Here is a 72089-nt window from a genome sequence, read left to right on the forward strand (position 1 = left end):
CTTTTGCTGTATGGGGTCAAAATCTATATGCCAATATGGGCTTTAGTGTTATTTATGATAAAGTACCACTTATTTCAAAAGTTTAAGCTAGACATAGGATTTCAGTTCAGAATCAGTTACTCTAATATAAACTAGCATTAGATCCAAAAATTTAAGTTGATAGAAATGGTAAATTTAATCAAGTAACTGTTATTCCAATAATTTCCAAAAGCTTACATTGCGGTGGCATTTTAAGAAGGTATTTCAAGTAGAGCCATTGCTGGCATGTCTATAGCAGCAGTTGCTGGAGCATCTATTTTGGCATTTTGTCTGTATGTGGGGGTATATGGAAGGAAGAAGAAGGAGGAGGTTGTGGAGACATCTACTCTCCCTGTAGTATCCCAACACCAGCATGTTCAACATAGACATGGTAATATTTATGCTTTGGTGAACCATCTTATCAATTTTAATTATTTTAAGAGAGACATTTAAATTTGAAATGATCATTTAGTAAGTGTCACTCATTTCTTTATGAATAATGATAAGAGTTTCTTGTCATGAGTTGCAAAACTTATTTTTGGAACATGCCTTTTCTCTGCATATTTTTCCATGCTTTGATTTTCATTATTGCATGTAAATATTAGCATTGATACACCATGTTGAATATGCTATTATAGATGCGGAAGCGAAAGCATAAAGTATAGAACACAATAACATAAGAGGATTATGTGGTTCAGCCTAACGGCCTACATCTACGGAGGAAACACTAAAGGGCTACATCAATAATATATTAGAGTGTAGAACAAATTATGTGTTACAATGAACCATAACATGTGTATATATAGTAGACTAAACCCTAAACTAATAGACTTCTAGTACAAGTAGGAAACTTGGCTTGCACACAAAGTAGAATTAGGCTTGGGCTTATGTTAATGGGCTAATATATCTCTAACACCTCCTCTCAAACTCAAGATGGAAACTTGTTGAAATCTTGAGATTTGATTAGGTTGAAAAAATCCCTTGAATGAAGTTTGGCTCTGTGACGGTGGCTTGAGAAAGGCAATGGTCTTGCAGTGTTGATGCGACTTCTAACGGTGACATGACTATACCGGAGAATTTTGACGGCAGCAGTGGAAAACCAAAGAAGATAAACGCAGCGAAGAAACACCGAGGAAGACAAAGATTGCTCTTAATACCATAAGGACAGAAAACCATGGCTATAGGAAGGCAGCTCTAATACCATGTAAATATTAGCATTGATACACCATGTTGAATATGCTATTATGGAGAAGTAAAATTAGGCTTGGGCTTATGCTAATGGGCTAATATATCTCTAACATTGCATATATTTTATATCTCAAATTATGAGAATTATGAATTTGGATGAATAGATACTTCTTGAGCAGCCTCATAAGACCCATAAAGAAATTTTCAATGAAGAGAGTTTACAACTTCATTTTATAGCACATTGGATGTGTTGAAGCATAGTCTTGGGTATTGCCTCCATGCATGAAACAAACACCCCATTTACCATATGCATCCAACCCACAATTGTGTTTCTAATAAAGCCCGATAATAAGGCATGCCTCAAGATGCTAACCTTAAATGCCTTCAAAAACAGAGCCAAACAACAAAGATAGGTGACTCTTTCTCGGTGCGTATTGCTTTATTGCTTTCTTGGCTACCAACTCTTGCCTAGGACTTATTGTCGGCAATATGGGTTAGACATGGTGAAGCTACTCTTTGTGGCTACGATTAGAGCTAGTTTAGTAACATCGTTTGACAGCCTTGCTAACTCATCTGTTATTGAATCAAACTATTTGTAAGGTTCCAATAGGAAAACGCTTAAAAATTGCAAAAGGGTGTACCATATGCATTATTCGCAACCTCATGTTTCTCTCACATTTTTCCAAAATTTATAATCACATATAATGAGTTATTTCTTGCAATGACATAGCTTTTGTACACATTTCCAAAAGAAAGCTTCAGAATTGGTTTCTTTTACTGGTGCTCCTTCGTCAGGGCTCACAGGTATTACTATGGACAAATCTGTCGAGTTCTCATATGAAGAGCTTGCAAAAGCTACTGATGACTTCAGCCTGGATAATAAGATTGGGCAAGGTGGCTTTGGATCTGTTTACTATGCAGAACTAAGAGGAGAGGTTTGTTGAATCTTACATTGTTGTCTGGCTGTCATACTTTAGAATCTGAGTCCTATATACATTCAAGCCATGATGTAACACGAGCCTTATTGGCTTGAAAGCACCATAGTAAGAGACGTCTACCCCATCTCTGAAGTCACATAAAATTACATGGCATTTAGACATCCATACTGTCAGAACTTTAGAATCTAATCATAAAAATTCAAACCATTGTATGTCATAGCAGTCCTCTTTGAGAATTCAAAAACCATGTAATTTTTTCACATTTACTCCAACACCATGATAAACTACAAATTATTGTTAGGAAATGATAAATTTAAGCATTTAAAATTTATTCTAATAGACTCTTTCGTCCTACTATCATGCAGAAAGCTGCAATTAAGAAGATGGATATGCAAGCATCTAAAGAATTTCTTTCTGAACTGAAGGTTTTAACTAATGTTCATCACTTGAACCTGGTAATATGCTTTCCCCGTAATTTTATTCTCTACTTCAATTTATTTTGGTAGATTTCAAATTCAAAATAAATCCTACTGATGGCTCAGGCATTGTGCCAACATGGTTAGAGACTGGGAGCAGATTGTACATTAGAAAACTCAGTCAGAATCCTCTAGCTGATGGATTCTGCACCTTGTCCAATCATGTTGTAACTAGTTACTGATGATTAATATTCTAAGTAAATGTATGACAAGGATAAGTACTTGGCTTACTTTATTATTCGTATTTCATTGGTTGTTAGAGGCGTATACACTTTTCTAAGCTCTTTGCCATAATGCTCTTTGATATGACACTTTGCTCAGGAGAAAAGCTGGCTCCAGATTTTGGTATATACATAACTATTAGGAACTTTTTGTCAAACCAGTATTTGCTTTCTGTGAGTGCTTAGCTAGTAGCCTAGTATCAAGTTGCCGATTTTGCCCAACTAACAGTTGCATAGTTCAATTATCTAAAGGTGACTCTTTGGTTCTATGTTAAACTTCATGCAGGTTCGCTTAATAGGATATTGCGTTGAGGGCTCCTTTTTCCTAGTTTATGAGTATATCGAGAATGGCAACTTAAGTCACCATCTGCACAGCTCAGGTGAAAATGAAAATGCATCTGCTTACTCAGCATCTCATTTCTATCAATGTATGTTCATGACTGCATATTGTATGTTTGGTTTTCAGTAAGGGATCCATTGCCATGGTCTACTAGAGTGAAAATTGCATTGGATTCTGCAAGAGGACTTGAATACATACATGAGCATACCGTTCCAGTCTACATCCACCGTGATATTAAATCAGCAAATATACTGATAGACAAGAACTTCCGGGGAAAAGTATGCTTGGTTTGACGTAGTAGGCCTGACATTACCGTCATTATTCTAAATTTTTTTGGTACAGGTTGCAGATTTTGGGCTAACAAAATTGACTGAATATGGAAGTGCTTCGCTGTACACACGTCTTGTGGGTACATTTGGATACATGGCTCCAGAGTAAGAATTTCCTAATCTTTTTTTTTTTCAATGTTTCATTTCATTTATTTGTTTACTCTTTTGAAACAGAAAATTTTCATTTGCACATTATAAAGTAGCGAAATTTGTATTACATATCCATGTTTGAGTTATTTTTCTAATTTTATTTACTTACGTTCTTGAACCTTTCTTGCTAAATGCTAATTTTCAAGACATGGTAGGTAGCTTTTTCTCATCTGTGTTTAGTTGCAAGGATTACTTTGTCCATCATTCTATGGACCATACAAAGAATAAGGAGCAGTATCTATACACACAATTCTTTAGATTTTTTTTTTTTTTTGGGGGGGGGGGGTGTTCAATTAGTTTTATCCTCCATGCGTGAGCCTAAATTGTGAATTTGGTGCATACCAGGATACCACTGACAGGAAAACTAATTGTGAACTCAAGGATCTTTCCAAGTTTTATAATACCAAAAAAAAAAAAAAAAAAAAAAAAAAAAAGGAAGAAGAAGAAGAAGTTAAACTGAATGCAAAATTTTGTCTGCAGATATGCTCAATATGGTAAGATTTCCCCAAAGATAGATGTATATGCTTTTGGAGTTGTCCTCTGTGAACTAATATCAGGCAAGGAAGCTATTGTCAAGACAGATGAATATGTTCCTGAATCAATGGGACTTGTTGCTTTGGTTGTTTTCTCTGCCCTTCCTCTGCTTACTATTTATGAATGTAGTTCAAGAATTGCTTATTTGAGAATTTACCCAAATTTTATCTATTGATATGATGCAGTTTGAAGATGTGCTTAGCCTGCCTGACCCAGAAGAAGATCTTCATAAACTTGTGGACCCTAGACTTGGTGATGATTACCCATTTGACTCTGTCCAGAAGGTGATTTCTCATTCACAATAAGCATGCAAATTATGGACTATTAGTCTTATTTCTACTAAGAGTCTTATAGCTTAGTGGCATAGCCTTCTCTCTTTTATTAGGAATACCAAGATTTGAATCCACCTCCCTATTGTTGTAAGTTTTAACTATCAAGTTATCAACAAAAAAAAAAAAAAAAAAAATCTTATTTCTAAAAAACTTTTATGGCTGATTTTCCAGCTTGCCAAAGCTTGTACACAAGAAAATCCTCAACTAACGCCAAGCAGGGGGGGAGGGGGGGCAGGTGCCCCCTGAACTTTCAAATTTTTTTACATATAATTATAATATAGTACATTGTTCTGGAATATGGAGTGGATGAAGTGTAGTCTGGTAGAGGAGAAAAGTCAAAAGAAAAGTCAAAAGTGAAGATAGAGATCAGAGAGAAGGGAAATAATGTGTGGAGGAGAAAAAAAGAGGAAAAAATAATAAAGAAATGTGTGGATGAAGAAAAAAGAGATAAGAGAAAAATAAAATAAAGAATAAGAAATTAAAATTAAGAAATGCTACCACAATATTTTCACAATATTTTTACAATAAATCTTAAGTGTAGGGTAGTTACTAGCTAATACTAGTGAAAAAAATAATTTAAGTGGTGTATTCAAATTAAAATCAATAACAACTTACCACGCATGATTTGTTGTGAAAGTATTGTACAAATGTTGGGAACGTGACATTTCATATTAACATTAGATGATTTTATAAGTCATTATATTATTGCCACAAGTGCTCCACTAGATTTGTTAAAAAAATATCATTGAAAAATTAAAACTATTACTGTTAGGTTTTGTTATTTTTATTCCTAAATTTAATACACGAAAACTAAAATCACATTATTTTTTAAAATTATATATATATATATATATATGTGTGTGTGTGTGTGTGTTTAATTTGAACATTCTTAGTTAAAAAAACTTATAATATTTTTTTTAATTTTTATTATTTAAAAAATTAATTATATTATTTATGATGTCATCGGTTTGACTACCGGTCCGACCAAAAAACCAGTAACCAGTCTCTTTTTTGGTTCTTTTACCGTATTGGTTTTTAAAACCATGATTTTATGTTAGATTCTATATGGTAATTACATTAGCATATAGTTGTTTATTTATTTTGTTATTAATATTGATAAATTTTTTTAGATTCATTTTTTTACTTTTAATCTTGTCTTCTAATCGTCCCTCCTCTAACCTAAATCCTAGCTCCGCCACTGAGGCCAAGCATGAGGTCTATAGGGGTTGCACTAATGTCGCTTTCATCTTCAACTGAGGATTGGGATTATGGTTCTTCCTATGAAAATCCTGCTGTAGTCCATCTAATGTCTGGAAGAGGTAGCTCATGAAGCCTCGTTCTAAATTGGTGATGCATGCCTTGAAAAGTGACCTCATGAAGAAAAAGTGGCAACAATTCTTTTGGATATGTTCATCATCTGTAAATTCTGTTGCAAAGTACCCTAGGAGATTTGAAAAGTGCAAGAAATGTAGATATTGGGTGGTAGTTTACGTCAATTTGTTTTCTGTCTCTTAAAATTTGCTGTGCGACCATTCATTGCGAGTGTTTTACCTGGTGTTTGTATGTCTTTGCTTGGCATGTTAATCCATGTTGAGGCATAGAAATGTTTCAGCTTCTACCTGAATTGTTCCATTCTTTCGAATATCTGAATCTATGCATCTGGGCCATTGGTTGCATTGAGAATTAAGCATTAGTTTGGAGGAAACCAACAGGCAGACACATATGAAGGAAATGTTCGATCAGCCACAATAAAATTTAGAGGTATCATATGTAATACAACATAGGACTTCCATGTATTTGTGTCAGCTTCTATGGATAAATGTACCATGCAATGACAAAGGATTTGTGTCAGAAATCTTACGTACAAGAAGATCAAAGAGAAACTTTTAAAGACTTTGATATTGTTGCTGCAGCTGATACATATTGTCCGTTTCATTTCTTGTATCCAAACTCCAGAGGGTTATTATCTATGTACTATTGTAAGTAACACATTGGTGTTTATGTTGTATTTCATTTTCTTTCTGGCTTTCACGCATAGACGTAGCTATAGCCTTCAAACAATTAAATTAAAATACTTCTTGCTGAGGGATTTTAGAACAACCAAATGGCAGTCCTCAGTCAAAATATACAAATTTATCACATTTCACAAGTAAATATGGCATATTGTTTGGTTATGACAATATGCCATCTTCACCAAAATATTGTACTTTTAGACAAGATACTATATTTTGTAGTCTTTTTGCAATAAAACTGCGTTCATTATGTTAATATTGGAAGAAATTTGGAGGGTGACTGTGTAACGTTTCCTAATAAATTTGCAGACTTAGGCTCTTTCTTTCAATAAAAAAAGTTTGTCAAACTTAAAAGTCACCTAACTATTGCTCAGTGTCACAATAGGTGTGTTAAATGTGTAATTAACAAGATTGTTGCTACTAATTTCAAAGTTTTGTACTTCAGCATAGCTTATTTTTTATGGTTTATTTGGCTTCAACATTAACTGGATAACAGTATAGTTGTAACTTGTAAGTTCAAAAAAGTTGAACATAAATAAACAAGTTATATAAACCAAGTTTTTAAAAAGAAAATCAAACCAAACAAGCACTCAAAATCCTTGGTGTACCTTGTTATTGGTTGTTTTGTTTCCAACATGGGATCGAGAATGAGCAAATCCTCCTCATTAAGTGATAAAATTATTATTCAGAACATTTCTTTTTTGTAAATATATATTCCTCCTATCATTAAAAAAAGTCTGCATTAATAAACTATACATATTTGAAAGTGGTAGTATTCAAGTAATATTTGTCGTCGCTCATATGATCAATACTTTCCAAACAATGAAAATTGTAAAGATTCATTCTTATGAGTTCTGAATTCTGATTGCTTTGTCAGAAAGGGATGTAATGTGAAACGAGTGATTTTGCTAGAGTATTTTGATTTAGCCCAACTTTCCTTCTCCTACCCCTACAGACTCAACTTTTGATTTAATGAAAGTTTCTGATTTTGATTTCAAAAGAGAAAAAGATAAGTAAGAATCAAAATTTAAACTATAAATTATTAAATTTGGAATGCAAAAACAAATAAGTGTAGACAATCAATCAATATATACATACATACATATATATATATATATATAAAAGCAAAGACCTCATGTGGGAGTGCATGAGGTTCTTCCCAAGTGATATATTCTATGCAAAGAGAATTGAAATATTCTCAAGTGCCACGTCAGAAATAAGAACAAATTAAATATTGATTTTTTGTTTCATTTAGTTCAATATTTCAAGACTTTTCATCACTCACACATACATACAAAACTCTTTACATTTTCATTCACCATTTTCACTTCTTGCACTTCTACCCCTTACACACACACACACACACACACACACACACACACACATAGCTCTTCATGTCATCCCATGTCAAATACACATAGACCAAAAACATTGTTGTTTCTTCTAATCCTAACTAGTATGAGTTGGCTACAGTCAAGGAAGGGGAGCTTGAATTTTATATTGAGTGATAACGGCAATTACAATTTTAATGTTAAGGTCAAACGTTGTGGATTTGTGGATTTTGTAAATGACGTGATTAAATGTGGGTGTTAGGCATATATATCTTGTTTTAGAATTAAGGAGAAAAAGAAAAACACATTCTATATATATCAACTTTTATTCTATAATATTTCTCCAAATGTGTAATTTTTTTTCTCATTCTTTCAATTGAATAATTATAATGAATATGTGTGTGCAATTTATAATTGTTACTTTTTATGATAAGTATTATTAATAAAATTCTATAAAAATTATGCTATAATACATATATAACATATTTCAAAACCATCTTACATAAGATATTAAAACATTATCTGTGCATCGCATGAGAAACTTACTAGTTATTTAGAATAGGGTAAACATGAATATTTTTTTTTTTAATAATCTATACTACTAATAACAAGATTCCCCTGTTTGGGTTTTACCATTTTGAATACCAAAATATCATCACACAAATTCTAAAACTCTCTTAAATACCCTTATGTGGCGTTTGGTATGGGGTAATGTTTTAGAATTCTTAGGAATGTTTAAAGATTCTCATATTTGGTTGTAAATCACATCAGAGAATTAGATGCCAGAAGAATCTAGATTTCCCCTTTAAACCCCTTTTACAGGGAATGTGGATTCCCTTTAAAACAAGTGGGTATCCAAATTTCCAAGCTTAAAGGAAATTTTATCTTTTTATAAATTGACAATTTTAACTATTTTTTCCTTATCATTTAAGCAATTAAGATAAAATATAAAACAAATCATCAATATCTTTTCCATTGTCTTTATCTTTTCCCTCTAAAATAACATAAATAAAATAGACAACTCTGTTGATATATTCTTTAACAAAATTCTATTTAGGTTTCACATGTGGAAAAAAAAAGTTTGAATGGGACCCTCCATTATTGCCTGCAGGTATTCACTTTTGTTGTTGTGTGTGTGTTGCTCAACAAATTATTAATAGTTTATATTTTGTTTTTCATTATTTATTTAGATGGAGAGTTTTTTAAAAAGACTTGGTAGTTCACATGCAAATTTAAGGATAAAATAGGAAAAATAAATAATTTATTTAAGATTCCTAGGAATAAACCAAACATTATCATTTCACATTCCTAAGAATCTTAAGAGATTCCTAATGAAACCAAATATAGAAAAAACTGCATTCCTAGGCATCCAGATTGTAAGGAATCACATTCCTAGAAATCTGGATGCCAGGAGTAATGTGGATCCCCCTATACCAAACGTCATATTATCTTTTAGTTTAATAATTTTAAATGAAAAAAAAAAGTAGCTAAAGGAGTAATTTACTTTTTTTTTTTTTTTTAAGTTCCTAAATTTTAGACTTTTTCCTTTTCTTCTCTATAGAAAAAGATCCTAAAAATTAGGGCACTATCTCTATTTCACTTTTAAAAATTATTCCACATTTCTAATCTTTTATCTTAAAAAAAAAAAAAAAAATTCAACACTCACACGGTTACCTTAAAATTATACACGGTTACTTCTTCTATTTGAATTTCAATGCCTCTACGCGAGTTGTAAAAAAAAAGTCAAGATTTTTAGTTTCAAATAATTTCTTCCATTCACATCAACCACTAACTCACGTACAAATAACTAATTGAAAAGGAAAAAAAAAAAAAAAAAACAGCCAATAATTTGCAAAAAAAAAAAAAACAAATTTGTTTGGAAAACTTCCCTATCATTATCATCTAGCAGTTTCAAACTTTCAGTGTTACCTAGAAAAAAAAACATCTCGTCTCACCATCCTTATCTATTATAGCTCTCCATCTTCTTCAGAATGAACAAAAAAATTCACTAGTCTCAACAGGATTATCAAAGACTCATTTGATAGTAGATAATTATATATATGAATTAGAACCCATCAAATTCAAAATTTGCCCAAGGTAATCTTTATTGTTCTTATCCTATTTTCTTTTAGTTTTGGTTCAGTTTTGATGATATGTTATAAGTTTGAATAGGACATGCTGACAATTTTCCTAACAATTTTCCTAACACCACGAAGGAGAAGAGATAACGATAATTGACATGCATGAAAAAGTAAGGCTAGTAGAAATGCAATAGAATTTACTTTTCTTTTTTCTTTTTTGAACTTTTCAGTTTTCATTTCATTTATTTGTTTACTCTTTTGAAACAGCAATTGTGAATTTTCACATTAGAAAATGGTGTAATTTGTCTTACATATCCATGAACAAAAAATAATTGTACTGAATCATACAAAGAATAAGGAGCAGTATCTATAAACATAATCCTTTAAATTGGGAAAAAAAGATCAATTAGTTTTCTCCTCCTCCTCCTCCATGGATGAGCTTAAATTGTGGACATTATATTTGGGTATATACCAAGATACCTCTAATAGTGTGAAATATATTTCTAATTTCTCTCATCTATATAATATCTAAAAGCACATCAACATAGCATTTTGGTTCATTTAGGTCCATTTCGTTCCACTTCTATTCACTTAGTCCACTTCAATCTAAACAGTCCATTTTAGTCTAATTCAGTCCATTCGGTTTGACTCAGTCTATTCAATCCACTTTGGTTCATTTTGCTTCCCTTCAATCTAAATCGGTCCACTTTGGTCCAGTTCGGTCCATTTCGTATCCCTTCTTTCCATTTAGGTGCACTTTGGTTCATTTGGTCCATTCTAGACTAATTGAATCTTAAATTGATTCTTTTGTAGGTTGGCTTACTTAGCTTTACGCTCAAAATTCTTTCTTTCTTTTTTCTTCTTAATTTTTAGGTCGAAAAGTATAAATTTTATTTCATTGGGCCAAACTCTTTAGTTTTGGACTAAAACATTAGAGATATATGTCCTAAAAAGTAATAAAAATGATAATTATTCATAAGATTACCTTAAAATTCAATTTTCAATAATATTGGCATTATACTTATATTTGGAAAGAAAAATAAATACTAAAATTCTAAAATTATATAATAATTTAAATTGAACATAAGATGTTACATGTATTCCATAAAATGAGAGTGTGTGTGTATATATATATATATTAATATTCTTAGATATGTTCAAATTAGTTAACCGATTATGGTATATTTAAATTAGTCATTTTAATAACATCTTCTCCATTTATACAAAACAATATTATAATTATGTAATTTAAATATTTTTATTAAATTACGTTTTTCATTTCATTTCATATATATATATATATATATATATATATATATATATATATATCACTATGTATTGTTTCTAAATGCAAAATACATCATATGTTCCATTAAATAAAACTTATTAAAATAAAAAATACTTTTAAATAACACATACACTATTTAACCTAAAAATTTATTTTGTATTCTTATAACATAATTATATTACATTTTCCTACGTTTCGTGGGTTTGTGACCTGTACAAAGAATAGTTGAACTGAATGTAGCATTTTGTGTGCATATATGCTCAATATGGTGATGTTTCCCCAAAGATTAGATGTATATGCTTTTGGAGTTGTCCTCTATGACTATATGTTCCTGAATCAATGGGACTTGTTGCTTTGGTTGTGTACTATTCCCTTCCTCTACTTATTATTTTGTAGTTTGAGAATTGCTTATACAAGAATTTACCCAAAATTTTATCTATTGATATGATTCAGTGTGAAGATGTTCTTAGCCAGTCTAATTCAGAAGAAGATCTTCGTAAAGTTGTGGACCCTAGACCTGGTGATAATTGCCTATTTGACTAAGTCCGGAAGGTGATTTCTCATTCACAATAAACATGCAAATTATGGACTATCAAACTTTTTTCTAAAAAGCTATTATGGCTGATTTGGTTGCAGCTTATCCAGCTTGCCAAAGCTTGCACGCAAAAAACTCCTCAACTAAGGCCAAGCATGAGGTCTATAGTGGTTGCACTACTGACACTTATCTTCAACTGAGGATTGGGATGTTCGTTCTTTCTATGAAAACCATGCTCTAGTCCATCTAGTGACAGGAAGATAACCATGAAGCCTCATGCTCATTAGTGACGCATGCCTTGATAAATGATAAGTGACCTCATGAAGAAAAAGTCCTAATTAACAATTGTTTTGGATATGCCCATCCTCTGTAAATATCTGTCAATAAGTACCATAGATGACTTGAGAGAAGGTGGAAGAAATGTAGATATTGTGTTGCAGTTTATGTCAATTTGTTTTCAGTTTTTCAAGATTTTTCCGTGCCACCATTTATTGTGAGTTTTTTACCTGGTGTTTATATATCTTTGCTCGGCATATTAATTCATATTGAGGCATAGAGATGTTCCAACTTCTACCTGAACTTGAACTTGTTCTTCTTCTTCTTCTTTTTTGGGTACAACACTGTAGAGTAACTAACACCCCATGTATCAGCCAACAATTATGGCATACAATAACATTAGGAGGGTGCAACCGTGCAAATAAAACACAAAAGCGTCCAACTACTTCCTGCCTTTAGCCAAAAGATTTATGCAATGGTTTCCTTCTCCATGTGCAAGCTGGAGTTGTGCCTCAACTTGTTCCATTCTTCCTACTAGCTGTTTCCATGCATCTGGGCCATGGTTGCATTATTTAGTATTAGTTTGGAGGAAAACAACAGGCAGACGAAGTTGAAGGAAATGTGTGATCAGCCACTATAATATTTAAAGGCATCCTATCTAATATAACACAGGGCTTTGATGTATATGTGTCAGCTGATATGGATAAAAGTGTGCCATGCTATGACCAAGGATTCATGTCAGAAATCTCAGATACAACAAGATGAAAGAGTTACTTCAGAAAATTTGATTTTGTTGCGTTAGAATATCAGCTCAACGGGCTTAGGCCCATTGTACTATTGTACTGCACTTTACTTGTAAACAACACATGCACTTGCCAATGCATAAAAAGGCCCTAATTTGTTAATTTGTAGGTTTGAGTTTAGAGATCAAAGAAAGTGTAATTGTAGCAATATACCACTTTTACTATACATTAATATCATAGCATATCATCTCAACAATTGTGAATTTGTGTGTGTATTGTGCATGATTGTGGGTTTTTTTTTTTTAATAAAATAAAATCTTATTTTGAGGGTCAAGAGACCCCTTAAATAATCTTATTTATCAAGGACCTTTGATAAATAAGGGTCTCTTGACCCTTGTAATTATAAATCTTTTAAACCTTGGTAAAAGGTTATTTAAAGGTCTCTTGACCCTCAAAATAAGATTAGAACACTTATTTTGAGGGCTACAAAGGCCTTCAAAATTTTCAATTTGACGGTATATGTTTCAAAGGTTATCAAGGGTCGATTAGACTCTTAAAATAATTTTTTTCAAGGTTTTTTAATACTTTTTTTAAGAGTTTTGACCCTTGAAAAAAAGTCAGATTTGTTGTAGTGAATGTATATTGTCGGTTTCATTTCTTGTAGTTAAACTCCAAAGGGTTATTATCTATGTATGTAACACATTGGTGTTTATGTTGTATTTCATTTTCTTTCTGGCTTTCACACATAGATGTAGCTATAGCCTTCAAACAAGTAAATTAAACTACTTCTTGTTGAGGAATTTTAGAACAACCAAAATGGCAGTCCGCAATCAGAATACACAAATTTATCACATTTCACGAGTAAATATGGCATATTGTTTGGTTATGATAATGTGATTGCCGTCCATTGATCAAATGTCGTGCTCTCACGTCTGTCATCTGCACCAAAATATTGTACTTTTAGACAAGATGCTATATTTTGTAGTCTTTATGCAATAAAATTGCGTTCATTATGTTATATCGGAAGAAATTTGGAGGCTGTCTGTGTAAGATTTCCTAATGCATATTATTTTCTCAACAGAAATTTGGAGGTTGTCTGTGTAAAATACCTCTAGTTAATATTGTGAAAAGTTTGGAGGTATAAAAATAAAACTTGAAATATATTTTTTAAATAAAAATCTCTATTCAATCATGAGTATATTTTTATTTTGCTTTATAATGTTGCTAATTATGAAGTTTCAGTCCCTACCATTGTCTCTTGTGTATGAATTCCAGTTTTTTCTGCAACTCATTATTAGTGTCTTCAATCTCTGGATCTACAAGGTAGTCCAAAGAAACTATTTTTCATTTTCAGTTTTGCAGTAATGGGATAGTGCTATATATTTTCAGAATTAAGTGCTTGATACCTCCAAATCTTAGTAAGGAGAATTCTGTGTTTAGCTTTCATATCCATGAAATCCTTAGAAAGCTTTACCTAATTAAAACTGTGTGATTACCATCTGCTGGCCTCAATAAGCCAAGGAAAACTGCAACGAATAATTTTAGAATCATTAGACAATAGACTGTTAGTTTTTGAATGTCAAGTCTAGATACATTTTATAAAATGTCTTTGCAATACTTAAATTCTCCTGGAATAATTATAAAGTCCAGATATTATAAGGGATTATATAGTATTAGACTATTAGCCATGTGGCAAAACATAAATGTGAAATCTTTTGGATTTATTGTTGTCATGTTGTTTAAGACTATACCGTCTATGAAGCACGGGTGCGGGTGCGGGTGCGGGTGCGGGTGCGGGTGCGGGTACGGGTGCGGGACTCGGCAATTTTTGAAAAAGGTGGGTGCGGGTGCGGCGGGACTCGGCAATCAAAAAATTATTAAAAATATTTTTATTTATATTTTCTATATATTTTTACTATTAAAATATTCTTAAAAAACATATTACTAATTTACTATACCTTGATTCACAAAACAAAGAAAGAAAAAAGCAAGAAACACAAAACCAAAAAGAAAACACACAAAAAGCAACAAATATTCAAAATAAAATTAAGGAAGGATAGATTTAGGGTTTTTGGGTCTCATTTAGAGCTATTTTCGGCTGTTGCAGCATGATTAGAGGCCTTTTTCGGCCGTTTCGGGCCTGTTTCGGCCGTTTCGGTCGCCGGCCGATACGGTCAAAACAGACCGATTCTGGCCGAATCGGCCCGAATCTGCTCGAATCGGCGCCGCGTTGGCGCGATTCAAGCCGCGTCGGCGCGAGTCGGCTAGAAAAAAAAGGACAACACGGGGCCGACGCGGCCCAACGCGGCACCGACGCGCGAGCAGCGGCGTCCCTCGCGCGTCGCCGCGTCGCGCCGCGTCCGTGCTTCCTAGTATACCGTCATGTTTCAATCACTCTTAAACATAAATGTTATGCGAATTTCTCTTTACAGTTTGATATTGCTTTCTATCTTTCAATAATTAATATTAATATCTACACATTGTGTTTTTTTCCCTATTAATTATAGCATGGGCAAGATATCAAAGAAAAATGGTGGAAATCCAAGCAAAGAAGTACAATGGACTAATGTTATGGATAATGCTTTAGTGGATGTTTTTTTACATCAAGTGAACGTAGGTTGAAGAGTTAATGGAACTTTTACCTCTAAGGCATATGATGAGTGATGACATAGTGAAAGAGTTGGTTGACAAATTTCACATGGAGATTAACAATGATAATGTGAAAAATCTACAAAAGACATTGAAAAAAAAAATTTCATGAATGCCATGACATATTTAAAGATGGATTGAGTGGTTTTGGATGAAATGATTCTTACATATATATATGGATAGCAACCAAAAGTTTGGAAGCCACTCATAGCAGTAAATTACCATTTTTTGTGACTTTAATTTTGTATTACATAACTATGGGCTTGTTTGGATAAGCGTTTTTAAAACGTGCGTTTTTAAAACTCCATTTTTAAAACTACAGATAAGTGTTTAGTGAAAATGTGAAAATATGCATTTTCTATTTTTAAAGCCATATTAAGCGTTTGGATAATCTGTTTTAAAAATAGTTGTTTTGAGTGTAAATTCCAAAAAATGACTTAACTATTTTTTGAATGTTATATTGTCATTTTTCTTGTGATCAGTATTTTTTTATTATTGAAAATATGTAATTAAGCTTAACAATTACATCAATAGTAACAACAATAATGATGTTTTTGTTGTTGAAATTCATGGAGAAAAGTTTATCAAATTGAAAATATTAAAAATAACTCATCAAGAAAAAAAATATTAAAATGATTAGGAAAATAATTATATTAAAATGTTAATTGCCAACAATATCAATACTAGACAATCCATTATAATAATAAAAAAGTTCTTATCCGAAAAATTAAAACCAAAACACCAAAATAGAAATAATAAAAATTTTGTTTACAACCCACAAATGGATCGAGCTATTTTGTCACGAACAAATTTCATCTCCTCATCTTGTATATTTTTAACGATTGCCTGTCTGCTACTACCTTTTCCACTACTATTGCTACTTGGTTTGTTCAAGTCATGTTCATCCCAATTGAATCCCTCATCTTCCCTATCATGTTTTTTGATAAAATTATGCAAAACACAAGTAGCAACTATAATGTTTCTTTGGTGCTTAATGTCATAAAGTGGCATTTGCTTCAAAATTTTCCATTTATTCTTCCACACTCCAAAAGTTCGCTCAATTGCACTTCTAAGTGATGAGTGGACCTAATTAAACCTCTCTTATATGTGATTTCCTCGACCAGCTAGCCGAAAATCTGAAAGATGATACCTCTGTCCCTTATAAGGTGGCAAATATCCTTTCCGTAAGGGGTATCCAGCATCAACTAAATAATATTTTCCTAGTAAAAGAAAAAAAAAATGTAAGATGTACATAAATAATATCCTTCATACATATTTAATACATAAAAATTTTATATACCTGGTGGTGGTTTTGGAAAGTTGACAGATTGTCGACGGATAGCATCTAAGAAAATACGTGTATCATGTGATGCACCCTCCCATCCAGCCATAAAAAATGTGACAAGTAAATCAAAATCTCATGCTACCATCACATTAAAAGATGTCACACCCTTTTTATTATAATATGGAGCTTTCTTGTTGTCTCCAACAACAACTTGGATATGTGTACCATTAATGGCACCAATGCAGTCCTAAAATAGAATATAAATTTTAGTTACTTAGGAAATAATCGTAACAAATATTAGAAACAAATTAGAATGTATGAAATGAATACCTGAAAGTGTGGCATGTACGATGGATTCTTCTGTATATGTCTTGGAACTGCACTAAATGTAGGGTCAGAAGGCTTAAAGATATCCATTGACATTATGTTAAGGCGTTTCAGAACTCTTTGAAAATGTCTGTGTATAGTCTCACTAGAATGTTGGAATCTTTCTTGAACCATCCTATAACAAGCTCCTTGTCCAAGTATCATTAAACATATACCTACTGACTCTTTAAGCCTAATATGCCTTGTGTGCTGAAGTCCATATGTATGTTGTAAAACATTACACAATTGAAGGAAAACATGTGGCTTCATTCTAAACATTTTGTAACATTTCGTTTCATTACCCGTCAAACAATCCATCAACCACATATAACCAGTTTGTTCAGAATCTCTACAAGGTTGTTTATCAATATATTTCATATAGTATGTCACTGCAACATGACATCCAGCAACAGCAAGATCATATAATTCCTCATCATCATATTCATCGTTTTCCACATCATAAGAATGATCTTCATCACTATTATCAATATGATCATTGTAATCCATCGGACTATCACCTAAAATATTATAGCAATAAATTAGATAAATCGCAATAAATTAGATAAATCACAATAAAATTATGTAAACATTTAAAATTATGTAACTGGATAAATCAACATAAGTATCTATCAATAGAATAAAAGCCCACAAAAGTATCTACCTAATAGTCATGACTCAAAGACAACTTATCTTAAGAGCACCTTACAGTGGATGTGTTCTTAAGTAAAAAGTACTTTAGGAGCACCTTATACAAAATGGCAATAATACTACTGTCAGAACCTCCTAATAATACTACCTTATACAAAAGTACTATAAGCTCAGTTTCTTATAGGCCAAATTCCTTAGGACTACATATTGGCAATAATGGTACTGTCAAGAGGGGGAAACAAAGGGAAGGGAACTGCCCAACTACATGAGTTCTATATGCGAGCTACTAACCAGCTACAGCAACCATGTTCAACAATTTAGAGATATCATAAATTAGACAAAGAGGGCCATGAGCTCTAGCCTAAATGGCAGCGCTTGCTCCTATAAGAATAGGATGGAGAGTGTAGTTGTGTGTAACTTACTAATGAAAATACTATAAGAAAAAAATTTGCAAAATTGACTTGGTATGACATCTTTGATTATTCCTTTTTTCCCTTTGAATTTTGTACTTTTTTAATAATGATTTTTCGTACTCATGGATGTGACTAGAGTTCTTGTTTAAAATCAACATGCATATGTGAATCAAGGAAAAAATTGTAAAAAAAAAAAGAGCCCTTACAGATATATCAGCATATAGTTTGCTTTGTGATGTGAAGCTCCCAGTACAAGAATCCATTAAGATTTTTAAACTCAATTATTGAAATTCCTATGTTCTTAAGACCAACTTTTTCCTTCTTTCTTTCTTTTCATAGTTATTTATTTTAAATTTCCTATATGGTCTACGCTTTAAAGTGACGCTACTCATCTAATTGACCAAAAGTGAATCTTTCATTTGCCTTGATAAAAAAAAGACCCCCAAAGAAACTGTTAAAAGCATCATTGAATGCTTTTCCATAGCCAAGGAATGAAACCAAACACAACTATTGCATTCAAACAAAAATTGTTTCTACCAAAATTGTTTGCAACTATCAACCTGAATGTTATATGGACTTTCCACAGTACAAATGTAACTGATTCATGCATTAAACAATCAAACATATTAGATAAATTGAGGACCTCCAATCAAATTCAGAAATTTCCATAAGATTCACTACAAAAGCACCATATAAAAAATTACCCTCCATGTAATACTCTATCTTTGTAATTCAAACACCCTAACAGCCCAACAAGTTAAAACACCCTAAGAACCACATTATTCAAAGGATAAAACAACAATAGAATGAAAAACATTTCTCTCTTCCATAAAACATTATTCAAAGAATAAAACATAAAACACCCTAAGTGCCAAAGTAGTGCCCTCCTAACAATCTTGCCTCCTCTTGCAGAAACTGAAGTTGTAAATATGGTTCTTCCATCACGACAAACATCTCTCTCTTCTCTCATTTCTGAAAAATACATGCTGTCATGAGGTAGAGTTCGGAACCCTTCTCAATGCCATCTAAGGTGCACACGCGTTCCATGACATTACGAATACTACTACTTGGCTCCACTAAAAAAGCTGAGTTTCTTAACTCCACAACATCACAAATACAACTAAGTTGTTGTGTCAACTGTAATGCCGTTCCTCCTTTCTTCCCTTTACTCTGTGTGGATGACGGTAAAACTCGCTTCTTTCCTTTGTTTTGTATTGGGTTAGGTGATTGTGTGAGGTTAGGAGTCTCATCTTCATGAACGTCATCATCATCATTTGGAGAAGATGAGTTAGCAGAAATATCACCTAACCCCTCCTTAGGTGTCTCAAGATCATCTGGTAACAAACCTGAAGTGGGGGCCCATGCTAAATCTCCTGTGGCCGCAATGTCCTTAAACATAATGTCTAATAAGTCAACATTCTCCAAACCTTTCTCTCAAAATTTTGCAGCTTCAGGAACCTCCTACAATTTTGAATATTTTCATTAATAACTCAAATAGCATGGTTTATCTACTAATACAAAATATGTACAATGGTTATAAAAAACATACCATTAGTTTCCTCTCCCACCACTTATCAATTGTAGCTATTGTTCCTTTGGCTGCATCGCATCCCAATCCAGTTTCACTTCCCTTCAACTTATTCCAAAGTACCCAATCTTTCTTCAAACTATCCCATTTATGCTTATACTTCGCCCTAGGATATTCCTTTCCAGTTTTCTTTTCAAAAGTTGCTATAATATTTGCCCAACCCTTTTTACTAAAGTTGGTATTATGTCAATTACCCTTAAATACCTCATCCACACAAGCTTCACAAAAGATAGTCGTTACTCTTAATGGCCATTGAACTCTAACATTTGAGCTATTTTTGGGATTGTTTGGTGTTGGGATTTGAAGTCTCCTTGTTCTTAACCATCTAAACAAAATATAGGTTTATTAATAACAATGTTCAACCAAATATGTAAAAATTCCAATGCTCTTACAAGCAATACTCTGTTATAGGTAAAACAATTTCACATGTAATAAACTAGAAATACATTTTAGTTAAAAATTAGTAAACGGCAGAACTAGCAATAGAATAAGTCGGTGGTTGGAGCCTTCTATTAAGTAAGAATATATAAATAAATTTTTTGGGTCAGAAATAAGATGATCTGAAGCATCATGACTCATGACTGACCGGTGCTGCATGTATTTGAGAACCATCTTGTTGTTTCTCATTGTTTTTGTAGATGGGCATGCGTGAACCAATCTTTGTTTTTGATTCTTGTTTTGGCTGAATCATAAAATTGTAAAGAAACAACACAATAAACTAGCTGCCCAAAGCAAAAGGCAAAAACAAAAGACATAAGAACAAACAAAATTACTTAAGGCCTCTTTGAGCGCACTAAGCTAGAAACACAATGAGAAGGATTCCATAGACAAATTAAAAATTTAAAAAAAAAAAAAAAAACTACTGAGAATTTACCCCACTTAGCAAGCATGTGAGCAGCCACATTCCCCGACCTATCATCATAGAAAGCTAAATTCTGATCTGGCCGCATTCTAAGTTCAACTTAAGTGTAGGTTCAATTTAAAAGGCAGCAAGAACAAATTGGATGAAACAAACGCCTAAATTTTTTAAAGAATCATAAATTTAATTGATGATAATAATAAAAAAAAACATATGCAAAAAGGACATATTATAATAGACAGCACTTCAGAACCACATTATAATAGAGAAGCAAACAACATCAAGCATCTTCAAATGTTTTGAGTAATACACTCTTAACTGCATTTAGCAAAAAAAAATACACTCTTAACTGCAAAAACACTCTTAACTGCAAAAGTAAAAGCACTGCAAACCACTCTTAAACTGCAAAAGCACATCAGAACAACAACCTGAAATTTTCCATCAACACCATCTATCTGAATTTTTTTTTTTTTTAACTCACAGCCAGTTAATAAATAGCAGCAGCAACAACAACCTAAAATATTCTTCAAACCCATATACTTTTCAACAAGAAAAAACGGTTCCCATCCAATCCAAATGGTTTTGATCAACCTCATCTGTCTGAAATTGTTTTAAAAACTTCACAACCAGTAAAGAAACAACAGCAGCAACAACAAATCACTTAGTCATGTAAGTTCTAATATTTTGAGTTTATTCAGTCATCTAAACTAACATGCAAAAGCCCAAATCAATATAATTATTTCAGAGATGGGTAATGGAGAATGTTTACCTAGAAATCGTGATGCAGAACAACGACGACAATCGAAGAGAGCAACTGAGCAATAACAGAGAAGAATTCAGTGAATATCGTGAAATTGATGAGGAGAGAACCAAGACTGATGAGATATGAGAATGTTTACCTAGAAATCGTGATGCAGAACAACGACGGCAATCGAAGAGAGCAACTGAGCAATAACGCTGAAGCCTGAAGCTTGAAATCCAAGCATAAGTCAATTTGATTCGCACATAAGGGTCCTCCATGAACAACACATTAGTCCCCTCTATTTTGCCATCTAAATGCTAATATTTATATCTCTAACTTTTCTTATTGATTTGTTAATCTTTGTTTGAAAAACTCCTTATATCTTTGTGGCTCAAAGGCTACCTTTTCCATTTAATTTGATAATATGCTATCTAATATCTAATCTTTCTCTCTACTTTTCTCGTTTTGATTTGTTAATCTTTCTTTGAGGAATCCCTTCTATCTTTGTGGCAAAGGCTACCTTTTTTTGTTTGTCTAATTTAATAATATATAATATCATATGATTTTGAGTGTTTTATGTTTCTTACCATTGGTTGAACAACTTGGAAAGTGATAGATTTGAGAGAGAGAGATTAGATAGAAATTGACATCAAGACAAGACTAACCATGTTTCTTCCCATTGCGCTTGTGGTCTAGGCAACCAAAGAACATCTCCTTATATATTGGATTTTCCATAAATAAAAAAAAAAAAAAAATATATATATATATATAGGCCTCAATCTTTGAAATTGTTTCCAAGTCCAGTATACCCAAAACTATGTGAACTTCTGCTCCATGACTTTGAAAAGCATTTTTCCATAACCTCAGTCACTCTATCAATTTCCATGGATACATTATCAAATGACTGGGAAATTATATTCCCAAGTTCATCATCTTCTGCCGCTCTTCTTTTCTTGCTTTTAGAAGACATTGCATTTTGTGACGACACTTGAGAATGTACAACATTAATTTTTGGAGAACTCATTTGATCACCTTTTTTGACTTTTGTTTTTGCAGAAAGATCACCTTTTTGACTTCTTCTCCAAAGAAACTTGATTTTGGGATATCATTATATCAATCTTATTAATAGTGTTCAATGCGGCATACCTAGCACATTTCTCCTTTGCAATTTCAACACAATCACCTTTTACTGTATCTTAAGCCCAAAGTTATGCCATCTTAGGGTAGTTAGGCATAGGTATTGTCATCCACTTCTTGGCAATAGGTTTAGCCTATTACAAACCAAGAAAAATGGAAATACAACAAATATATAGGTCCCGTTTGTTTAGGCGTTTACATTGCATAGAACGGCAGTTTCGCAAATCGTGATTCCGGGATTGCGTTTGGCTAGGCGATATCTGCGGGATTGCGTTTTCAATTCCGCAGATTTTCACGATTTCTAAAATGAAATTTTCTACTGCTTTTTCAGCATCACGCGCCGCTAATTGTTTCGCACGGTTCAGGAAATTTTTACCGAAATCCCAGCCTAGAGGACCCTTATGTGCGAATCGAATTGACTTATGCTTGGATTTCAAGCTTCAGCCATAGCTACTGCTCAAATTGCATAATTTCTGACAATCATGAATGTGATTCCTTGACATTCCATCTTTATACAAAATTAACACACACACGAGCGCCAAATCCAATACCACAGCAAAATTAAGAAATTAAATTGACACAACAACTTACTTGGCACAAAAATTGAAAACCTTAGATGAGACATGTGGCACAGAATTAGGAATCCAATTGGATTTTCTCTCAGTTTTGAATTGAACACCTAGAAGGATAATTATGGTTTGGTCTCCACATAAATCTAAGCACATAGTGCAAAATTGGACTTTAATTTGGATTTATAATTTGACTTTCTCTGAGTTTTGCCTATTAATATATATATATATATATATATATATATATATATATTTCGAATAATGCTAGAGATACAAACTATTTTACAAACTGCTGATGTGGTGAGTGATTATTAGTAAATGAAAAAGTGATGTTAACGGTGGGTCTAAATGAAAACCAATAAAAGGTTGGCCACATCATCAGTTTGTAAAAATGTTGTAAAATAGTTTGTGACTATAGCATTACTCATAGATTTCATTCTAATGTTACTTCCAAATAATGTTATTTACATTTCATTCCTTTCCATTTCTTTCTATTAATTTATTTTAAAACATCCAAACAAGATACTACCACACACCCTTGGTGCGATGGTCACTCAACAAGTATAAATGCTTGTGGGGTGTAGGGGCAAGGGTCAGAGGGAGTTTCACACACATATACACTTAAATTAGGCTAGAGTAGAATTTTTATCTTGTATATAAAAATAAATAAATAAATAAAAATCCAAACAAGATTACTCAATAGTCAATTCCATTTAATTCATTTACTTAAATACATTCAATTTCATTTTTTTATGAACTCTCAAATGAAGCCTTAAGTAAAGTTGTGCCCGGTATTCTTTCATAGTTCCAAATTATTAGTAACAAGCAATTCTACTATGCAAGAGAAATTAGAGAGAATTCTAAATCCTAAGCACAGAGAAACGTTATATCTTTATAAATATAGCAAGTTTGAATGCTAATATAGACTAATTGTAATGTGAATAAGTTAATATATGCTTTCTCAAAAAACAAAAAAAAAAGTTAACATATGAAATGTTCAACATTAACAATATTTTAGAAAAAAGAGGGAAAAATTATACCTAATGTGACAACATTGTAGTTTTTGTTATTAAGTGGTGTAATTCTCCTCAACTCATATATTTTATATAGAAATTTAGATAGATTTAGGTTTGCTTGATTTTTATGTGCACAAAATTAATTAAACTTTTACATGTAACACTAAACTATTAAATTATTTTATTAAAAAAACTATAAATATATCAACTTGTAATTAATTATGTGGGGAGTAAAAGGACCCAAGTGGGCATATGGGCCTTTGGGCTGTAGCAAGGAGGGTCGACCTGCTCTTAAGCTAAGAATCTGTTAGTACTGCGAATCGGTCCATACGCCGAGGGTCCAAGGACACATCCGAGGGTAAGTTTCTCCTCGAATAGACTCAGGAGAACTCGAAGCTTCACTATGAAGGTCAAGGCAATATTTCGGAAAGACTGTTGGTGAAAGGGGGGAAACCCTGAACCTTCGAGGTACACCGGTGTTATAAAAATACCAAAAGCAAAGGCTGTCACCTCCACATTAAAGACTCTGCACCTACCTCCCTGGCCGCATTAATGGGGAAGTGATCCCTGAACAGTAGAATTGAAACTTCTGGTCACTATTCAAAGGCACTAAGAAAAGAAATATCTAGGAGGGAGGGGGTTGGAGCAACACGTGGATAAAGCATCAGGAAAGAAGTATTTAAGGGGGATGAACGCCAAAGAAGAAGGGGGGGTTCTGTAACTAAGAAAGAAATTAAGAATTATAACTTTTAAGAAAGAAAGAGAAACAATACAGAGGTAGTCCTCGGCTTATATCCGAGGAGGCCTATTTGCAATTATTATTTGTTATTTACAAGTGTTTGTAACTCTTAGCCTGTTATCAAGTTCTCAGTACCTCTAACCTAGATTTCAAGCCCACACTCTACAAATTTGATTGTTTAAGGCTTATTGGGCCTGAGCCCGTAGTTGTCTTTGGGGTCCAGGTGCAATTGTGCACTTACAATTGGCACCGTCTGTGGGAAATCTAGTCTAGAAGGAGCTGGGACACTATGGCAGGCCTAGGCTCACACCATGCAGAGTCTCAAGGATCACAACCTGAGGATCTTTTCAAGCATCTTGAACGTCGAAGGGATCGTGAGGGAAGTGTCCATACAGAATACCCCAGGGTCAGCCATACTCATGGCGGGGGTAGCGCCACCCACGAGGATGGTGCTAAAGCCATGCAGGAGGAGATTAATCGTTTGAAGAGAAAGCTACGCCGCGCCAGGCGTAGGTCTTCACCGTCCTCATCTAATCCTTCCTCAGAGGAGGTCCGGGGAGGTAGTTATGGCTCAAGGTCATGCTCACCCCCCACCGCAATGTCCTCTTGTGAGGAGGACGACCAGCCAGCTCGCAGGTGCAAGAAACTTCCTTCCAGGGGCTTGGGGAACGATGCTATGAGTCGGGCGTTGCACCAACTCTCCAAATCTCCATTCTCACGGAGGATTGAGAAAGGGAGGCTCCCCAGGAGATTCACCCAGCCCACCTTTACCATCTACAATGGCTGGACTGATCCGGTGGAGCATGTGAGTCACTTTAACCAGAGGATGGCAGTGCACTCTCACAACGAGACCCCGATGTGTAAAGTTTTCCCCTCTAGCTTGGGACATGTTGCTATGAGGTGGTTCAACGGCCTTAAATCGGGGTCTATAGGTTCGTTTGGGGAGCTCACTAGAGCATTCGCTTCGCGGTTCATTACGTGTAGCAGAGTACCTCGGCCATTGGACTCGCTGCTATCCATGACCATGAGGGAAGGGGAGACGTTGAAAGCATATTCCGACCGGTACTGGGAAATGTTTAATGAAATAGATGGTGACTTTGATGAGGTGGCGCTTAATACCTTTAAGGTAGGTCTTCCTACTGATCACGACTTGAGAAAGTCTTTGACCAAAAAGCCCGTCCGCAGTGTACGTCGCCTCATGGATCGTATTGACGAGTACAAAAGAGTAGAGGAAGACCAGCAGCAGGGAAAGGGTAAAGAGAAGGTTATCCCGCAAGAGAGAAGGGATTTCAGGTCGGACAGATACCACAACAACAAGCCGAGGAGAGATTACATCGGTCCATCCGGCTCGGCAGCAACTCAGGCCGTGAACACTGTGTTCCGAGAACCAGTACACCAATTGCTGGAGAAAGTTCGTAAGAAGCCCTTCTTCAAGTGGCCTAGTAAGATGGCAAGAGACCCTGCGAAAAGGAATCAGAACCTCTTTTGCCAGTACCATCAGGATGTGGGCCACACTACCGAGAACTGTCAGACCCTTTGGAACCACTTGGAGCAGCTTGTCAGTGAAGGAAAACTGAAGCAGCACCTGTGTCAACCCAATCGGCAGGGCAGTCAATCCGGCTCAAACAATCAAAGGAACAATTCATCTCGGCCGGCGTTAGGAACAATTAATGTTATTTTTGCTGCACCTGGTAGGACCGGCTCGGGTCCCACCAGGGTGATGGCAGTTTCACATCCTCAGGCCGAGGAGTCAGGCTGCAGGCCGAAGAGGTTGAAGCTGAATTTGCTCGTCTTGGGATTTTCCAAGGAGGATAAGGTGGGGACTATCCAACCCCATGACGATGCTCTTGTAGTTACTCTTAGGATAGGGAATTATGATGTAGGAAGGGTGATGATTGATCAGGGCAGCGGTGCAGATATCATGTACCCTGATTTATTTAAGGGGCTGAGGTTGAAGTTGGAAGATCTCACTCCTTATGATTCACCACTCATAAGTTTTGAAGGAAGAGCCGTTGTGCCGAAGGGACAAATTCGCCTACCCGTTCAATCTGGTTCAGAAACAGTTGAGGTGGATTTTATTGTGGTTGACGCGTACTCCCCATATACAGCTACCCTCGCCAGGCTATGGCTGCACGCCCTGGGAGCAGTCTCCTCTACCTTACATGTTAAGGTCAAGTTCCCCTCGGGGGAATACGTTGAAGAGATCCTCGGCAGTCAATCGGTGGCCAAGCAGTGCATATCAGTTGCAGTGCTGCACCAGACGGAGGCCGAGTCTTCGGCTTTGATCACCAAAGACTTATAGCAATTAACAGTTCCTAATGCACCTGTAGTGGTGACAGGAGAGGAGGCTCATTGTGAGGAGTTAGAGAAGTTTTTGATAGCCGATGATCCAGAGAGTTTCTTCCAAGTCGGCATGCGCTTGCCGCACCAGGAGAAGATGGAGTTGTTGGAATTTCTGAAAGACAATATCGATGTTTTGCGTGGGATCCTTATGAGGCTCCATGTGTAGATCCGAGCTTCATTTGTCATCGTTTAAACGTCAACCCTGCCATTGTTCAGAGAAGGCAGCCACCTCGGCGTTCTTCCAAAGAACATTCCGAGGCTGTGAAGGAAGAGGTGCTCAAACTCAAGAAGGCCGGGGCTATTAAAGAAGTTTTCTACCCCGAGTGGTTGGCGCATACGGTTGTGGTTAAAAAGAAGAATGGAACGTGGAGAGTATGTGTGGACTTTACGGATTTGAACAAGGCCTGCCCCAAGGATTCATTCCCAATGCCGCGTATTGACCAGCTTGTGGACGCCACTGTCGGGCATCCTCGTATGAGTTTTTTGGATGCCTTCCAGGGTTACCATCAGATTCCATTAGCATTGGAGGATTAAAAGAAGACTGCTTTCATTACTCCAACAGGGAACTACCACTATAAGGTCATGCCATTTGGGTTGAAGAATGCTGGGGCTACCTACCAAAGAATGATGACCAGAATGTTTGAACAGCAACTAGGGAAGACCATTGAGGTATATGTGGATGATATGGTGGTGAAGAGTAAAACAATACCTTCACACGTGAAAGATTTGGCCGACACCTTTCAGGTGCTAAAAAAGTACAAGCTGCGCCTTAACGCCTCAAAGTGCTCTTTTGGCGTGGGGTCCGGAAAGTTCTTAGGATACATGATTACTCACAGAGGCATAGAGGTGAACCCAGCGCAGGTCAAGGCTATTCAGGATTTGCAGCCACCTCGGAACCCAAAAGAGATCCAGAAATTGACCGGAATGATTGCTGCATTGAATAGGTTTATCTCTCGGTCAGCTGACCGATGTCGTCCTTTCTTCCAATTGTTGAATAAGTGGAAAGGGTTTCAATGGACCGAGGACTGCGTGTTAGCTTTCCAACAGCTTAAGCAATATCTTTCTCGGCCACCCATTTTGTCTCGCCCCGAGGCGGACGAGGTCTTGTTTGCTTATCTGGCAGTGGCCGTCCACGCGGTCAGCCTGGTCCTTATAAGGAATGAAAGCGGGGTGCAAAGACCGGTCTACTACGTTAGTAAGTCTTTGAATGAGGCCGAGGTGCGCTATCTGCTCTTGGAGAAAGCGCTTCTGGCCATAGTTCACGCCACGCGCAAGCTTCCTCATTATTTCCAGTCTCACACTGTGGTGGTCCTGACCCAATTGCCTCTTAAGGCGGTGTTACGCAGTGCCGATTACTCTGGCAGGGTGGCAAAATGGGGAACCATTTTGGGAGCCTTTGATGTTAAATACAAGCCTCGCACCTCGGTGAAGGGCCAGGTCCTCGCGGACTTGGTGGCAGAGTTTACCGAACCATTGCTAGAAGAAACTCTGAAAGAGGCACACATGGATGAAAAATCAGTTGGTGTGATCACAGCTGCAGTACCTCCGACTTGGAAAGTGTATGCGGATGGGGTAGCTAATCAGAGAGGGTCTGGTGTTGGACTTGTCCTGATGTCCCCTGAGGGAATTGTCTTCGAAAAATCTTTGAGATTGGCGTTCTCGGCTACTAATAATGAGGCCGAGTATGAAGCAGTCTTAGTGGGCATGAAGATGGTACACAGAATGGGTGAAAAGGAAATCCATGTGTTCTCAGACTCTCAATTAGTGGTTGGACAAGTCACGGGGACCATGGAGGCTAGGGACCCAAGAATGCAAGAATATTTGGCCCAGGTCAAGCGCCAGCAAGCTGAATTTGACTCCTTCGTTTTAGATCACATTTCTAGGAGTGGAAACACCCATGCAGATTCTTTGGCTACGTTAGCAACGTCTTCAGCTCAGGGCTTGCCCAGGATTATCCTCGTGGAGGATTTACTAGAGCCAACTCTTACTGCTGTCAACGCAGTTCGTATTCATCTGATAAGGCCTGGACCTAGTTGGATGGACCCGATCATATCTTTTCTTAAGAACGACATCCTTCCTGAGGACAAGTCCGAAGCAGATAAGGTACGTCGAAAGGCGCCACGTTTCTGGTTGTCCGAGGATCAGAAACTGTACAAACGATCCTTCTTGGGACCGTACTTATTGTGTGTACACCCGGAATCAACGGAAGTACTTCTAGAAGAACTACATGAAGGTATTTGTGGGAGCCATACCGGGGGAAGATCCTTAGCCCACAGAGCTCTGACTCAGGGTTATTGGTGGCCCAATATGCAGAGGGAGGCTCAGGATTATGCTCGAAAATGTGATCAATGCCAGAGGTTCGCCCCTAATATTCATCAACCTAGAGGGGCTCTAAACCCTCTCTCCAGTCCTTGGCCTTTTGCACAGTAGGGATTGGACATAGTGGGGCCATTTCCGAGGGCTGCAGGAAATAAAAGATGGCTTCTCGTGGGGACAGACTATTTCACTAAATGGGTTAAGGCCGAGCCCTTAGCAAATATCAGGGACGTTGATTCTAAGAAATTTGTTTGGAAAAACATCGTCACTAGATTCGGTATACCACACACACTTATCTCAGACAATGGCGTTCAATTCGACAGCAAGGCTTTTAGGAAATACTGTGGTGACATGGACATCATAAATAGATACTCCACCCCAGCTTATCCTCAGGGAAATGGGCAAGCCGAGGCCGTCAACAAAGTCATAGTTAGTGGGCTCAAGAAAAGGTTGGACGATGCGAAAGGTAGATGGGTAGAAGAACTCCCACATGTTCTGTGGACGTATCGGACTACATCGCGCAGGTCCACGGGAGAAACACCATTCTCTATGACTTATGGAGCCGAGGCGGTTATACCTCTAGAATCTGGTTTTCCCACCCTGAAGACGAGTTCTTTTAGCCCGGAGAATAACAATGGGCTCCTGGAGAAAGGTCTTGATTTACTTGAGGAACGACGCGAGGCAGCTATGGTCCAAATGACTTATTATCAACAGAAGCTAAAACGGGGATATGATGCCCACGTGAAGCTAAGGCCACTCGCACCTGGTGATCTTGTACTAAGAAAAGTAGTGGACACTTCTAAGAACCCAGCTTGGGGTAAGCTAGGACCAAACTGGGAAGGCCCCTATCGCATTGTTTCAGTAGCTAGCATAGGGTCATATCGGCTAGCTGACCTAGATGAAAGAATTGTACCACACCCATGGAATGTAAATAACCTTAGAAGGTATTATCATTAATAAAATGTGCTTTTGTTAGTTAACATTTCAAAGTTATAAGTACCTCTGGGGCTTGCAGTTACTATTCTTAATAATCAAATAGAAACTTGGTTAAGTGTAGTCCTCGGACCACAAACCTTGTGGAAATTGATATCTTTTCATTTGTTAAACAGAACCTTAGTTATGCCGGGTCCTCGGACCTCCTACTTTGGGAAAATTAACATTTGAAGTTACTATTCTTAAGAATCAAACAAAAACTTGGTTAAGTGTAGTCCTCGGACCACAAACCTGGTGAAAATTGATATATTGTCATTTGTTAAACAGAACCTTAATTATGCCGGGTCCTCGGACCTCCTACTTTGGGAAAATTAACATTTGAAGTTACTATTCTTAAGAGTCAAACAGAAACTTGGTTAAGTGTAGTCCTCAGACCACAAACCTTGTGGAAATTGATATCTTGTCATTTGTTAAACAGAACCTTAGTTATGCCAGGTCTTCGGACCTCCTACTTTGGAAAAATTAACATTTGAAGTTACTATTTTTAAGAATCAAACAGAAACTTGGTTAAGTGTAGTCCTCGGACCACAAACCTGGTGGAAATTGATATCTTGTCATTTGTTAAACAGAACCTTAGTTATGCCGGGTCCTCGGACCTCCTACTTTGGAAAAATTAACATTTGAAGTTACTATTCTTAAGAGTCAAACAGAAACTTGGTTAAGTGTAGTCCTCGGACCACAAACCTTGTGGAAATTGATATCTTGTCATTTGTTAAATAGAACCTTAGTTATGCCGGGTCCTTAGACCTCATACTTTGGAGAAATTAACATTTGAAGTTACTATTCCTAATATTTTGTCACTGTTCTTATTCTTATCACACGTTTTTTGCAAATCAGTATCTTACCACTCATTCATTTGGATCTTAAGTTCTATATCTTTAAGTATTAAACAAATTTTTGTAAGGAATGGTCCTCGGACCTTACATCCTACTAAAAGCAATACCTCAGATTACAAAAGTTTAACCATCATGTGAGTTTTCTAACTAAGGCATTGTTTAATATTCAAACTAAGTCAGACGGCTGTTTTGAAGTTATAGTTGTGTGATTGGTGGAGTTAGACTTATTTATTCTGTTCTCCCTTTAACTATTCATTAGTGAGAACTTTCATGACAAGCACAAAAAGAATAAGGTAAAACAAATACAACATGAATTAGAGTTGAATAAAACTGTTCTTCATTAATCATATACATCAAAAAAAAGGGGGAGGAGTACAAAAAGTTCTATCCTAGGCCTTAAGCTTGTGCAGGGGGTCTTGGAGGGAGCTGCTGCCAGCCTCGGTACTCTTCAGTTCCAGCTCAAAGGTGGACAAAACTTGTTTCCCTTTGTCTGTTGAAGGGATGAGGGGCTCCATGTCTTGAACTTGCTCCTTCTTGGCGCCATCACACTTGTCCTTCTCTTTATGGGAACCTTCAGGTTCTGTAGGATCGGGAACAAGTTCTTGCATCACAGGAGGAAGGGCAGGAGAGGCTGCTATAAGAGGGCCTTTTATCTCCTGTATGTCTAGGGGAAGCCAGATGCTCTCGGGCTTCCTCAGCTCGGAAGCTGGAGGAACCCCTGCTGCATTCATGGCCTCTCCCCAGACCTGCTGACAGTACTCTCAGCACAAGGCCGCAAAAGCCTCTGTCAACAGTTCTTGCGTTCTAGTCACCCCCTCCTGATAGCTGGCCTTCTTTGCGGCCTCCAGTGCTTGCTTGTGGCTGCAAGCCTCCGCCTTCATTTGCGTAAGCTCTTTCTCCAAGTCAGAGCGTACTCGTTGGGCTTGAGAGAGCTCATCGTCCTTTTGGCGAAGGAGCTTACGCTGCCCCTCTACTTGGGTCTCCATCGTCTTCAAGCTGGCCTTGTCACCATCTCTCTTTCTTTTCAAGTCGGCCAGCTACGACATGATCTTCCCATTCTCTGCTAGGGTCTGGCCTAGGGACTTTTCTGTCTCCTGCCTTAACTCTTGCTCCATCCCAGCTCGCTTCCGATAGTCCTCCACGAACTTCTCGGCCGCGAAAACTTCTTGGATGGACTGCAAAAAATGTCAGGAGGTTAAAAATGGTGAAGTGTCTACAAATGAAAATAGAGTACAAGTGTAATATGGAACTTACCAGAGCTAAATCCTTTTTTAATGAGAGGAACAGCTGCGGCTGGCCCATCTTCTCCAAGGTTTCCATGTCCTTGGGCAGCAGAAGAGGACGCTCCAACACCTCGGCTAAGTGGTGGGCATGGCCTTATTGGACTGCCCTAATGCTAGAGTGGCAGGGAATTGGTGCGCCGTCCAGTCTCAAGTTAGGAGACCAGGTGGCTGGTGCTCAACGCACCTCGGCCACGTCCCTGATCTCCCCGCTTTCGACTGAGCGAGCGCGCCCTTTGCCCTTGTCCAATTTCTACTGCTGGGCCAACACGGGCTGTTTCATTTTCTTCTGCTTTTCACCACCAGCCCTCTCGGCCTCCGCCTTCCTTTTCTTCTTTGGATCTTCGGCCGGAGGCTTGGGTTCGGCTGGAGGAGGAGGAGGTGGTGGTAAAGCCGGAGGAGCTTGGGACCCTCTCGTTCCCTTCTTTGCCACTCGTGCGCCTCTCGCGGTCATAAGGTCCTTCAACTCGTCCATCTCTTCTTCAATGGAGCTGTCGTCTGGACGCGCTATCACTAGACCCGCGATCCCAGAGGCCTCGGCTGCTTCTTCTTCCTCGTCGGAAAGAACAACGAACTGGTTTTCGCGAGGTCGTGGGGCGTCCTCGAGCTGGAACCTATCTATCTCCTCGTCCAACGTGTTCGACGAAGACACCTGCTCCTCTGGGATAACTGTTGCCTGAGAGTGCGTGGCGAGGGGAATTACCGCAATAGGACGATGGTACAAAACGGTGTGAGGGGCGTCGGGGATGTCGTCGTCGGCAAGAAATCACGGTCTTGCTACGTGTATTCTCTTACGCCTTCTATCCCCCGCGATGATGGCGTTCTCTATCTCCTGGAAGTCCGAGGATATCGGATCGTAGCCTAGTATCAGATGAGCCGCTCTAAGTTGTAAATCTTCGCTGACAAACACCTCGGAGCGTAGCACGCGATTCAAATCTGCAACGTTGCAGTGGCTTACGCGTGGGCGCACGAGTTGCTTATCTGCAAAAAAAGACATCAAAATAAACGAACATGGTCAGATTCATAGAACATGTGATAAATTAAAGTTAGACGCTCAAGTAAATGCAAATGCACATTCCTAAATAATAGAGGGAATTATTGGGTGGGGAGTTAAATCCTAAGGTGTCGCACCTGGATCTCCCCACTCAACTGGGCAGTGGGGGCGGTCGTGCCAGTTGCCAGAGACGATGAGGTAGTCATCCTTCATGCCTTTATTAGACTTGGGCAAACAGGAGATTAACCTAACTACGCTGGAACGGAATTTGATGTAATAACCTACATTGGTAAGTTTATGGCACTCGTACATGAAAACAACGTCGTGCTAGGTAAGGTTGAGACCCATCTGCTCGTTTAGAGCGTCGACGCTACCCAAAACTCTAAAAACGTTGGGAGCGCATTGATCGGGACACAACCGGTGGTTGCGGAGGTACTCCCTGGTTACGGGTTTCATTGGGAGGGTCATTCCACCTTCTACGAAGGCGACCATTGGGATGATGACCTCTCCAGTTTTCCTAGAACCGGCCACGGCTTCCGCCGGGCAGTATTTTAAACCTACGTCGCTGGGAATGCGATACTTGGCCCTAAAACCTTCCATCCCAGCGGCGGTATCTACTAGACACTTAAACTTTCTCATCAGAAAGAAACAAAAGACTAAGTTCTAAGAGGGGGAACAGTTAGAAGGGGAGCCGAGGACAGGATCAGAGGAGAAAGGGTTAAGGAAAAAGAATAAGAACTTACAAATTTCAAGTTGTGCGAATTTCCACGGATTTCTGCAGACAAAAGGTGATTACTGATGTTTTGATGGGATTAGCCTCTGAGGAAATAAATGAGGGCGCAGGTTCCCAAAGCGTCATGACGTGCGAGAAGCAGCCTCGAAATTGCATTTGTCCCGCCCAAATTTTCATGGAGTAACAAGGGCCGTTGGATGCTCATCTCACCGTTGAACGTGGGGGACAAGGTGTAACTTACGCTAATAAATGCGCGCATTTTTGAAAATAAAACCGCCAAGTGGCATCCTCTGGAACGCGAAACGATCCCCACACGTGCAATTATTTACAAAACGTGTGGGGTAAGTCCTCGTTGAATCAAAACCCTATTTTTCTCCTTGGATGATGAAAAATAGAGTTTTGAGGGGCTATTGTGGGGAGTAAAAGGACCCAAGTGGGCATATGGGCCTTTGGGCTGTAGCAAGGAGGGCCGACCTGCTCTTAAGCTAAGAATCTGTTAGTACTGCGAATCGGACCATATGCCGAGGGTCCGAGGACACATCCGAGGGTAAGTTTCTCCTCGGATAGACTCAGGAGAACTCGAAGCTTCACTATGAAGGTCAAGGCAATATTCCGGAAAGACTGTTGGTTAAAGGGGGGAAACCCTGAACCTTCGAGATACACCGGTGTTATAAAAATACCAAAAGCAAAGGCTGTCACCTCCACATTAAAGACTCTGCACCTACCTCCCTGGCCGCATTAATGGGGAAGTGATCCCTGAACAGTAGAATTGAAACTTCTGGTCACTATTCAAAGGCACTAAGAAAAGAAATATCTAGGAGGGAGGGGGTTGGAGCAACACATGGATAAAGCATCAGGAAAAAAGTATTTAAGGGGGATGAACGCCAAAGAAGGGGGGGTTTTTTCTGTAACTAAGAAAGAAATTAAGAATTATAACTTTTAAGAAAGAAAGAGAAACAATACAGAGGTAGTCCTCGACTTATATCCGAGGAGGCCTACTTGCAATTATTATTTGTTATTTACAAGTGTTTGTAACTCTTAGCCTGTTATCAAGTTCTCAGTACCTCTAACCTAGATTTCAAGCCCACACTCTACAAATTTGATTGTTTAAGGCTTATTGGGCCTGAGCCCGTAGTTGTCTTTGGGGTCCAGGTGCAATTGTGCACTTACAAATTATTTACAAATTTTTATTGAATTTGTAGAAGGCATGTTATTTCAAGTAAAGAATATCTAGAGTCATAGTCCTTATATTGTAACTTGTAAGGGAACATTCTTAAATAAGTGTACCTTTATGGCGACTTACCCTTAGCATATATTTTCTTAAACCTAAACCTAAACATGTTGTTCAACATAAACTTTTTCATGAATATAATTTTTTGCATTCATTCAATGTAAAAGTTCTTAGAAAAGAAAAAATAAATAAAAGAGGATAAGAGGATACATATTTTTTATGATTCCAACATTTAAGTAAAACCAAATAAAAAAAAAATCAAAGCAACATTATTATGATCTCAGTGTTTCAAAATTCATATTTTATTTGCTTAAGTACCAATTGGTTTATGTGCAATTAACTGTTATGTTTTTTTATATAAATATTCATATTGTTTTGGGTTTAAGTGGAATAATTACCATGTGTATTACAAATTTACAACTCATATCTTAGGCATCATATGCCGCATGAACTTCTTGTAGGATCTTTTTGATGACTTTCTTTGAAGCATGTTATCACCCAAATAAAACATAATATGAATGACAGAATGAATAAAATAAAATAAAATAAAAAATAGTATTAAAACATTTTTTTTCCAAGGCAATTTGACTCATAATTCAATTGTTAGTTGATAAAAATAGTTTCATTAAGTAATATCTTTTATTCATAAATGTATCCTTTACACTATAAAGGCCAACTATTGCTGAAATTCGTGTTAACATTTTAAGATATATCAGCTTGTAACCTACTAATACTTGGCACACTTGCACCATAAGTGCAACCCAAACTTTGTCAAAGGTAAATTCCCCGCCGTTTATTTTAGCAAAACCTACCTAATTAAACATTAAATATATAATCAAATTAGAATTTCAATTGAATTCCAATTGGAGATCCTATTTAAACTTTTTAACTTATTTGCTAGGTGAATTATGGATTTAAATTAATGTCAAATTTTATGCCACGTGTTCACTTTTATTTTTGTGACAAGTGAATTAATTAGTGCAAAAACTAAAGATCCTAAGTCCAGTTAAATTCTAAATCATATATATAAGCCATGACATATTTATAAAATGTTTGGTTTAAAAAGGTATAAACTAATACTTTGTATAATTTTCAACATTTTCTAAAAAAAATGTATAATTTGAATTACATAATTATGATTTTTTTTTTTTATAGGAACATGGGGTAGTTTCGGTTGTGTAAATGGGGTAGTGGGAAGTTTTATAGAACATGGGTAGGTTTTTTTTTATCAATTTACGATTTTAACCTCATTTTTATGTTTTAGGAATAAAGATAAGTTAATTAAATTAGGGGTATTTTTGAAAAAAAAAAACTAACTTTAAACATGGGTAGGTTTTTTTTTTATTTATCAATTTACGATTTTAAACTCATTTTTATTTTTTAAGAATAAGGATAAGTTAATTAAATTAGGGGTATTTTTGAAATAAAAAAAAAAAAAGATAGTGGAATGCATAAGATAGTGCGGGTATCCAATTTGAAAAACCTAACATGATAGTATTCTATTCAAAGGTGCAAATAGAAGTTTTTATCAAATTTACTCTCATGAAAATGATCATTTGTATAATTTAGGTTTGTTTGAATTTTTGTGAACAAAACTAATACAAAACTATAAAATTAGATTATTAAAAAAACTATAAAAATATTAGTTTACAATGATTTATTTGCAAAACTTTAATTAATTTGTGCAAGGCATGTATTTTCAAGGGAGAGTCTTAACTGAGTGTACCTTTAGAGCGACTTATCATCTTTATACATTTTTCTATACTTAAACATAAACATATTGTCAAACATAACTTTATGTAATAAATTAAATAATTTTTGTCAGCCATTCCATGTGTGCATATTTTTTTCTTTTTAATATATAGAGATTTTTATAGCCATAATCAAAAATTGAGCAACAAAATATTTTTTGAAATCTAGTGTGTAATAGAAAACTACTAAGAAACCAAAAACCAAAATAAAAGGGAATAAGAGTGTACATATTTTTTTAGATTCCAACATGTAAGTGAAAAAAAAAATCAAAAAAAAAAAATCAAAGAAGCATGATTATGATGTTAGAGTTTCAAAATTTATAATTTATTTATGCCAATGAAATAACAACTGGTGCTTGTGAAATTAAGTGTCATGAATTTTTCATTGAATACTTAATGTGTTTTTCATTAATTATATATGAAAGATATAATTAGTATTGTGTGGACACGTGCACCGAGTACCTTATTGGGATATTGGCCGCGCTCAAGGACGGAAGAACGCTCGAGGATAGTTAATTGATCCATACGGACTCAAGATAATGGGCCGAGGAAAAAGGAAGAAGGAGTGAAGGTAACTGAAGATAAACCTTAAATATTCTTTCTTTCTTTTTTCTTTTTCTTTTTTATCTTTACACACACACACATGCACACACACATATATATATAATGTGAATCTTTACACATACTTTTAAGAAAACTCAATATATTCCATTTTTTTGGATGCGTAAAATTATAGACCAGTACTCCATAATGATAGTGGCTAATTAATTATATATATATTTTAGTGATCTCATTTGCAACGCTTCTTACCATTATCGTATATTTATTAACCGATGATTTGCATAACAAAGACATTAAATGAGAGGTAGCATTGTTCATTAGATTTTCAAAAGTAATAGTGTATGAAAATTATATATATTATAAATAAGGTTAAATGAAAGGTCAAAAAAGAAATTTCAAAATTTTTTAACTTTATTTCTTATGTAATTTTTACTACTACCAGAGAACATTTTTTTTTTTTTTGTTATGATTAATATGATTTCCATAGTTAGAGTTTGATTAGTTTTAAATTTAAATTTAGTACTATGATTGTATTTAATTATTGATTTAATTATTTAAGTGAATTTAACTGTTTATTTTACTACACTGTAAAGATTTTAATGTTCTTCACATGATAATCTCTATTTTATTTTTTACTTATCCTTACAACCTCTTTGTTTTCCAATCAATGTTTACTAATTGACGCTTGATTTTTTTTCTTTATCTACTCTTTATTACTTTGTTTTTTTTTTCTTTACCATCTCTCTCTCTCTCTCTCTCTCTCTCTCTCTCTCTCTCTCTCTCTCTCTCTCTCTCTCTCTCTCTCTCTCTCTCTCTCTCTCTCTCCATTGGCAAACTATCGTTACCAAAATTTGATGATGATTCTATAACATTAAATATGCATTATTAGTTTTTCATTTTTTTAATTTAGTGTTTCTAACTTGATTTGTTTTGTATTTCATTTTTCCTTTGATGCATTGGGTGTGGGAATGAGTGTTTTCCTAGCATTACTTCACTTAATAAGGACAATTTTATTTATATAATTTAGGCAAAATATTATATTTTAAATTTTTTAAAATTAAAAAGGAGAGGAAATATAAATAATTTAATGATATATATGGGGGATGTGGCTGAATTTAAATGTTGAATAAAATTATATGAGAAAAAAAGTAAAAATAAAATATATAACAATAAACACTAACTTATCCAAATCATTCAATGTAAGATAATAATAGTATATTCTTATATACTATCTTTAATTCTTTATAATGCAATATGATAACATTTAACAATCAAAGTGATAAAAATAATAAAAATAAAAAACTTAAAACACAAAACTAAATTTCATCAACCAAAATATAATTCTAAAGAATACAACACTTTATCAAGCTAAAATAGAGATTCAAGAAAAATAAAAATAAAATCCACCAAAAAAGTGAGGGAGAAAGAGTGGGAAATAACCCATTTTTTGTGAGAGAAAATTATGTAAAGAATAGAAGAGTGAATGACAAATTTATACTAAGAGAATGATAATAAAAAGAAACAAAATAAAGAAAGATAAAAGGAAAGAGGAAGAGTGATACCAAGGTAGAATGTTTAGGGAGATACAAAGGTAAAGAGAATGAGAAAGGTTGGAGAAAATGTAAATGTTAAAAAAAAATGAGTACTTTGATGAGCACAATTTTCTTTTATTTGAATTTAAGTAAAATATTACATTTTTTATTTTTGAAAAAAAAAAGAGAGAGAAAATATCAATAATTTAATGATAAGGAGGATGTGGTTGAATTTGAATATTGAATAAAATTAGATGAGAAGAAAAAAAATAAGAAAAATCAAAAGATATAACAATAAACACTAAATTATCTAAATTATGCTATGTAATGGAATACCATTATATTTTTATCTACTATCTTTAATTTTTTATAACGTAATTGGATAAAATTTAACGATCAAAGAGAAAATATAATAATAATAATAATAATAATAACTTAAAACACAAAACTAAATCATATCAACCTAAATTAGAGTTCTAAAAAACAAAAAAACAAAAATTATCAACTTAAAGCGGAGATGCAATAAAAATAAAAATCCACCAAAACATTGAGAGAGAGAGAGAGAATTAACCTTTTTTGTGAGAGAAAACTATGCAAAGAATGGAAGAGAGAATGACAAATTTATAGTAAGAGGGCGTGAATAAGAAGAGATAAATAAAGGAAGATGAAGGGAAAGATGAATAGTAGGGATGGCAAAATCCGACACGACCCGCGAACCCGACACGACTAACCCGTTTATAAATAGGTCATGGGTTGAGGTTGAACGGGTTCGGGTCATATTCGGGTTGACACAGCTGACCCGTTTAATAAACGGGTCGTGTTCGTGTTCAACATGTTTAACCCGTTTCACCCGATTAGGTTATAAAAGTTATTTTACCATTTTACCCTTATAACCTAGGTATATAAGCTTAGATATTTGTTCTTCCCCTCATAACCAAACCTCACGCCTCTTTCAAATCTCAATCTCAATCTCAATCTCGTGTCTCTTCGTTTTCATCGTCAATCCTTACTCAGTCTCTAACTCTTGTTCTTCTCCTCAAAGCTCCAACCGCCCCTCTTTCATTTACACCACACTACGGATACAGATCTACAGATTGATTCTACACTATAAAATCAAAGCCTTCTCATGTCTCTCAACCTTCTACTCTCTCTTCCCCTCAAATCCCTAGCCGACCCCTCTAATTTCTCTTCTCCTCAAAACCGTGGCTGCACTCTGTTCTTTTTCTTCAGCTTTCAACCACCGAATCCACTAGCAAGGTATATATGTCACATCAAAATAGGGGAAAACCAAACCCTATTCTGCAGAAAAACAAATACTGCAGAAAACAACACAGCAGGAAAACTACACTGCAAAAAAATAACACTGAGTAGAAAACATCACTGTGCAGAAAAACAGACGCGGCAGAAAATAACACTGCAGAAAACACCACTGTGCAGAAAAACAGACACTGTGCAGAAAATCTAGTAATTTTATTGAATTTGATAGTATGGAGGGTGGAACCTTTTGGACTAGTAATTTTATTCTGAAGGAATGAAAGAATTATTTGCTTTTGTTATTATTTGAATTTTTATTACTTGATTTATGGTTGAATTATAAATTTAGATATATGAGAGTTGATAACAGGTTATTCAGTTTAAGTTTAATTAAACAGGTTGTTTGGGTCATAATCAAATAGGTTGTTAACAGGTTATTTTTGTCGACCTTAACATGACCTACTAATTAAACGGGTTAAACGTGTCGTGTCGTGTCGGGTTACCCATTTAATAAACAGGTCGTGTTAGGGTTGAGGAGTCCTGATCCGTTTACTAAACAGGTCGGGTTCGTGTTGACCCATATAACATAATACTTACAGCTCAACCCGACACGAACCTGACACGTGAACACGAATTGCCACCCTTAATGAATAGTGATATTAAAGTAGAAGGTAGTGGGAAGATGAAAGGGCAAGGGAAGAAGAAAGATTAAAGAAAGTGTAAATATTTTTAAAAAAAAGTGAATGTCAAAAAAAAATTATAGGAAAATTAGAAATAAAAAGGAATTATATATATATGTGTGTGTGTGTGTGTTAAAACCGACAAAGATGAATATGTAAAGTTAATAATTTATTTATATATTTTTTTGTAAAAAATAAAAATAAAAATTATGTGGCAAATGAGGTGGCGCGACACGAGCTCAGCAGCAATAAATGCTACCCTTTAGCTTTTAGTAATATATAGATATAGATATAGATTAATTTTGAATTAAATTTATTAACTATCTTCATGTAACTAAAATTTTCATATAAATTATTATTAATACTTTGAAAACATAAATATTAAATTTTAATCTGGTTACGTATCCTTTAAAAAAATTTAAAGAGTACAGTGTACATAATCAAACAAAAACAAAAAATTATCTCAATATCTTTAAATAATAATTACCCATGAAAAGAGATAGAGCATCCTATTATCATATTTGGAATAGAAAATAAAATAGAATAATGTTAGCTTAGTATGCAAGCAAGTTGTAACGATTAGACGCTTTTTGAGTATAAAGAAAAGAGAAAAAGAAGAAGCTGGGTGTAAAACAAAATAACACAAACACAAAGATGAGAGATACCAAAGGAGCCCAGCGGAGGAGGGAGGAGGCTGTATTCACTGGACACCAGTCGCCCTCTGTTGCGGATTGGATCAACTGGAGTTGATTGGATGAAAAGGAACAGGGGCGGATTTGAGCCATATACACAGCAGAATTGACGGGGTAAGGAGTCTTTTTTCTTTTTTTTTGGCAAACGGCAGCTATGAGAGATATATAAAGATTTTCTTTCGTGTATTTGGAGGAGTCTTGACCCTAATTTTGATGGGATTTTTTTAAGTTCTTTCTCTCCTTTTTTTTTTTTTTTTTCCCCTTTTTACGATTTTCACGATTCCGAAAATGAAATTTTCTACTACTTTTTCAGCATCACGCGGTTGGGACAATTGGGAAACCGCTAATTGTTTCGCGCGGTTCAAGAAATTTTTACCGAAATCCCAACCTAGAGGACCCTTATGTGCGAATCGAATTGACTTATGCTTGGATTTCAGGCTTCAGCCATAGCCATTGCTCAAATTGCATAATTTCTGACAATCATGAATGTGATTCCTTGACATTCCATCTTTATACAAAATTAACACACACACGAGCACCAAATCCAATACCACAACAAAATTAAGAAATTAAATTGACACAATAACTTACTTGGCACAAAAATTGAAAACCTTAGATGAGACATGTGGTGCAGAATTGGGAATCCAATTGGATTTTCTCTCATTTTTGAATTAAACACCTAGAAGGATAATTATGGTGTGGTCCCCATATAAATCTAAGCACATAGTGCAAAATTGGACTTTAATTTGGATTTATAATTTGACTTTCTCTGAGTTTTGCCTATATATATATATATATATATATATATATATATATATATATATATATATATATATATATATTTCGAATAATGCTAGAGATACAAACTATTTTACAAATTGCTGATGTGGTGAGTGATTATTAGTAAATGAAAAAGTGATGTTAATAGTGGGTTTAAATGAAAACCAATAAAAGGTTGGTCACATCATCAGTTTGTAAAAATGTTGTAAAATAGTTTGTGATTGTAGCATTACTCACAGATTTCATTCTAATGTTACTTCCAAACAATGTTATTTACGTTTCATCCATTTCCATTTCTTTCTATTAATTTATTTTAAAACATCTTAACAAGATACCACCGCACACTCTTGGTGCGATGGTCACTCAACAAGTATAAATGCTTGTAGGGTGTGAGGGGCAAGGGTCAGAGTTCAAGTCTCTAGAAAGGAGTTTCACACACATATAGACTTAGATTAGGCTAAAATATAATTTTTATCTTGTATATAAAAATAAATAAATAAATAAAAATCCAAACAAGATTACTCAATAGTCAATTCCATTTAATTCCTTTACTTAAATACATTCAATTTCATTTTTTTATGAACTCTCAAATGAAGCCTTAAGTAAAGTTGTGCCTGGTATTCTTTCATAGTTCCAAATTATTAGTAATTAATTTTGAATTAAATTTTTTAACTATCTTCATGGTACTAAAATTTTCATATAAATTATTATTAATACTTTGAGAACATAAATATTAAATTTTAATCTGGTTACGTATCCTTTAAAAAAAATTTAGTGTACATAATCAAACAAAAACAAAAAATTATCTCAATATCTTTAAATAATAATTACCCATGAAACAATTGTCAAATATAATGACAAAGTTTCTGCTACTACAACACAATTATGATAAAGCGATTGACGGTACGAGATAGAGCATCATAATTTGATAAAGTGCCCGTTTGTTTCAGCTTTTAGAGCTGAAAATGCACGTTTTGAAGAAAGCTAGAGTCCAAAGCCCGTTTGGTTCAGCATAAAATGCAACTTTTTGGAAAAAGTTGCGTTTTGGGCCAAGGCATAAAATGTGCAAGCCATTATGGAGCTCTGGAGATCCATTTTGCCAAAAGCCCGTGCGCGTTCTAATGTATCCGTTGGACAATCTTGGGCAATTACCAAATTACCCTTCAATAAATCTGTCCATTCTTCTTTCTTCATCTTCTTCAACGCCTCTCATCAAGCTCACTCACGCCTCTCATCTCTTCCTCTGTATTTTTTTTTTTTTTAATTTTATTTGTCTAATCTGATCAACACAAAATAACTTAAAATCAACTCAAACCCCATTGGAAAACCCATCCCAAACCCAACTCAAAATCAACCCAAAACAAAATCAACTCAAAATCAAACCCGAAATCTACAGGAAAAAAAAAAAAAAAACCCCAAAATCCCAAAATCCACCCAGAATCCTTATGTTTCAATCATCTTCATCATCATCATCATCATCTTCTCTGGAGTGTGAAAAAAAAAAGAATAAAGAAGGAAAGACGAAATAAGGAAATAAAGATAAAAGACGAAAAAAGAGATGCAGTGACTTCATCATCATAATCATCATCATCTTCATCTTCATCTTCTTCATCATCATTATTAGCTTTCGAACTGTCAAAAAAAAAAGAGATGCAGAGACTATGAGGGATGAGAGAGGGGTTTGAAGTGTGTGGAACATTCTAGAGTGGAGTGTGAAGTGGAAGGGAAAAAGACGAAATAAGGATATAAAGAAAAAAAAAAAAAAAGTAAGGGTACGTGTGTGGAGGAAGTGGCAGGAAAAAAGAGGAAAGAAGGATATAAAGAAAAAAAAAAAGTAAAGGTACGTGTGTGAAGGAGGAAAAAAAAAAGAGGGAAAAGAAAGAAGGAAAAAAGAAGAAGGGAATATGAATAAAAAAATAAAATAAAATAAGGGAAACATCAAATAAAGATTAAGAAATTAAAATTGAGAAATACTGTTACAATATTTTCATAATATTTTTACAATAAATCTTAAGTGCTAGGTTATTATTAGTTAATATTAGTGAGAAAAAAATAATTTGTTTAGAAAGAGAAAAAGATAATTGTAATAGTATGTTCAAATTAAAATTAGTATAAATTATCACAATACTTTCACAATAAATCTTAAGTTGTAGGTTATCATTAGCTAATATTGGTGAGAAAAAAATAATTTCACAATATTGATTTAAGTATGAAATAAATTCCCTTATATATACATTGTCATTTTTGATAATTTATCCCTCAAACTGCAACTTTTATAAGTGCTAGTCAAACACTCAGTTTTTTCAAAAAGCACTTTTTAACAGTTTTTACCAAACACTCAGCTTTTTGAAAAAACACTTTTTCATTATACACTTTTTGAAAACTCCACTTTTTCATTATGTACTTTTTCAAAAAGTCCAACCAAACTCATCCAAAGTGATAGTGATTGACTGTACGAGATAGAGCATACTATTATCATATTTGGAATAGAAAATAAAATAGAATAATGTTAGCTTAGCATGCAAGCAAGTTGTAACGATTACACACTTTTTGAGTATAAAGAAAAGAGAAAAAGAAGAAGCTGTGTGTAAAACAAAATAACACAAACACAAAGATGAGAGATACCAAAGGAGCCCAGCGGAGGAGGAGGAGGCTGTATTCACTGGACACCAGTCGCCCTCTGTTGTGGATTGGATCAACTGGAGTTGATTGGATAAAAAGGAACAGGGGCGGATTTGAGCCATATACACAGCAGAATTGGCAAGGTAAGGAGTCTTTTTTTTTTTTTTTTTGGCAAACGGCAGCTATGAGAGATATATAAAGATTTTCTTTCGTGTACTTGGAGGAGTCTTTACCCTAATTTTGATGGGATTTTTTTAAAGTTCTTTCTCTCCTTTTTTTTTTTTTTCCTTTTTATTTATTTATTTGTATTTGGAGAGATTATGAGCTAAAAAAAAATTCTTGAGTTTTTTTCTTAACTAGTTTTAGAAGTTGAATATTAGGAGCATTAATATAGTATTTATTTTTACTATTGCACGTCTTAACATGATAGTTACTCCGCAAGCACAAAGTTTTTGCAAGATAGAAGGAAGGGACGGAGTTCAAGCAGGTAAGTCAAAAAAAAAAAAAAAATTTGTAAACTTTTAGTTTATTTATGATTTCCTTTGCCGCTGTCAATGGAAAATTTAAAAAGTCAGAGAGGTCCCTGACTCAACAACATGTGTATCCCATAGATTTAGATTAGGTTTCCCATGTCTTGACTTAACATGACATCCCATTGACCTAGAATAGGTTTCCTCTGTCCGATCATAACACCATCTGAGATGGAATATGTACCAATTGACACACGTATTTGTTGGCTTTACAAGCTATGTCACTTTCATGGTACATTTAAGCGCATGTTTGGGAAGGGATGAAAACTTGGCTTTTTGCTTTTTTTTTTTTACTGTTTAAAAAAGCAAAAACCCAAAATAAGTTGAGAGTAACCACCCACCATTTTTTTTTTTTTTTCTCCACCCAAAATAAGTGGAGAAACAAAGTCAACCACCCACCGTTGACAAAGGTAACCTGGGTGTTTCTGCCAACCGTTACTATATTACTTATTGGTTCCACATTTATTATCTTTTTCTTTTAACTTATTTTATAATACTTTTAGCAACAACAACCAAAAAAAAAAAATAGCTAGAGGGATGGGCTAATTCGTAACTCTAATGGAGAGTGGCTGAGAGGTTTTTCTAGATTTTTTGGGAGTACCTCTTCTTTAATTGCAAAATTATTGGCCTTAAAAGTAGTCACATCCAAGGATGTAAAAAAAGACTTATCTTAAACACTACTTTATCTATTTTACCAATCCATTTAATAATACACCTAATATATATATATATATTTTTTAGAATAAATACACCCAATATTTAATTCTTATTTTTACTTACAATCCAATAAAATAATATAAACTACATGATCAAATAATATAAAAAAATTTATTTCTCTCACTTCTCTTCCATCTCTCTTTCCTTGCTTCCTCTTTGTTTCTCTCTCTCTCTTCTTCAATAATATATATTTTTAATGTTTACAACTCATGAATAGTAGGTTATATATTTGAGAACTCACTATCCACGATTGCTAAAAAAAATAGCAATACATACCGGATAAACTTGATTTTTGGGGTGTTGGTTGGTAAAATAACGAAGGGGGTTTTTACACCCCAATGCTAATGCTTTAAGGGATGGTATTCTTATAGCTCGGGACTTGGGAATTGCTAAGCTCATTGCTGAATTTGTCTCTCTTCTCATGAATAAATCTTCAAACAAACTGATCTCCCTCATTATTAATGAATGCAGGGATGCCCTCTAATTGTTTAGTAATTTCAAGCTTCAGCAGGCAATGGACTCTCTTGCAAGGATGGGTTGTTGCCAAGTGGATCCCCTTTTGTATTACTCCCTACCCCTTGATTGTTTTCTTCCTTTTTTATCTTTGGACACTTCTTATGTTTGTTTCCCAAGTTAATCCTAGGCTCTATTTTTTAGAGTACATTTGAGAATAGCTTATCTAGCTTTTTACTAAAAAATATTTGATAAAAATGTGCTAAAGTATACTTGTACTTTGAAAAAATTTGAAAACATTAAAAAAAGCGGGAATTTTTTTTTTTTTTTAAATGTACATAAAAGCTAAAAACTAAAGCTTAAAACTGATGCTAAACTCCCTCATTATTAATGAATGCAGGGATGCCCTTCAATTGTTCAGTAATTTCAAGCTTTAGCACTGCTACAGGGTGGCTAACAAGGCAGTGTACTCTCTTGCAAGGATGGGATGTTGCCAAGCGGATCCCCTTTTGTATTACTCCCTTTCCCTTGATTGTGCTCTTCCTTTTTTATCTTTGGACACTTCTATGTTTGTTTCCCCAAGTTAATCCTGGGTCTTATTTTTTAGAGTCTATTTAGGAATAACTTATCTAGCTTTTTGCTAAAAACTTTTTGATGAAAATGTGCTAAAGTATATTTGTACCTTGAAAAAAATTTGAAAACATGAAAAAAAAAAAGCTGGAAAAAAATCCTTTTAACCAAAATAATAATAATAATAATAATAATAATAATAAGTTTATTTTATTTAACTTTTAGCTTTTATCCACAATACTTTTAGCAAACAATTTTCAACAAAAAGTTACTGAGTTTTCAGCTAAAAGTGCATTTATTTGTTGATATTGTTACTGAGTTACCTTGCAAGTTGCGCATTAGAATTTAAAGCATGTAGGTTAAAATTTTAGGCTTTAATATCTACTCTACTTTTGTATCCTTTATCAGTAAAAATATGGTTTTGCTCCTCAGAGCATCTCATGACTGCATGGTAGAAGAATTGCTAGCAATCATTCTAAAGTTTTGGCTTTACTTTTATATTGCAGATCAAAGAAGAAAATTTCTACTACCACCACGACGGTAAGTCAAACCATATAGACAAGCTCTCAGTTTGAAATGAATGGTATATTATTGCTTTATGCTTCAAACACTTTAAGCTGACTAATAAACACGGTGATTTGTTGACAAATGAGGAAAACTTCTCACAAGACAAAAACCTCACCGGATGAATTTAAAGTCACCACTTCCAATAATCCACTAATCAATAATTAAGCGGTTACAAATATGAGGCATCTTACCACTACCCTAGCCTATCCCAAAATATCAACCTATAGTTGAACCTTCGCTTCAATACCCAATTGAACTTGATATTGTAGTAGCCTTCTTTCCTTTGTTGCACAAGTCTCTAATCTGTGATTAAGTCCTTTGTACAGATCCCAGTACATGACTAACTCCAACAACTTGAATAATTGTTGTTGGTTACAAAGTTCTTTATTTCATCAATAATGAAAATCAGGAAGTACTTGATTACAAAATCCTAAGGCGTATAAACGCAATAGCTTCACACAGAGTATGTGAGCTCTAGGTCTCTATTTTTGTGTATGATGATTTTTAAAATAATTCTTATATATGATTAGGGTTATGAGAAAATAAACCCTAATCATTCAAGTCATCATAGGCCGAATTTCAAATCTAAAAATTCTAAAATTGTAGATCTCAATAGATCGAGCTTGTGTTGAGCTTCTCCATTAAACATCGATCGCAGCATCTGCCGAGCTTCTGTCGAGACTTAGTGAAACAGCTTTTCTTCACTTATTTCTTTGATCAACATTCATGTCTTTAATGATACCACTTAATATGTTTGAACAATATACTTCTTGACATATTAAACCCAACTTAGATCTACCCAATTATGTTGGATTAAGATAGATTGACCCCGGTTAATTAATTCAATTACTCAAATTAATTAATTAGATCAAATTACATACAAACTGTGGAGGCACCAACAAATCACAAAAGAAGCTAAATGCAGCGGAAATTAAATTGACACAATAATTTGTTGACAAATGGGAAAAACCTCTCGCAAAGCAAAAACCCCCACCAGGTGAATTTAAGGCCACCACTCCCAAAAATTCACTAATCAATAATCAAGCACTTACAAGTATGAGGAATCTTACCACTACCTTGGTCTATTCCAAAATACCAACCTACAATTGAACCTTCACTCCAATACCCAATTGGACTTGATCTTGTAGTAGCCTTTTTTTCTTTGTTGCACAAATCTCTAATCTGTGACTAACTCATTTACATGGATTTCAATACGTGACTAATTCCAACAACTTAAATGATTGTTGTTGGCTACAAAGTTCTCCACTTCATAAACAATGAAGATCAGAAAGCACTTGGTTACAAAACCCTAAGGCGCACAAACGCAATAGTTTCACACAAAGTATATGAGTTCTGGGTCTCTATTTCTCTACTTGATGACTTTTAAAAAAAGCCTTATATATGACTAGAGTTGTGAGAAAATAAACTCTAATAAAACAAGTCATCATGAGCTAAATTTCAAATCTAAAAATTTTGAAATCGTAGATCTCGATAGATTAAGCTTGTGTCGAGCTTCTTCATTAATCCTCGATAGCGGAATCTGTAGAGCTTCTGTCGAGGCTTAATGAATCGGTTTTTCTTCACTTGTTTCTTGGATCAATCTTCATGTCTTTAATGAAACCACTTGATATGTTTGAACAACATATTTCTTAATACATTACACCTAACTTGGATTTACCTAATTACAAGTAAAGTATATTTTGTCAAATGATTAGCTAATTACAAAGAAAAGTAACAAATCTATATACATCTAAAAGCTGAAGTTTAGCATTTATTGTTACTATGCTTCAGTTAAGCCACATCAATATCCACGTCATTATCCTTTTTCTTTTCAATTTTCCTATAATTGTTTTTTAACATTTACTCTTTTTTTATTAATAATTATACTTTCTCCAACATTTTTCCTTCCCTTACCTTTTCATCTCTCCACTACCTTCAACCTTAATATCACTATTCATCTTTCCCTTCATCTTTCTTTATTTTGTCTCTTCATCTTTCACTCCCTTACCTTTTCATCTCTCTACTACCCTCAACCTTAGTATCACTATTCATCTTTCCCTTCATCTTCCTTTATTTTATCTCTTTATATTCACACCACCTTACTATAAATTTTTCATTCCCTCTTCCATTCTTTGCATACTTTTCCCCCACAAAAATGTTATCTCTCTCTCTCTCTCTTTCTCTCTCTCTCTCTCTCTCTCTCTCTCTCAATATTTGTTGGAGTATTTTTTTATTTTTCCTGCATCTCTATTTTAAGTTATTTTTGTGTTCCTTATAACTCTACTTTGGGTTGATGTGATTTAGTTTTGTATTTTAAGTTTTTTTGTTCTTTTTTATTGTTCAATGTTATCCTATTTTGTTATAAAAAATTAAAGATAATATATAAGAATATAATATATATTATTCTATTACATAACATGATTTAGGTAATTTGGTGTTTATAATTATATATTTTATTTGTACTTTCTTTTTCTTCTCATCTTATTTTATTCAATATTTAAACTTAGCCACATCCTCCATATAATTAAATTATTTATATTTTCTCTTATTTTTTATTTTAAAATATTAAACATATAATATTTTATTTAAATTCAAATAAATAAAATTATACTCATTTTTTTTAACATTTAAACTTTCTCCAACATTTCTCATTCCCTTTACATTTTCATCTCCCCACTACCCTTTATCTTAATATCACTCTTCGTCTTTCCTTTTATCTTCCTTTATTTTATTTTTTTCTTCTTATTATCATCCTTTTAGTATAAATTTGACACTCTCTCGTCCATTATATGCATAATTTTTCCTCAAAATTTTTTTTATTTCTCTCTCTTTCTCTCTCAATTTTTGGTGATTTTTTTTTTTTTTTTTTTTTTGCATCTCTGCTATAAGTTGATAATTTTTATTTTTTATTTTTTTAGCACTCAACTTTAGGTTGATGCAATTTAATTGTGTTTTAAGTTTTTTTTATTTTTTGTTCACTTTGATTGTTAAATTTTATCATATTGCATTATAAAGAATTAAAGATAGTATATAAGAATGTAATATTATTATATTACATAGCATGATTTGGATAATTTGGTAATTATTTAGAGATAATTAATTTGGTGTTTATTGTTATATTATTTATTTATACTTTTTTCTTCTTCTCATATTATTTTATTCAACATTTAAATTCAATCATGTCCTCCGTATGTTTTATTATTGTTGTTGGTGTTGTTGTTGTATTTTTTTTGAAGTCAATATGTGTTATTCGAAATAATATTTTAAATTAGAAGTTTTTTGTAGTGTAACATAATATATTTCATTATTTTGTAGTCAGATATTATATAGAGTAAGATCTGTATGAAAACACAATGCAATAAAAAAGTTTTCTTTTTATTTTATAGTGTGAGAACTATTATACTAACTTATAGCCATGTATACTATAAATATGTATGCGAATCAACTCTTATAGGTATATTTTTCTCCAAAACATAGATCGACATCTTTTTCTTTCTCACAATCAATACATCATATATCATAAAGTGGAAATATAAAATAAAACAAAATGAAAAAATAATTTTTTTTCATCATATGAACATATGAATAAATCCTGCAATATATAACTCTTCAAATTTATAAAACACATGATTACTTAGATTATATAGTAAAATAAGACCAACTTATCCATCATGACATTGCAATATCATCTAAATATTATTATATAAAAATAACGTTTTATTGATCTTGTCTCATAAACCAAAAGTGTCATCTATATAGCTAATAATATCTTTAAAGAGTAACATATGATGGAGAATTCTTAATTTGAACAGTAGATTATATATATAAATCATCTAACACAAATATCTATCCGAAGATAGAATCTATAACTTCAATACAAAAATTTGGCAAAATAATTTAATAGAATACTACCTTCAACTTAGTGAGATTAAAATATTGTTTTATCTTCGACATATTATTATTCATTTATTTTTAAAGACTAAACATATAAACATTTTACTTAAATTCAATTAATAAAATTCTCCTCATAAAGTGGAGGAATGTTAGGGACACATTCATTCTCACACCCAATGCATCAAAGGGAAAATGGAATACAAAATAAATGTCAATTTAGAAACACTAAATTAAAAAAAAAAATTAATGAGGATATCAAACCAAATATAGCAATTACATAAGAAATAAAATTAGCTAGAAAATTTTAAAATCTCTTTTTCGACATTTCATTTAAGCTGATTATATATATATATATATATATATATATATATATATATATATATTTATATATATTCATTCACTCTTACTTTTGAAAATCTAATGAACGATGCTACCTCTCATTTAACGTTTCTGTTATGTAAATCATCAGTCAGTAAATATATGATAATAGTAAGAAACGTTACAAATGAGAACATGAAAAAATAATAAAACTAATTAGCCACTATCATTTTGGAGTAATAGTCTATTGTTTTATGTATATAAAGAAGTGGAATATATAGAGTTTATATATGTAAAAATTCAAATTAAATAAATAAAAAATATGTGTGTTTGTATAAATGTTTAAGAAAAAGTATATATATGGTTTTTATTAACTTAAAAAATAATGAAAAATCAGCTGTTAATAAATAATAACTAAAACAATAATATTATCACACGTAACGCGCGGATCTGCGACTAGTTACATGTAAAATGCGTTTTGTCAAAGGATTAGCCAATTACATAGAAAATATGACCCTAACAATATTATTGCTTTATGCTTCAAAAACTTCTTCATGTTGACTAACAATTACATATAATTTTCGATTTACCCCCTCTTTAATTTGCAGCACGGGTGGTTGAGTCTTCTCATGAAAATTTCTTCAGTGTTACTTATCTGTTGTCCCTTTTGCTGTATGGGGTCAAAAGTTATATGCTAAGATGGGCTTTAGTGTTATTTATAATAAAGTACCACTTATTTCAAAAGTTTAAGCTAGATACAGGATTTCATTTCAGAATCAGTTACTCTAATTTGATGATAAACTGCCATTAAATCCAAAATTTTAAGTTGATAGAAATGGTGAATTTAATCAAGTAACCATTATTCCAATAATTTCAAGCTTACATTGCGGTAGCATTTTAAGAAGGTATTTTAAGTGGAGCCATTGCTGACAGGTCTATAGTAGCAGTTGCTGGATTGGCATTTTGTCTGTATGTGGGGAATGTTGTGATGGCATCAACTCTCCTATCCCAACGCCAGTATCTTCAACGTAGATATGGTAATACTTATGCTTTGGTGAACCATCTTATCGATTTTATTTATTTTAAGAGAGACATTTAAATTTGAAATGATCATTTGGTAAGTGCCACTCATATCTATATGAATAATGATAAAGAGTTTAACTGTTATGAGTTGCAAAACTTATTTTTGGGACGCCTTTTCTCTGCATATTTTTCCATGCTTTGATTTTCATTTATCGCATATATTTTATATCTCAAATGATGAGAATTGTGAATTTGGATGAATAGATACTTCTTGAGCAGCGTCATAAGACCCATAAAGAAATTTTCAATGAAGAGAGTTTACACCTTCATTTTATAGCACATTGGATGGGTTGAAGCAGTCTTGGGTATTGCCTCCATGCATGAAACATACACCCCATTTACCACATGCATCCAGCCCACAATTGTGTTTCTAATAAAGCCTGATAATAAGGCATGCTTCAAGATGTTGACCTCAAATGCCTTCAAAAGCAGAGCCAAAGAGCAAAGATAGGTGACTCTCCCTCGGTGCGTATTGCTTTCTTGTTTCTTGGCTATCACCTCTTGCCTAGGACTTATTGGCGGCAATATGGGTTAGAAATGGTGAAGCTACTCTTTGTGGCTACGATTAGAGCTAGTTTAGTAACATCATTTGACAGCCTTGCTAACTCATCTGTTATTGGGTCAAACTATTTGTAAGGTTCCAATAGGAAAAAACATAAAAATTGCAAAAGGGTGTACCATATGCATCATTTGCAAGCTCATTTTTCTCTCACATTTTTCCAAAATTTATAATCACATATAATAAGTTTTTTCTTGCAATGACATAGCTTTTGTACACAATGCCAAAAGAAAGCTTCAGAATCGGTTTCTTTTACTGGTGCTCCTTCGTCAGGGCTCACAGGTATTACCATGGACAAATCTGTTGAGTTCTCATATGAAGAGCTTGCAAAAGCTACTGATGACTTCAGCCTAAATAACAAGATTGGGCAAGGTGGCTTTGGATCTGTTTACTATGCAGAATTACGAGGAGAGGTTTGTTGAATCTTACATTGTTGTCTTGCTGTCATACTTCAGAATCTGAGTCCTCCATACACTCAAACCATGATGTAACATGAGCCTTATTGGCTTGAAAGCACCATAGTAAGAGCAAAAGGTCCACCGCCATCTCTGAAGTCACATAAAATCTCATGGCATTTTTGGAGTAGACATCCATACTGTGAGAACTTTAGGATCTAATCATATAAATTCAAACCGTTGTATGTCATAGCACTAGCAGTCCTCTTTGAGAATTCAAAAACCAAGTAATTTTTTCACATTTACTCTAATACCATGACAAACTACCACTTATTCCAAAGCTTAAGCTGTTAGGAAATAATAATTTTAAACATTTAAAATTTATTCTAACAGACTCTTTCGTCCTACTATCATGCAGAGAGCTGCAATTAAGAAGATGGATATGCAAGCATCTAAAGAATTTCTTTCTGAACTGAAGGTTTTAACCAATGTTCATCACTTGAACCTGGTAATATGCTTTCCCTGTAATTTTATTCACTACTTCAATTTCTTTTGGTAGATTTCAAATTCAAAATAAATCCGATTGATGGTTGAGGCATCATGCCAACTTGGTTAGAGACTAGGAGCAGATTGTACATTAGAAAACTCACTCAGAATCTTCTAGCTGATGGATTCTACACCTATCCAATCATGTTGTAACTAGTTACTGATGATTAATATTCTAAGTAAATGTATATGCAAGCATAAGTATTTGGCTTACTTTATTATTTGAACTTCATTGGTTATTAGAGGCTTATACACTTTTCTTAGCTCTTTGCCATAATGCTCTTTGACATGACACTTTGCTCGGGAGAAATGCTGTTTTCAGATTTTGGTATATACATAACTATTAGGAACTAATTGTGAAACCCGTATTTGCTTTCTGTGAGTGCTTAGCTAATATCAAGTTGCCTATTTTGCCCAACTAACAGTTGCATCGTTCAATTATCTTAAGGTGACTCTTTGGTTCTTTGTTAAACTTCATGCAGGTTCGCTTAATGGGATATTGCGTTGAAGGCTCCTTATTCCTAGTTTATGAGTATATCGAGAATGGCAACTTAAGTCAACATCTGCACAGCTCACGTGAGAATGATAACGCATCTGCTTACTGAACATCTCATTTCTATCAATGTATGTTCATGACTGCATTATTGTATCTTTGGTTTTCAGGAAGGGATCCATTGCCGTGGTCTACTAGAGTGAACATTGCATTGGATTCTGCAAGAGGACTTGAATACATCCATGAGTATACCGTTCCAGTCTACATCCACCGTGATATTAAATCAGCAAATATACTAATAGACAAGAACTTTCGGGGAAAGGTATGCTTGTTTTGACGTAGTAGCATTGACATCACCATCATTATTCTAAACTTTTTTGGTAACAGGTTGCAGATTTTGGGCTAACAAAATTGACTGAATATGGAATTGCTTCGCTGACCTCAAGTCTTGTGGGTACATTTGGATACATGGCTCCAGAGTAAGAATTTCCTAATACTTTTGTTTTTCAATTTTTCATTTCATTTATTTGTTTACTCTTTTTTTCATTTGCATATTATAAAGTGGCGAAATTTGTATTTCATATCCATGATTGAGTTATCTTTCAAATTTTATTTACTTTCGTCCTTGAACCTTTATTGCTAATGTTCAAGACATGGTAGGTAGCTTTTTCTCATCAGTGTTTAGTTGCAAGGATTGCTTTGTCCTTCATTATATGGACCATACAAAGAAAAGGGAGCAGTATCTATACACACAATTCTTTACATTTTGGATGAGCCTAAATTGTGAACATGACATTTGGTGCCTACCAGGACACCACTGACAGGAAAACTAATTGTGAACTCAAGGATCTTTCCAAGTTTTATTATACAAAAACAGTTAAACTGAATGCAACATTTTGTGTGCAGATATACTCAACATGGTAAAATTTCCCCAAAGATAGATGTATATGCTTTTGGAGTTGTCCTCTTTGAACTAATATCGGGCATGGAGGCTATTCTCAGGACATATAGATCTGTTCCTGAACCAGTGGGACTTGTTGCTTTGGTTATTTTCTCTGCCCTTCCTCTGCTTGCTATTTATGAATGTAGTTCAAGAATTGCTTCTATGAGAATTTACCCAAATTTTATCTATTGATGTGATGCAGTTTAAACATGTGCTTAGCCAGCCTGATCCAAGGGAATATCTTCATAAACTTGTGGACCCTAGACTTGGTGATAAATACCCATTTGACTCTGTCTATAAGGTGATTTCTCACTCACAAGTCACAATAAACATGCAAATTATAGACTATTAATCTTGTTTCTACCAAGAGTCTTATAGCTCAGGGCAGGAGCATAGCCTACTCCCATTTATTGGGAGAACCAGGATTTGAATCTCCCTCCCTATTGTTGTAACTACTGAATTATCGAAAATAAAATAAAATCTTATTTCTAAAAAGCTTTTATGGCTGATGCGGCTGCAGCTGATCAAGCTTGCCAACGCTTGTACACAAGAAAATCCTCAACTAAGGCCAAGCATGAGGTCTATAGTGGTTGCACTAATGTCGCTTTCATCTTCAACTGAGGATTGAGATTTTGGTTCTTTCTATGAAAAATCCTGCTCTAGTCCATCTAATGTCTGGAAGAGGAAGCTCATGAAGCCTCATGTTAACTGGCGATGCATGGCTTGAAAAGTGACCTCATGAAGAAAAAGTTGACTGAACAATTATTTCAGATATGTTCATCATCTGTAAATTCTGTTGCGAAGTACCCTAGGAGATTTGAAAGGTGGAAGAAATGTAGATATTGCGTGGTAGTTTACGTCAATTTGTTTTCAGTCTCTTAAGATTTTCTGTGCCACCATTCATTGCGAGTGATTTACCTGGTGTTTGTATGACTTTGCTTGGCATATTAATCCATGTTTAGGCATAGAAATGTTCCAGCTTCTACTTGAATTGTTCCATTCTTTCGAGTAGCTGAATCTATACATCTGGGCCATGGTTGCATTGAGAATTTGGCATTCGTTTGGAGGAAACCAACAGGCAAACACATATGAAGGAAATGTTCGATCAGCCACAATAAAATTTAGTGGCATCATATGTAATACAACATAGGACTTTGATTTATATGTGTCAGCTTCTATGGATAAATGTACCATGCTATGACAAAGGATTCGTTTCAGAAATCTTGCATACAACAAGATCAAAGGGAACATTAAAAAACTTCGATTTTGTTGCCGCAGTTGATATATGTTGTTGGTTTCATTTCTTGTATCCAAACTCCATAGGGTTATTATCCATGTACTAATGTAAGTAACACATTGGTGTTTATGTTGTATTTCATTTTCTTTCTGGCTTTCACACATATATGTAGCTATTGTTGGAAAATATGGCTAAATAAACAAGTTCTGATTCAACAATACAAACCCTAAAAAATTTAGCAATGACAAAAATAAATAGATAGAGTTAGAAAGATCTCACAAACTATAGAATCACGCAAAATGCGTTGTCTTTAAAGGTTGATTCGTGCCACCCGGAGTAGAACTCAGTGTGAATGACACTCTTGGCCGAACAACCCCCCAAGATTAGACTATAGTAATTTCCTCAAGTTGATCACACACTCACTCAAGAAGAACTAGGAACAACCTTACTTGCCTTTCCTTTTCTTAAAAAAAATTGAAGCTGAAATTTTCTGAGCTAAAATCTTTGTGCGGCAAAGATAAAAAAACAGAGCAGAAAACAGAGGGATACGGCTGGAGAAGAAGAGAGAAATTATGTGTGTTGAATAGTATGATTTTTTAGGGTTTTAAGCTAAGATGTGAGGGCTGTTGGGCTGTGCACCAACGGCTACTGTGCAGCCAACGGGCTGCTCATTAAATGCCCCAACGGGCAGAATCAGATTGGGCTAAGGCAAAAGGAAAGAAAAGGAATGAGGCCCAAGAGAGATAGAGACAAGTCCAAGTTCAACCTAAGCCCAACTCTAACCCTTAGCCCATTTCTTTCAATCTACCACTCAAGGTGCTATGGTTTATAAATCTATATGAGAGCTCATCTCTAACCAATGTGGGACATAAGCATAGATTAAGAGTTTGAAACACACTTACTCCAACAATCCCCCACATGTTACAAACACTAAACTAGGAAAGGCAATAAACTCAAGAAGACATGCATCAATATGGTACCATAAGGTTTTAACCATACTTAGGATAAATAAGTAGGAACTACTAGACAATGGTAGAGTTAGACTCTTTTAACCAAGCTATTAGATAACCAAACTTACCACCCACATACCTTTCTTTACTAAGGTTGTTCCATAAGCGGGTTGGTGCCTTATACAGGCCATGCGCCACTGGGTTTCATGAGAGCTCTAGAGACCTACCCAAGTCTCATAGGAAGCGGCACAACTTCCACTCCCACATAGGTGGCATCCATCAAGAGTGTGTGCAGTACACCCTATCCCAACAGGTAGGGACTATGGATCCATTAAGAGCTAGAGCTCAACCTCCAACAATCTGCAACTTAGCACTGTCTCACACCATAGGGATGGACTCATCACTAATCTCCTTAATGAGATAGCGGAACACATAAAACTGACAGTCCCCATATGGACCACAAATGACCTCTACCCATTTAACCCCTTACGTGGAATCACCCATCATAGAGGTTGGGCATTGGCCATAGTGTCACAATTTGGGTGTCAGTCCTATCCCCCTCAATGTCTCACTCACCAGCCTTCTTGCTAGTGGCTTGGTCAAAGGATCAGCCAAATTCCTTTCTGACCTTACAAAGTCCAAGGACATTACACCATTATCAATGAGCTGCCTCACAACATTGTGCCTTCATCGGATATGTCGACTTTTCCCATTATAGATTTTGTTCTTAGCACGTGCTATGGCAGTCTGGCAATCACAGTGCATGCAAATAGAGGCAATAGAGTTAGTATACAATGGTATATCAATTAACAAACTCCTAAGCCACTCGGCTTCGGACCCAGCCTTTTCTAAGGCTACTAACTCTGATTCCATGGTGGATCTCGCTATACAAGTCTGCTTGGATGATTTCCAAGAGACAACCCCTCCAGCTAGTGTGAACACATATCCACTAGTGGACTTTACCTCATCTGTATCAGAAATCCAATTAGCATCACAATATCCTTCTAATATAGCAAGATAACCACAATATGACAAACCATAATCAAAAGTGCCCTTTAAATATCTTAACAGTCTAGATATTGCATCTCAATGTTCAATACTAGGATTATAAGTATATCTACTCAATCTACCAACAGCATATGCAATATCAGGGTGAGTACAGTTTGTCAAAAACATCAAACTACCAATGATCTGTGCATATTTATCTTGTGAAACACTATCACCACGATTTTTAAACAAGTGAACCTTTGAGTCAAAAGGAGTAGACATAGATGACATATCAAAGTGTTCAAACTTTTTAAGAATTTTCTCTACATATTGAGATTGTGATAGTGTAATGCAATCATTATCCCTAAGGATCTTGATGCCCAAGATTATATTTGCCTCACCCAAATCTTTCATATCAAAATAAGAGGCAAGAAAGTGTTTAGCATCATGCACAACATCAAGACTAGTTCCAAATATAAGTAAGTCATCAACATATAAACATATAATAACACCTTCATTATTAATAAACTTGCTATATATGCATTTATCGGCACCATTGATCACATACCCATGTGTAAGCATAACATTATCAAATTTTTCATGCCATTGTTTAGGTGCTTGTTTTAAACCATATAAAGATTTAACCAACTTACAAACTTTACATTCTTGTCCAAGAACTACACAACCCTCGGGTTGCTCCATATAAATTTCTTCTTCTAAATCACAATTTAGAAAAGCAGTTTTAACATCCATTTGATGTACTACAAGTTTGTAAATAGAAGCAATGGCAAATAAAATTCTAATAGATGCAATTCTAGTAACCGGAGAATAAGTATCAAAATAATCCACATTATGTTTTTGCTTATAGCCATTGGCTACTAAGCGAGCTTTAAACTTATCAATTGTACCATCCGGTTTTAATTTCCTTTTAAACACACATTTGCAACCAATAGGTTTAACCTTGGGTGGAAGCTCAACTAATTCCCAAGTATGATTAGACATAATAGATTCTAATTCATTATTAATTGCTTCCAACCAAAAAGGTGCATCTACGGATTTAATTGCATCATAGTAACTTACAAGTTCATCTTCAACAACATAGGCAAGGAAATCGTTACCGTAATCATTTTCCTTCCTAGCTCGCTTGCTCCTTCTTATTTCTTGCACATCATCAACAAAGTCATTAGAAATTTTAATAGAATCATGCAATACTTTTTCCTTATTTTTCAAAGGAAACACATGCTCAAGAAATATGGCATTTTCGGATTCAATAATAGTGTATGATTCTAATATATCACTTTTGATGACAAGAAATCTATAGCATGAACTATTGCAAGCATAACCAATAAACACACAATCACATGTTCTAGAACCAAGCTTTCTGACCTTAGCCAAGCACCCCCACACTTTGAGGTATTCCAAGTTAGGCTTACGCCCTTCCCAAAGTTCATAAGGAGTTTTACCGGTTTTCTTATGGGGTACTTTATTTTGAATATGACAAGCCAAAAGAATGGTCTCCCTCCACATGTTGGAAGATAGCCCAGAACTAACAAGCATAGCATTCATCATCTCTTTAAGAGTTCTATTTTTCCTTTCGGCTATTCCATTAGATTCCGGTGAATAAGGTGGAGTTACCTCATGTATTATGCCATTTTGTTCACAAAATTCCTTAAAAGGATTAGACTCATATTCACCACCTCTATCGGTTCTAAGTCTTTTAATTCTTTTATTCTTTTGGTTCTCAACTTCACTTTTATACTTTATAAACATCTCCAAAGCTTCATCTTTGGTTCTTAGTAAATAAATTTTAGTGAACCTAGATTGGTCATCAACAAAGATCACATAAAATCTTTTACCACCTCTAGTCATTGTGTGTTTTAAATCACCCAAGTCACTATGTACCAATCCAAGAAGCTCGGTTTCTCTTGTTATGGATTTAGAAGGTTTCTTGGTGATTTTAGTTTCGGCACAAATTTCACATTTGTCCATATTAGCTTCATTTAGTGAGTTAATAATTCCACATTCTTTCATTTTCTTTATATAGCCAAAATTAACATGTCCAAGTCTATCATGCCAAACATCAATGGAATCAACTAAGTAAGAACAAGAAGATGAACCACTTTCATTAATAACTTGATCAACATTAAGTACAAAAAGACCTTCATCATCATAGCCTTTACCAACAAAGACTTCATTCTTAGTTAAGGTAACTATGCCACCATCAAATAAGACTTTAATACCGGCTTTACCAAGTAAATGTACCGAAATGAGATTATGTCGAAAGTGAGGTACATGAAGGACATTATTGAGTGAGAGTTTTACCGGAAGTTAGCTTCAAGAGTACCTTCCCTTTACCACTCACCGGCACGGACCTATTGTCCCCAACATAGACACATTCGGTTCCTTCCGCCATAGGAGTGTAGGAACTAAACTCCTCTTTGAATGCACCAATGTGTCTTGTACAAGTCGAGTCAACTACCCATCCCTTCACTTTTGTCACCAAGTGTGCCTCACACACCACGGCCGCAATGATCCCTTCGGTTTGCACCACATTTGCCTTATTTGATGTAGAGCCTTTGTTGTTGTTCTTATTGTTGTTGAAGTTCCCCCTCGCCCTACATGTTGCCGCATAATGACCTACCTTACCACAAATAAAACAATGACCCTTTTTCTTTTGGATTTGAGGATTTGGGCTATTTTTATTATGAAATTTTCCTTTTCCTTTAAAATCATGTTTCTTATTATGTTGTGGAGGTCTAGAGGGTCCTCCCTCTACAATATTCGCCTTGGAAGTAAATTCCTTGGCTCTAGAAACCTTTTCCGACATCCTATTTGTTTCTTCAATTTGAATATCAACGATAGTTTGTTGAAGATTCAAATAGGTTCTATGGTGGCTATATCGGTGTTTATACTCTTTCCAAGAGTCCGGCAACTTAAACACAAGGCCATGAGCCACAAACCTCTCGGGTAAGACATCACCCTCTTTAGCTAAGTCAGATACTAATTTTTGAAAATCTTCAATTTGGCTAGAAACACTTTTTTCCTCAACCATTTGAAATGACATAAATTTAGCCGTAGCAAACTTTTTAGCACTCTCATCCTCAAACCCATAACGACCATTAAGTTCATCCCATAAATCTTTAGCACAAGTAAAATGACAATAATTATCAAACAACTTGTTAGATAAACCACACTTAATAGTATGAACACATAATTTATTTGTTTTTTCCCACTTTGCTATATTTTTAGGATCATCTTCGGGTTTAGGCTCATAAAGAACCAGATCAATTTCGGTAAATTTCAAAATGGGCAAAACCCTTTCTTTCCAACGCTTAAAATTATTTCCATCAAAAGCCTCAAGCTTTGTAATTTCCGAAATGACCTTAAGAGAATCAACAACTTGTTTCTTCATTTTTAAAACACACTAGTCAACCTTTAAAATTGTTGGAAAATATAGCTAAATAAACAAGTTTTGATTCAACAATACAAACCCTAAAAAATTTAGCAATGACAAAAATAAATAGATAGAGTTAGAAAGATCTCACAAACTATAGAGTCACGCAAAATGCGTTGTCTTTAAAGGTTGATTCGTGCCACCCGGAGTAGAACTCGGTGTGAATGGCATTCTTGGCCGAACAACCTCCCAAGATTAGACTATAGTAATTTCCTCAAGTTGATCACACACTCAATCAAGAAGAACTAGGAACAACCTTACTTGCCTTTCCTTTTCTTAAAAAAAATTGAAGCTGAAATTTTCTAAGCTGAAATCTTTGTGCAGCAAAGAAAAAAAAACAGAGCAGAAAACAGAGGGATACGGCTGGAGAAGAAGAGAGAAATTATGTGTGTTGAATAGTATGATTTTTTAGGGTTTTAAGCTAAGATGTGAGGGCTGTTGGGCTGTGCACCAACGGCTACTGTGCAGCCAACGGGCTGCTCATTAAATGCCCCAATGGGCTGCAAATTAAATGCCCCAACAAGCAGAATCAGATTGGTCTAAGGCAAAAGGAAAGAAAATGAATGAGGCCCAAGAGAGATAGAGACAAGTCCAAGTTCAACCTAAGCCCAACTCTAACCCATAGCCCATTTCTTTCAATCTACCACTCAAGGTACTATGGTTTATAAACCTATATGAGAGCTCATCTCTAACCAATGTGGGACACAAGCATAGATTAAGAGTTTGAAACACACTTACTCCAACAGCTATAGCCTTCAAACAAGTATTTTAAACTACTTCTTGGTGAGGGAGTTTTAGAATAACCAATTAAAATGCCAATCCGCAGTCAAAATATACAAATTTATCACATTTCATAGGTAAATATGGCATATTTTTTGGTTATGATATGATTCCCGTCCATTGATCAAATGTTGTGCTCTCACGTCTGCCATATTCACCAAAATATTGTACTTTTAGAACAAGATATACAATAATTTGTAGTCATTTTGCAATAAAATTGAGTTCATTATGTTAAATTGAAAGAAATTTGGAGGGTGACAGTGTAACATTTCCTAATGCATACTATTTTCACAACAGAAATTCTACTGAACCCTTATCTTCTTTTACAAAGGTACAGTCATAAAATTGAAAAATAAATAAATAAATAAAAAAGAAGAACCAGGTGATGTTTACCTTTTACGTAGCTATCACAATTTGCAAATTCAATCTCTTGAGGGCAGACTTACTCATTTTTTAAATATTAAAAAAATGCCAAACTTTAAAAAGTCATCTAACCTTTACTTAGTGCCAAAATGGGGGTGTTAAATGTGTAATTAAAAAGCTCTGTATCGACATTCAATCGCTATCTATGGTTAAATGTGGTTACAAATTTTGGCCCTACATGTCGCTCAGAACATACCAATGAGGACAGGATACTTGGACCCATCACCATGTCGCTATTGCGTCGAATTGGATCCAAAACCGTCGCAATCCGAAAAGCCAAAAGATTTGATTGTCTAACTCAATCACACTTGTCCAATTAGCATCCAATAAATATTTTAATATTGATCAAATTCAGAGTGGATAATAAAGTAGAAGTCCTCTTTCGTCACCCTCAAATTTTTGTATGGACAGCTTTATCTTAGCCAATTAAATTATGATATGTTGCTGCCGTTGCATCCTATCTCCACTTTCCAACAGCAGAGGGAAGTAATGAAATAATAATAAAATTTTCTTTAAAAAAAAGGAAATTAATAAATAATAAATTTTAAAAAAAAAAAAACTAAAAAAGACCCAACAATATCTTAAAAACAAGGATAGAATCTAGGCTCTAGCACAAGAATATTAAAATAGTGCAACAGGCAACCCAGAGCCCTTACTTTTACCATAGCAAGATTGTTGCTACTAATTTCAAAGTTTTGTACCTCAGCATAGCTTATTTTTTTGTGGTCTATTTGGATTCAAAATTAGCTCGATATCAGTATAGTTGTAACTTGTAAGTTTTAATTAAAGAGACTGTACCTTTAAAAAGTTGTACATAAATAAATGAGTTAAATAAACCATTTTTTAAAAGAAAATCAAACCAAACAAGCATTCAAAGTCCTTGGTTTATTTTTTTTTTCTTTATAATAAAAGAATAGTTAGAGGAAGGAGATTAGAGTGACTTCCCTATCTGAATGTGACTATAGTAGCATCTTAATCACTCTAAGTTTATCCCCCATATTACAATTGTTGATGAGCTAGGTGAACAGCCTACTAGTGAGATACAAGGAGTCCTAACATGCTATAAGTGGAGAAACTCGAATCCAAGTACTTCAAAAATCCATAATCTACCTTATTACTGGTTGTTTTGTTTCCAACATGTGATCAAGAATGAATAAATCATCCTCATTAAGTGATAAAATTATTATCCAGAACATTTATTTTTTGTAAATATATATTCCTCCTATCATTAAAAAATAGTCTGCCTTGATAAACTATACATGTCAAAGAGGTAATAATATTCCAGTAATATTTGTCATCGCTTGTATCAATACTTTCCAAATCATGCAAAATTCAAAGATTCAATCTTCTAAATTATGATTACTTTGTCAGAAAGGGGTGTAATGTGAAATGAGTGATTTTGCTAAAGCATTTTGATTTAGCCCAACTTTCCTTCTCCTACCCTTACGGTCAATGAAAACCAAAAATTTTATCATCTTTTGAATGTATGAAAGTTTCTGATTTTGACTTCAAAAGAGAAAAAGATAAGTAAGAATACAAATTTAAACTATGAATCTCGGGTGCATAAACATATAAGTGTAGACAATAATTTAAGAAAAAATAAACATAATTTTTATTTTAATAATATAAATACAATAGAATTTTAACGTATAAGGCTATAGACATAATTTTTTATATAAATGGTTTCAATGAAGAAGCTAAGGGGCATGCCTTGCTTCTTCTTTCTTTTTTTTCTTTTTTTTTTCTTTTTTTGTATTTTAGTCATAAATTAATAAATTACATAATATAAATATAATTAAATTTCAACCTATCATCATAATTTTTTATTATATAAATGGTTTCGTTAGAGGTAAAGGGCTTTTTATTTTATTTTATTTTTTTGTCTTTTTGTGGTAAATTGATAAATTACAGATATATTACATGGAGATAAAAGTATTGGCCCACTAGTATTTTGAGGAAAAAAATTATTGGTTTTATTCTAACCTCAAATCTTTAAATTCATTAAGAAAACCCAAAAAAATTAAAAATAACACATTGACCCAATGTTTGGCCTAACCTAATAGCTCATCCGATTTTAATTTTGATTTTGAGTTTTTTTTTTTTTTTTTTTTAAAGCCCCTTCAAATTCAAACACCAAAAAACATATAACAAAATCAAATTCCCTAATAGCTCATCCGATTTTGATTTTTTATTTTGGTTTAAAAAAAGTCCCTTCAAATTCAAACACCAAAAAACAACAAAAACAAATTCCCAAATCAGTATTGCTATTAAAAAAAATCAGCAATATAAGGAAAAAAATTCCCTTGTAAATCAGACTCCTCCAAAATACAAAAAGAGAAATCATCTCTAGCATATATTTATCATTTACTTGGGGGAAAAAAATCTAAATATAACAAAAACTTCCTAACTCTCTCCTCTGCTTTGCTTCTACACAGCCTCCAGTCAACTTTCAGTGACCGGCACCTCCAAACCAAAAATCAGTGTTGCCCTGGTAAGGTATAGTATATCTAATTATCTATCTCTTTGTTTTGTTTTTTTCTTTGCTGTGATTTTTCTCTGTTGATAAAGTCTCTCTTTTTGGTAAAGTAGTGCTCAGCTTTACTTTATTTGATGTTTATTAATGCCCACCTGGGCTGATTCTCAAAAAAAAAAAAACAAAAACAAAAACTTGATGTTTATTGTATTTATTTACTTTATGGCTTTATGCTATTGTTTTTGTTTTTGTTTTTTTTTTTAAATTATATTTCGTGTACTGGTTTTTGTGCTTTTGTTTGATTGCACATAGAATTACTGTGCAAGTGTATAACTACTAGCTAGTTTATAACTTTCTCAACAAAAAAAAAGTTCATAAAATTTAATATTCATGGTTTCTAAAGCGTTAGTAATTTGATGGAGAAATTAATTAAATTGGAAACAATTGTTCAAAATTTGACATTTATCACTCAATTATCTATCTAAAATACTAAAATTTCATATGTTGAAATCTGTATAGGTTATAATGACTCATAGATGTGAACATGATGAAATTGATATTGCTGTCTTTGAACTCAATCCTAATTATGACCACCAATATGGGAATGAGATTTTTAGCAAGAAAAAAATTGATAAATTTTTTTTATGATTAAATATAATTTTAGTACCATTCAATATAGGACTCAATGGAGTCAAAATTAATTTATAAAATATAATAATACTTTTTTAAGGCCTCAATTTGTAATTAGTTTGGCTCTGTCACCAATGGATTCAAAGTTTAAATTCCAAATTCTTTATTTTTTGAGAAAAATACTTTGTCATCTTAGCTAAATTCACTATAAACAGATTTCAAAAAAAAAACAAACAAACAAACAAACAAAAATGAGAACAATAATTATTTTCCTATAGAGTGTTTGCATCTAGGTGTTTAAAAAAATACATATTTTATACATTCAAAAGTTACTTTATCTATTTCATTATTTCATTTTATAGTTCACCCAACATTCTGATTCTTATTTTTCAACCCTATTTATTTATTTATTTATTCATTTCTCTCTCTTACATTTTTTTTTTATCTCTTCCTATAAAACAAAACAAATAAAATAATATATTGATGTAAATCATGTTTTGGGCATGAGAATGTAATATTGGAATTTGTGGCTAATACTTAAATACTTCCAAAAGAGGGCTCCTTAAATTTGAAGTCAATTTATGTATTAATTTTTTAAAAAAATTATAAATTATAACGATGATTTCATGGGGTCCTTGTGTCAACTATTCATAGGCCTGTTATGAATAGAAGTCACAGCCGCCTATTTGAAGTCTTGAGCATCACAACGCTCCGCCGGTCGCATATCTAACCAACTGTCTAAGCGGACCCCACCCTAACTAACACACACCAGCCCACGTAACCAACGCGAACTCCACGCGGCATACCGTATCTCCGATCTCTACAATGTTATGCCCCCAAATTCCTATTTCTTATTCCACACGCCAACCTCAACCTCCTACTTCCTTTTCTTTTTCTTATCTTTGATGGGGACACTGTCTCCCTAAGTCAATAATTGGTGGTCCTTTCTAGTTGTACTTTGGCAACTACATGGAAAAAAGAAAAAAAAAAATCACACAAATTCCCCTCATGCTTTTCCATAAAAACACAAAGCCCATATCTATATAGTATCCGTTTAGAAATAGTCTATTAATAGATAAATTTTAAAAAGTTAGTTAATATAATACAATAAGACTCATAAATAATATAAAAAAATATAGTAAAATTAATAGATAATAGCAAAAATAAGCTAAATAGTAAAATAAAATTGACTTTAAACTCTAATCTTAAATGCAACTAGAGAGTGTAAGAGTTCATCCCTTTATTTTCTCATCAAATTGTTTCATATTAGGGTTTTGTGAAGCACTAAAAAAATTTAGAGTGATTAAAGGTTACATAATTAACCATTTGTTCATGAAATAATATCACAAAGAACTAAAGGTTCAATCTTAGCTGCTTGAAGATGCTGTGCACTTGTACTTTTTTGTGAGTAATACTATGTTCACAACACTTTTATAATATTTTCACATCAAATCTTAAATGATTGACTGTTATTGGTTATAGTTTGAGTCACCACTAATATTTCTTTTTCAACCACTAGTAATAATTTTTCATACTGAATTTGTAGTGAAAGTTTCGTGAACTCAACATTTCTCTATTTTTTATTGGAATCAAAATGACTAGTTTAGACTAAAAAAAAAACAGTATCACAACTAATTAAGACACAATTAATGTTAAAAATTCGAAATATGACATGTCTTTTTTAAGACATAATCTAGACCGTTTAATAAGTACATACTACATCAACTAAAATCATGTGTTCAAAACACAATTTTTAAATTAAATTATAAGATTGTGTATGAATATGTACAACAAACATTAAGCTTTATATGTATTTCCTTATCTTATCCCCTTTCCCCTATATATGTGTGTGTGTTTCTAAAAAAAAGAAAAGAAAAAAGAAAGATACTTAGTGTTGTTGAGTTGTCCCACATCAGTAATGTGTAATATTGAGAAGAGGTTTATCACTTACTCCGCGACACTAACTGCCGCATGCAGTTTTAGTGTTGGCGTATGAATATATTTCCTTATCTCATCCTCTTTCCCTATACGTGGGTGTGTTTTCAAAAAAAAAAACATTAAGCTTTATAATCAAAGAGTGTTTTTTTTTTTTTTTTAAGAACAATAAGAAGGTTCAAAATTAAAGGAAATAGTAACGGATACATCTAAAATCCATAAAGAAACTTTCTATTTTTTACAGAATCAAATCTATAAAAGGTATTTCTCAAAAAAAAAAAAAAAAAAAATCTATAAAAGGTTTTTCATCTATCCGTCACGCACCCTTGCCGCGCGTGACACAAAGAAACCTTCATGTCATCCTTTCAAACGCAGACAACCGCACAGAAAATAGCCGTTGATGCACGTTGCCGACATCGGAGGACACTCGTATTCTCCGTGTTTTCCAGATCATTAAAATATTAACAAAAAAATATTTTATCCCATCAAGACCGATTTGACTACAAAATGAAACTCACACAGTCACACTCACGCACACACACACACACACACACTCTCCTCTTTTATATAGCTGTTACCAACTACCACTACTAAAACCCAAACCTCTCAACTTCTCTTTCTCTCTCTCTCACACAACTTTCATTTCTTTAATCAGAGTTCAAATCCAAAACTTTCCCTAGAAATCATCTAATCTCTCTCACTCATTCCCTATATTCCACACCAAATCCAATTTCTTGGATTCACTTTTCTTTTCTTTTCTTCCATCTTTTACCTTTGGAAAAAGAATTCCACGGAAAAAAAATAATTAATTTAGTAAAATTGCGTGTGGCGTAGTATTTCCTTTGAACGAGTGCAGGAATGTTCTTTCTTTTATTCAAGTTTTGCTAGCAAATCCATCCAAACGCTCCTTAATTCGGTTTTTCAGATCAATCTTCGGCTCAAATCCAAGGTAAAACAGAGTTTTTATTAGCGCTACTTAAGATGAGAAAGAAGAACAGTGTTACTGTTACTAAGTATGAAATTCTTAAGTTTTAATTTTTTTTTTATAATATTTATTGAAAACTAGTTTTGATTGAATAATATGTGTGTGTGTGTGTAATATAGTGTGTGAGTTAATAGAATCTGTTTAGTAACTTTTAAGTTTGATTAGTTTTGGTGCTTATTGGATTAATTAGTGTTAGTCAGATATGGAAACTCTAGAAAATTTTAGGATGTGTTTGGTGAATCAGAAAATTTAGATTTTATTTATCATGAATTTAAAGGTGGAAATGGTGCCATGTCATATCAAATCTCAGTCCATCTATAAGGATTGATTTCTGATTATAAATGATGTGATGCAGTGTATAAATTTTTTTAGATTCGCGGAAAATATTATTATTGTGCCTTTGGATTTGGTTTTTTTGGCTGTTTGGTGAAAGTAGATGAAAGTACAATTGTACCTGAAAAAAAAAAGCGTAAGGTTTTAAAAAGCTGTATATGTGAAATGGTTTCCTCTCCATTTCAGAAACAAATGGAAAGGATTCTACTGTGTGTTTGGATGCAAGGTTATGAGAAAATTGAAAATGTCCCCGGAACCTGTGGTTTTGGATTTGTTTTACTATATTGTGTGGTCATGGGATTGGGGTGCCACTTCTTCGGGTTTTGATTATATAATTTTTCGGTACTGACTTTGATTTTGTGAAATGGTTGCGTTGATAGTGACGGTGTGTGCTAGGTTATATGTAAAACAAAATGGGGCAATTCAATATGAAGCCTGAATGCAAACTATTCTATTTAAATTGGACATAACACTTGGGTTTGGGCTTTCATTTATTAGAGGTTGATATTACTCGTCATTTATACATTCTTACTCAGGGAAATTTTCATATCCAGATATATATAAATGGCTACACTTGGAGATATGGGAGTTTCGGCGGCTATCAACATTCTCAGTGCATTCATTTTCCTCTTGGTATTCGCCTTTTTAAGGCTTCAACCTTTCAATGATAGAGTGTACTTCCCAAAGTGGTACCTTAGGAATTTAAGAACAGATCCAACAACATCCGGAACATTTGTAAGCAAGTTTGTGAATCTGGACTTTAGGACATATATAAGGTTTTTGAATTGGATGCCAGAAGCACTGAAAATGCCGGAACCTGCACTCATTGAGCATGCAGGATTGGATTCAGCTGTTTACTTGCGGATTTACTTGGTTGGGTATGTAGTAATCAAAGTCAAAATTTCTCATGTCTGTATATTTGTGAAAATGTAAATATATTAGATTGTACTGATTTCTCTATTATTTATTCATGCAGACTTAAGATCTTTGTTCCTATAGCCTTCCTTGCATGGTCTATCTTGGTGCCAGTTAACTGGACAAATAGCACCTTAGAGGATGCAACCAAGTTCTCCAATGTAACTGCTAGCAACATCGATAAGCTCTCTATTTCGAATATCCCAACTGGATCACAAAGGTTTGAAACCGTCTTTCCTTCACAATTTCGTTTGCCATGTCATTTCTTGACATGATTAAACCATTCAGAACTTCGCTTATCTTTTGTAATTGTTCTATGGTTCCTTTTTTCAACCCTAATTTTTGGGTCCACACACAGCATAGCTTATTTACCAAGTTATATAAAGGGTTTTGATGTATTGGCTTATTTTTCTTTCAATTGTTCTCCTATAGCATCCATGCTATTGGGGTTATCCAGAAATCTGTTATTAGAATTTCATTCCTGAAGGATTGTTCATACTTTGATTCATCTTTATAAC

General features: G+C 34.2%; 2 protein-coding genes and 3 pseudogenes across 3 annotated transcripts in view; 3 read left to right on the forward strand and 2 right to left on the reverse strand.

Moving 5' to 3' along the window:
• The first annotated feature begins 1706 nt into the window (after positions 1-1706).
• On the forward strand, positions 1707-12037 carry LOC142635651 (lysM domain receptor-like kinase 3; annotated as a pseudogene).
• Positions 12038-16209: 4172 nt separating this feature from the next.
• Positions 16210-17599, reverse strand: LOC142634469 (uncharacterized; annotated as a pseudogene).
• Positions 17600-19017: 1418 nt separating this feature from the next.
• LOC142635652 (L10-interacting MYB domain-containing protein-like) lies at positions 19018-21620 on the reverse strand (annotated as a pseudogene).
• A 20334-nt stretch (positions 21621-41954) lies between these two features.
• Positions 41955-57867, forward strand: LOC142633981 (lysM domain receptor-like kinase 3). The gene is made up of 15 exons (XM_075808249.1): positions 41955-42113; positions 45342-45544; positions 45832-45888; positions 47120-47209; positions 47502-47612; positions 48178-48211; positions 53384-53487; positions 54366-54505; positions 54906-54995; positions 55516-55609; positions 55697-55848; positions 55914-56005; positions 56433-56571; positions 56672-56770; positions 56990-57867. The coding sequence occupies exons 2-15, from the start codon at positions 45394-45396 to the stop codon at positions 57095-57097; spliced, it is 1461 nt and encodes a 486-aa protein (XP_075664364.1). The 5' UTR covers positions 41955-42113; positions 45342-45393; the 3' UTR covers positions 57098-57867.
• Positions 57868-69934: 12067 nt separating this feature from the next.
• The window catches only part of LOC142633903 (hyperosmolality-gated Ca2+ permeable channel 1.2-like), a 9214-nt gene continuing 7059 nt past the window's right edge, over positions 69935-72089 (forward strand). The window contains exons 1-3 of one of the 2 annotated variants that reach the window (XM_075808164.1): positions 69935-70287; positions 71211-71534; positions 71633-71791. In XM_075808164.1, the coding sequence (XP_075664279.1) occupies positions 71221-71534; positions 71633-71791 (473 nt within the window). In that variant the 5' untranslated portion in view covers positions 69935-70287; positions 71211-71220. Of the gene's footprint in view, positions 70288-71192; positions 71535-71632; positions 71792-72089 lie in introns of both variants that reach the window. The other variant, XM_075808165.1, reaches the window with a different exon arrangement.

This window comes from Castanea sativa, chromosome 5 (genome assembly GCF_040712315.1).
Source record: "Castanea sativa cultivar Marrone di Chiusa Pesio chromosome 5, ASM4071231v1".
Taxonomy (NCBI): domain Eukaryota; kingdom Viridiplantae; phylum Streptophyta; class Magnoliopsida; order Fagales; family Fagaceae; genus Castanea; species Castanea sativa.

Excerpts from the sequence above, each read along its gene's own strand:
- LOC142633981 (XM_075808249.1), top strand. The coding sequence starts at position 45,394 with ATGAGAGATACCAAAGGAGCCCAGCGGAGGAGGAGGAGGCTGTATTCA. Across the intron at positions 45,545-45,831 it reads TACACAGCAGAATTGGCAAG|TTACTCCGCAAGCACAAAGT; the intron begins GTAAGGAGTCTT and ends TTAACATGATAG. Across the intron at positions 56,006-56,432 it reads TTTGGATACATGGCTCCAGA|ATATACTCAACATGGTAAAA; the intron begins GTAAGAATTTCC and ends TTTTGTGTGCAG.